This window comes from Pteronotus mesoamericanus, unplaced genomic scaffold, assembly GCF_021234165.1.
Source record: "Pteronotus mesoamericanus isolate MK-2021 breed Mesoamerican mustached bat unplaced genomic scaffold, CSHL_Meso_final contig_101, whole genome shotgun sequence".
Taxonomy (NCBI): Eukaryota; Metazoa; Chordata; class Mammalia; order Chiroptera; family Mormoopidae; genus Pteronotus; species Pteronotus mesoamericanus.
This window is the reverse complement of record NW_026555001.1, coordinates 26,587,998-26,644,227: the sequence shown is the minus strand read 5'-3', so window position 1 is coordinate 26,644,227 and position 56,230 is coordinate 26,587,998. Positions and strand designations below refer to the sequence as shown.

Genomic DNA, 56,230 nt, shown 5'->3' with positions numbered 1-56,230 from the left:
CTGTACACAGGCCCACATGTCCCCTGTGCTGCTGTTCACTGCCCCCACCTCCAGGGCTGTGCCTCTGCCTGGACCTCCCCCCCCCCCACCTCCCCGAAGGCCTTTCTTCTCAAGCCTTCTCACCCCGACTCCACCCCATGCTCCCCAGCTGCCGGCTCTGCTTTATTTTTCTCCCACAAAACTTGCCACCTTCTAACATACCACAGAATTTACTTTTTTTAATGGTCTGTTTCCCCAGGTAGGGGATGCTGGAGGAAGGCAGGGATTTTGTCGGTTCTGTTCACCGGCTTCTCCCCAGCATCTAGATCAGTGCCTGGCATAGAGCAGATCTGTGCACAAATATTTGCTGAAAGAATGGGCAGACCCGGGGTAACAAGGGTCTTATCCTCAGGAAGGACCACGGGGCCTGGGGTCGGGGTGGAAGGGAACGGAGGCGATGCTGGGCGTGAGGCTGCACTAGGGCTGCTGGAAGGAGCAGAGGGCAGGAGAGGCTAAGCCTGAGAATGGAGCGCTGGAGGGGAGGGGAGTGCGGGGGTAGTGCAGCTGAAGCCCAGGTGGGGGTTCTGAGGCTAAGGGGGGAAAGCCAGAGGCCTCCTAAGTGGACGCGGGCTGAGAGGTGACAGGGGACAGGAGGTCGGGGAGCTTCAGGGACTTCAGGAAGGAAGGTGCCCGAGGCAGCCGTGCGGCGGACGGCGGCTGCCGCTGGGGAGTCTCCCTCGCCGGGCAGCGAGCGGAGGGCATGGGTGGGCGGCGGCGAAAGAAGAGCGCCCAGCGCCCGGGAAGGCAGCGCCAAGGCACGGCCCTTCCCTCAGGTGGGCGGTGGAGGCGCGACGGCGCTACAGAGCGGAGACCCAGCGCCCGGCCGCCCTCGTGTGGGTGCACTGAGGCCCCCCTAGGGGCGGCAGTGGGGCGCCAAGAGCAGGGCGACCACGCTGATCGTCCGCGCGGGAGTCCACCGAGCCCGGGCGCGCCACCCCGACGCGGCTGTTACCCCCGCCCAGCCGTTCGGTCCGGTCGCCCCCGTCCGGGTGCCCCACGCGTCGGCCAATCAGGTGGCGCTACCGGCCTCCCGGCCCCGAGGCCCCGCCCCGAGCGGGCGCGTCGCCAGCCAATGGGCGGCCGAGCACGGGCTCCCAGTGCGCGCAGCCCGCGCGGACCGGCTCAGAGCGAGAAAAGCGAACCCAACCCGTCGGGGCCGCCGCTCCGGACCCGCTGCCACCGCCGCCTCCCCCCGGATCGGGTGTACTGTCCCAACCCGAAAGTCCAGTTTTGCGGCCCGGCAGCGGCAAGCGAGCGCGATGACACAGGAGTACGACAAGTGAGTGGGGCGCCGGCGCGCGAGTCCGGCTGGGCAGCCCGGGGCGGCCGCTGCCCGCCGGGCCGCCGCACCTGCCGCGAGGCCGGGCGGAGCGGGGCCGGCGGGCGCGGTGCGGAGCGAGCGGGGATCGCGCGTCCTGTGGTCTGCTCTTTTCTTTGCGCCTCAGCGCTCCCCCCGCCTTTGTTCCACCGAAGGCCCCTGGGGGGACCCTTGCCTTGGGAACTGGACTCCATAGAGCCCCCCACCCCCGCCTCAGCGTCCTCGTCAGGGGGACCACCTCCCGGACGCGTCCCCTTCTCTGCTCCCTGGTGGCCCCGGTGCGCGGAAGGAGATTGGGGGCGCCCTTCGAGGGCTGCGCTTCTGCGCGCGGAGCCTGTCCCCCCCCACCCCCGGTGGTGTCCCCAGCCGGGCGCCGTCGATTGCTCTGCTCAGTGGGGCCCTGGAGCTCCCCGCGACGCGCCCTGCGGCGGGACAGGTAGAGCTGTCCAGGTAATCTCGTCACTCGTCCGTGTCCCTGGGTCACCCGGGAGAACTTCCGAAAGCAAAAATCCAGGGAACAGTTGAAGCGCTGCGGGGGTCCTGGCATTTTCTTTCCCTGGCTGGCTGTGTGAGTGAGAAACTCGCTGTAGGAGTTACTTTGCCACTTGCATCATTGATGGTAATTACATCTGCTCTAATTAAACGCTCAGAAGATCTGGAGGATGAAACTTGGAAATCAGGGCGATACTCTTGAAAGCACTGGATTAATAATGTGCCCTTTGGAGTTTGGAATTAAAGAAACATTTTGACAAACGTAAGGTAGTAAGAAGACGTTAACATTAGGGGACGCTGGGTAAGGGATAGTTCTGTATTTTCTTGGCAACTCTCCTGTAACTATAAAATTGTTTAATAACTTAAAATGTATTTTAAAAAACAAAAAAGGAAATCGCACCAAACCAGATCGGTACGGTTCAGCTCAGTGACCCCAGGGCGGCCGGGCCCCCCTCCCAGTTGTAGCGTTATTTGCGGAGGATCACTTTGTTTGTGTGCTCTTTTCCTGGTTGAGTAGGTTAGATGTTATGTACAGAATATCTTAAATAGACGAGTCTTCTGTTGTAGAATATGCAGCCGAGTGATCCTTTGGACTAAAGTCTCCCGGGCGTCTTGGAGAGATCTCTGGGGAAAGGTCTGAGCGTCCCCCAAAGGAGTGATGAGCCTTCAGGGACCAGCAGCGGCCCCTCATGCCAGGAAACCGACAAAGGCAGCCGGTTTGGAGTGTATTTCTCTAACGTGTAGTTTAGATAAGGCAACTTTCCAAAGCTAAAATTTTGGTCTTAGGCACACTTTGGAAATTGAAGACGACTTCAGGGTGATCACTAACAAAACAATTTACAAAAAAAAATTTTACTTTCTGTTGCTTCTCTGAATTTGGGCTAGGCGTGGGAGAAGGGAAGCCGAAAAGCTAGCATTATGGGAATTGAATGAGCCAAGGGCTGTCATAACCTTTTGCAAGTAGCTATTACACTATTAATAACAGCTTAGCAGCGCACCAATAAATCACCCCAGGTACCTGCCGCTGGTTCAGTCGCTGGTGTGCTCTGTTCCTGACGGCGCCAGGAGGGCCCCTTTCTATATATCAGTGCACTTTTTAAATTTGAGATTTGTATAAATCATTTTCATTTTTAAACTGTCTCTTTTGAACAACCCATTGTGTTTGTTTTATGTTGAAATAGTACACTACCAGAAGGCTTCTTTTTCTACCAAATATAAGCTCCTATGACTTTATGCCTGGGCATGAGTAGCATTGGTTTTGAAATGACTTAATTTGGACTGAGGATACATTAAGTTGTTGGATTCCTCCACCCCCCTTTTTCAAAGATGTTCTCCATTTTTAAAAATCTGTATCTGTTTCTAAAGGGGCTGGGTGACTGCCAAACCCTAACCTTTGCTGATTACTTGAAAAGATAATCAGTCTTTCTACATTCACTTTTAGAGTAGGTAGGTCACCTTTAGGCAATTGATGTATTTCATCTGTGTGTTGCAATGAGAACCAATCCTTAAATTTGCTTGTTAGAATAGTGATAATTCAGAGTAGTTCTGAACATTTAAGTTTTTTTCCTTAAAGAAAAAACAACTGCTTCACTTTACTGGAGTTGGTGTTCCACTTTTTCTTTATATTGACATTAACTAGTACCAGTGAACAGTTGTTGAGACTGTTTACATTTCAAGTTTTGGAATCAGTAAATGTTTGCTTTAATTTTTTAAATCAGATCTTCTGTAAGAGTTTGCTAAGATCCACGGTGATTTTTCTGGCTTTTTCCCACCAAAGTACAGTTTTAAAATGAAATAGTCATTGCTCAGCATGGAAAACTGGTAAAGGTTTTTAAAAACAAATTCCTCCGCCCCATTTTCTGACAAATCTTTTTGTTCAGTGGCCTCATTTATTGTTACAGATTCTTAAGTGTTTATCTCTAAGATAAACAGTTGGCTCCCATAGCAGAAAATTATGCCTCCTCATTGATTTACAGTTGCCCGTGGCCACATTCCATGCTCAATCTGCTGGTAATCAGTAGAATATTCTAACTTTCTCACATACCCTGGAGGAGTGAGCAAGCAGCCCGTTTTCCCTCCACCCCCTCCTCCGTGCCCCTCCTGCACAGGCAGGAGAGTGTGAGGGCTGAAGGCCGGCACCAGCCGGAGGAAGAGGGAAGTGACATGCAGCAGCACGATGACTGAACTGTAGACTCTCGTTAAGAGGACACAGTCCTGACTGCTTGTGTCTGAAGAGCCTACACGTGCTGCTTTGCCTGACTTTGTCCTTGTGTTTGCTCCTATGAAGTGTTTGGATAGCCTGAATTTTCTTGGAGCGTTGTCTTTTTGTGTTTGCTCTTTTCCTGCCAAATAGCACATCCTAGGTTCCTTGTGCAGTCTAACTGCAGGATCCCGGCTGCCTAAATGCCTTGTAGCTGACTGGGTGGCCCCTGGCCTGCCATGAGGTGGGTTGTCTTCTGGTCTCGTCCTAATTTACTTTCTAAGGCCATTGGACAGGCAGTGGCCGGTTTTTACTGGAGCACCGTGAATTGGTTGTTTGGTTCTCTAAAAGTCAGCTCATGCTGCCTTGCAGTAGAGAAGTGTAACGTGTGTACCCCTCGTCTCTCCGAAGCAAACGGCCAGTGTTGGTCCTTCAGAATGAGGCGCTTTACCCGCAGCGGCGCTCCTACACCAGCGAGGACGAAGCCTGGAAGTCCTTCCTGGAAAACCCTCTCACCGCAGCAACCAAGGCGATGATGAGCATCAATGGGGACGAGGACAGCGCAGCCGCGCTTGGCCTGCTCTACGACTACTACAAGGTCGGTCTGCCTGCCCCTCAGGACCCCCGGCAGCGGCCCACCCTGCGCTTGATTCAGCGGCACGTAAAACAGTAATTTGCTGGCGGAATGCAATGCAAGTTGCTTCTGTAGTGACTATAATAGTTTAATGAGTGCTTTGAATTACTACGGTTCAAAGCCGAAAAATCTACGATCATAGAATCAAAGGGTTGTTTTTGAAACGAGGGGAGTAGCCAGCTGTTGCGGCTCCACGTGAAAGGGGAAGCTCCCGTAAAAGCAGCTGGTCGATGTGTCCGGTGGAGACGGAGCACTTCGCTGAAGGTCATTCTTAGTGCGTGGGAGCAGAAGTGGTTCACTCCCCGGTAGTCAGAGAGAGCTCCTTTTCCCCAAAGGATATTCCAGAGCCTTTGTTTTGATTTGATTGTAGGATTCCTGAAAAACCAACCAACGGTAGTTTTTAGTCTTGGACTTTCGAGTTCTGAGATCAGGAAATATTTTGTTGCCTGTTTCTCGAGATCTGGATGGGTCTTAATTAAATATAGTCCCCCCCGGCCGGAGTTTTACGTGGTGTTCACGGACAGGGCACCACCGATTGGTATCATCGCGCTGCCCTGGTAACACCGGCTCCCGCTTACTGACGACCTGCCCCCACGGGCGCCGGTCACAGTGTGTGTGTGTTACTTCCAAAACCTCCAGTGTCCCCTGCAGAATCTGGTGTTATCTCATGTTTGCAGGTGAGAAGAATAAAGGTCTCAGGCCGCACACAAGTGTGTGTTGCAGCCAGGGTTTCAGGCCTGGTCTGGCATGTGCCAAGGCCACCATCTTGGCTGTACCACGCTGTCCCCTGTGGGTCCTGCTCTGCTGGCTGGACCCACCGTGGCAGCCCTTCGTTCTGACCGGCAGCAGAGACGGGAGGATGGCTACATATTCCAGTTTACTTTTGCCATCTTTTTGTTTTTGAAACTTCGAAACCTATACGAGACTTAAAATAACAGGGCAATTAGCTCCTTAATATTTTCACCTACATTGACCAACTACCTGCGTCGCGTTCCATTCTGGCCCCATGTTCTTTCCTGAATACAAGAAATGCAGAGGGAAAAAGCAAAGAAGATAGTTACACTATCAAAGTCAGGGTGGGGCCAAAACAAGAGGTTTAATTATTTTCTGATATGAGGTCATATGGTCAGCTTGTGTTTCAGAGAGTGAGATAAGTATTTTTTTTCTTTGAATATGAACGGAAACTTGTATAGTAACTAATGATGCTGGAAGAAGCCCTTGTCTGGGAAGCGTAGCCGCTAAAGTTCCTTTGAAGTGGAACCTATTATATAATCTGTTCTTTTTATGGCTCGTTTTATTAACTCAGTGTACAAACCCTAAGTTCCTAAGTATTAATTATGAAGTTTGAAGTTACATATATGCAACTGAAACTTTGGAGAGTGGGAAAAAAATCAACAAGGTTTTAGTGCCAGGAAGGCTGACATAAGAATACTGATAGCAGTGGTTGTGTGTGTGTGATATAAATAGAGTCCTGAAGGTATTTTACATCGTAGGAGGAGATAAATTTTCTTGTCTGTTCATTAAGGGTGACAATCTTAGCAGTAGTCTATGACCAGCTTCTTTTGATAGGTGTATGGGGTACATTTGTTTATTTGTTTGTTTTTATTGTTTTTAAAAGATCTTATTTATTTTTAGAGAGGGGAAGGGAGGGAGAAAGGGGGAAACAAACATCAATGTGTGGTTGCATCTCGTGCGCCCCCTGCTGGGGGCCTGGCCCGCAACCCAGGCGTGTGCCCTGACTGGGAATCGAACCAGCTTCGGTCAGTCCACTGAGCCATACCAGCTGGGGCTGTTTGTTTTTAAATGACCTGACTTATTTATTTTAGGTTTTTAGGTGCAACCACCAGTCATTTTTACATAACTTCAGTAACGCTTTAAAAGCACATTATTTATACGTGAAACAACACTTTTTTTCTCCCTTTGGGGGTAAAGTAAGAATATAGGAATAGGATTCCTACACTCACACTGAAAACCAGTTTCACACTCGTAGCAGCTGTGGGGGGCGCGCTGGGGACCGGCTCGGTGGGGCTGAGGTCGCTGCACGCGCCGCAGTGTTTGCCCGCCGTCACCTCCCGTTCAAAGAAGAGCAGAGCCCAAGAAGGGGTAGGACAACCTGAATTCGACTTGTCCTTCGCAACAGGGACCATACCACTTCCAAAGTAGCTGAAGAAGCGCGCCCCTTGAATTCGGCGTCTGGGCCTCGGGAGCGCCCTGTCCACACAGCCGGTCTGATCCTTTCGCTGAGCCTTGGGGCTGAAAGGGGCGTGGCCGGGAGGAGCCGCGAGAAAGCGGAGGGGCTGCTGCTTGCATCCTCCTCGCTCGCGTCCTGTGCTTGAATGTAGGTTGAAGCCAGGCCAGAGGTATTTCCTTTAGGAGATGAGACCCAGACGCAGGGACAGAAGACTGGCGATGCCCTGAGTTTATTTGGCAACGAGTTGAGCCATAGTTGGTTTTCACATTCCCTCCTGGCCACCAGGCTGTCAGCTCTGGAGGGCAGACACCGCCTGGTGGACCCTGTTTCCCCCGAGCCTGGTATTGGAGGCATTCAGTAGGTAATAGGAAGGCCCGAGTTCATGGAGAAGTAAAAGCTGTATCTCTCCTTCACTGAGTAAGGATTAAATTGTTTTCGTGTGTGTTTCCATCTAAGGTCCCAAGGGAGAGAAGGTCATCGACAGCAAAGGCCGATGTGGAGCACCCAGAGGCAGATCACAGCAAAAGGTGAAGTCCAGCGTCGAGCATGAAATAGTTCTCTTGCAAAGTGCCAGGTGTCTGACAGCGCGATGGGAGGGTGTCCAGTGAGCAAGCGCGGGCGGCAGAGGGGGTCGGCTGGGCTCCCAATGTCCAGACTCAGGTGTCCGTGCTCACTCGCCTCTTACGAATCACGATTCCGTTGCTCTGAGAAGTTATCAGTCCCATTAGATGTACTTGCCTTTTCTAGAAGACAAAGCATTAACCTCCTCCTCCTCCAATTGGGTGTCTTTAGTAATAACGTAAAAGTTTGCTTGTTTGTCTTTGATGTTCTCTTAAGGAAGATATGGCTGAAGACAGTGGTGAGGCTCCATTAAAAAATACCGAGTAAATGAAGTACCTTCAACTGTGTTCCAAAGTCCTGTTGAAGTTATTTTTTTGAATATTTCAGGTTAAAACTTTCAGAAGATAAATTAAGACTTAAAAAGAGTTTAGAATGGACCTTTAAAATTGCCCTGTGTCCTGTTAGTAGTAAAAGAGGGAAACACGTTGAGAGAGGAGGATCGCTCGGATCCCGCCGCCCCGGCGACGCGGGCGTTCAGTCCCCGGGTCTGCCTGCCCGTCTCCTGCGGCCGCGGTTGTCGGCCCGGCCAGGGTTTGGCAGTAAGCTTTCTCCTACTTACTGTGTTTCATAAGTGTGCTCCATGTTGCTGTTTTAGTCTTCATAATTACCCTTAGGCTAAGGGCTTATGGCTTTTGTTTTCTACTTCTTATGGAAATTTCAAACAGCCCAAGGAGAGGGGATAGCTCGCAGCGCCGGGGCTGCACGGCTGCCGCGGCTGCCGGCGCGACGCCTCTTGTTCGGTCTGCTCTGCTGTCGCCTTCCACTTCTAAAGGAATTTCTTAAATTTATTTTTGCTGGAGTATTTTGTTTTACTTTCTCTTTTTTATTTGTTTTGGGTTGTTGATGAGCATGTGTGTGCGCCACACGATAACACGTGCTGGGGGTGAAGATCTCAAGCGCTCCCCTGGCGCATTTCAAAGCAAACACTAGCCGTTCTTCCCGAGAAGGCTGAACAATGTCTTTTTTTTTTTTTTTCCTTTTACTGTTATAGAGCCTTAATCATCCATTTTCTAGATAGTTTTTCCTTTTTCTCTTTCCTTAGGAAAAATTTCTGGGTGCGAATTTACAGTTTAAGGTTTGACGTTTTATTGATCTTGAAATGTACAAAGTTGACAAATTGCTTTTTTTCTTAAAAGTATCAGCATGTATGATTGGAGGTGGCTTTGCAAATGTATTCATTTTACCCTAGACTCAATATCATCTTATATTGCCCAGGATATTTAGTAAAGCAAAATAATTTTATGCAAATATATCTACTGGTACAATGTAATCATTGGTTTCCTTTTGGCAAAAGAGAAAACCAAATAAGTGTAAGTGCTGGAAACGATGGCCAAGTACCAATAACAGGTCATACCTGAACCCTCGTGTGCCAGGCGCTGTCACACATTTCAGAGTGTGCACTCGCTTACCCTCATCAGAACCTGGTGAGGGACACACGCCATTATTGTCCCCATGGTATAGATCAGCCTGTTGTTACTAAGAGATGGGTAACTCGCTCGAGGTCACACAGAATTTGAACCAAAGGAGTCTGACTCCAGAGTCTGTATGTGAGCCAGCTTTCTGGACTGACCCAACTAACCGTGTTTGAAGCTTCAGGGTTCTAGTGAAGTTTGGTGATGTTATTAAAATGATTGAGAATAAAGTGTAACAGAGGAGAGCGCTCAGTTCTCGGTTTTCAAATGAAGTTTTACTTCATGCGCTCAGATCTTATCGACCTGTCGCTGTGATGTCTTCTTTTCGCTCTCTAGCAACGGGCTGTTGTGTCATTTTCTATGTATTTAGTTTCTACCAAGTGTATTATAACTATTGCGCAGGACCCAACAGCCCAGTACCATTAGAAAAATTAAAACTGTCACCCTGGCTGAGTGACTTAGTTGTTTGGAGCACTGTTCGATGGCACCCAAAGGTCGTGGGTTTGATTCCTGGTCAGGGCACATACCTAGGTTGCGGGTTTGATTCCTGCTTGGAGCCCGTATGGGAGGCAACCGATGGATGTTTCTCTCACACGGATGTTCCTCTCCCCCCCTCGCCCCCTGCCCCCCGTCCTCTCCCTCTAAAAACAATGGGCATATCCGCAAGTGAGGATTAAAAAAAAATTGTCAAAGAACTGTATCAGCATTGAAACAGTTTTGGGGTTTTTTTCCCTTAAAGAAACAGCATGCCAAATGTGACCGAGCAGTCCCTCATTTCCACCGGAGACAACAGAGTGCAAGTGCTGAAAAATGTGCCATTTAACATCGTCCTTCCCCATGGCAACCAACTGGGCATCGATAAGAGAGGCCATCTAACGGTTCCTGACACAACAGTCACTGTCTCCATAGCAACAATGCCCACCCACTCCATCAAGACGGAAACCCAGCCCCACAGCTTCGCTGTGGGGATCCCTCCGGCGGTGTACCACCCCGAGCCCACCGAGCGCGTGGTGGTGTTTGACCGCAACCTTAATGCTGACCAGTTCGGCTCCGGCGCTCAGCCCCCGAATGCTCAGAGGCGCACTCCAGACTCCACCTTCTCGGAGACCTTCAAGGAAGGCGTGCAGGAGGTACAGGGGACACCAGCGTCTTCCTCAGAGGGCTGTGTGTTTGTATAAGTGTCGGGTTCCACCGTGTTCTCGTTATATAAGCCTGAAACTCAGCCTGAGATGAACAGATTAGGAACAAAAGTGGGATTTTTTTTTAATAGAGAAAGGACCCATGGGTATAAGTTGTAAGCTAACCGCATAAAACCAGACGCCGCCACCCAGGGCACGTGGCCGATCTTTCCGGCAACCGAGTTAGCGGTTGTGAATCCAGCCAGGCGCTTGCAGGAGGAGGAGGAGGACGGCCCCATCCCTAGTCTCCCCGCCGGCAGTGGCGACGTGCGCCCGGCCCGTGGCGGACTTTGCCCCAGGCCAGGAGGAGCCCAGCGCGGCTGGTCGGACTGCAGAGCGGCGTACGTCGCGTTTATCTGCTCGGTGTCGGTCGGCAGGGCTGTCGGGGAGGCCGGCGGGTCTGGGTGAGACGCGTGTTGCTTGAAAGTTACAGGTGCCTGCAAATACTTCTGAGGGTTTTGTGAGGAGGGAGGCCTCGCTCCAGTAAAAGTCAGGGACTGGAGACGCATGACACTATTTAATGATGGGGGGGCGGGGAGTATCTCTCCGCTTTCAGGGTTAGGAGCAGAGCAGTGAGTCCTGAGCAAGTGGCCCGGCCTCAGCCACGTGGGAGCCTGGCACCCGTCTCCGCTCGGTGCGGTGATCGTGCCGGCTCCTGAAAGTCGTGAGGTCTTGGTTGCAGATTCTAGAATTTGAACAGAGTTGGGGGTGTGGGGAAGACGGGAAAGGAGTAAGTGAAGCACTTTGTGGGAATGCTTACATAGATTATTTTAATTTAATTGCATGGCATATAACATAGCTCTTTTTCTTTTTAAATTTTTTTTTTGTTTTCATAAAGTTAAAATTTTTATTTGCAAATGATGTTGAAAGAGGTGGGGGTTGCTATAAGCCACGAGCTTTTATGCTGTACCAGATGTCGGTCTTTGGCAAACCTGATAACCAGTTAACTAGTTGTGGCTCATGACGTTGATATTTCAGGTTTTCTTCCCCTCGGATCTCAGTCTGCGGATGCCTGGCATGAACTCAGAGGACTATGTTTTTGACAGTGTTTCTGGGTAATAGTTGTCTTTTCATTTGATTTTTAACTTTCAGCTTTTATGACTTAGTTCCTTTTTGTTTATTGGACGTTGAGAAATCTGAGGTGGCTTTGGCGGGCTTTCCCCTGTGTCCCTGCGGCTGCTGTGCCCCAGGGCCTCGTTTTGCCCGAGGACATGGGCTGCCACCTCTGCACCCTGGTCTGTGTTTCCGGTTTCCTTCACCCCTGGTGTCGGTGCTTTCTCTGTCCTGCGGTTTCTTAACGTGATGGTTGTAGGATGGGACCTAAAAGCAGAGACGAGGGCACTAAGGTAGGTCTCCGAGGTCCCAAAAGTCTGTTTCCAAAAGGATACTATTCTGCAAGCATTTAGGAATCACATCAGGCGGATAAAAGTTTTTATTTTTCACTTAGCCTCACTGAGGATAAAACGAACGAAGTCAGCGTTCTTCTGGCCTGATAACTTCTACACGTCACAAAGTGGTATCGCACACGGGGAGTATAAAGAGTTAGGAGATTGATAAGGAACGTGTCATATTTCGCTGTGTATAATGCATGCACACTTTTTTGCCCAAATTTTTGAGGGAAAAGTAAGGATGCAGATTATACTTGTGTAGCACTAATTTGTCAGCAGCACATAAAATTTCTGGTACCTAAAACTTATAAATAAGTCACAGGGAGGCAAAGTACAGCATAGGAAATATTAATAGCATCAAAATAACTTTGTACAGTGACAGATGGATAGTGGACTTTTTGTGGTGATCACTTTGCAAGGCATATAAATGACCTCTCACAGGCGTTCTACACCTGAAACTGATATCATATTGTATGTCAGCTGTACTTTGAATTCAGAAGAGCTTTACATTTCGGAGTAAAAATTAGACATGAAGCAAAAAAAAAAAAAAAAAAAAATTCTTGTACCTTGTATCTGTTCTTGTGTTTTGTAATTATTTGTTACATAAAATTTCTTGTACTGCAATATAGTCAAAACTGAATGCTAAAATCCTTTTTTAATATGAAAAACAAGTATCTAAATATAAATAAATAAATAATTGGATTAAAGATTTAAAATGAAAGATTTTCTCCCTAAAAGTTTGGTCCAAAAACGTGGGCGTGTATCATACATGGCAAAATACAGTATATAAACACCTTCAGATTTTTTTTGGAAAGAGTTTAAGGTTTCATTTTGTAATTTTATTTTATGCATTTTTTTACGTGTGTATATTTCAAAGTAAAAAAAAGTTCTATTTAAAAGTGGAGAATTTTATGGGACTCAAGACTTCCCTTGGAAGACTTGCCTCAGGTGCCCAAGTCACAAACTCAAATGCCTTTAGGGCGGGGCCGGGGCGGGCTTCCCCTGCATTCGATGGCAAATGCGTGAGCCCTGTGGGCTTCGCTGCCTCTGTTGCAGCCGCCCAGCTCTGCTGCCGCAGCCGACAACACCCCTGAGGATGGGCATGACCAAGGGGTGCAGCTGGGCTCCAGTATGAGCCCTAGGAGGACACTGATTTATAAAGATAGGGAGAACTTGCCAAGCCTTGGTGATTCAGCAACTTCGGGGGCTGGGGGGATGGTGCCCTAAGGTCACAGAAAGTGCAGAAGATTGTGGAGTGCCCATCCGAAGACATTTAAGTCACAAGCAAAAGCAACAAATAGGTGCCTGATGGGAGGGCTGCCAGCCACCTCCTCGCGACCTTTGCTGGGTAAATACCAGGCTGGCTGCATGTCCTGTGAGCTTTCCTTTTGCTTATTAATATTGTGTCTTTAATGTCCTTTGCCTCCACACCGCGCGGTGTTAACCCCACCTTCTGGAATTTCTGGTGGGTGTCTTGCAGCCCCACCTGTGAGGCTGAAGGGTTTCTGTGCGCTTAGGTTGCGCTCCTTGTGGTGGGAGCAGCCAGTGGCCAGGGGGCGGTTTCCTGGCGGCCTCTCTTGTCATAAACCCACTGAAGCGTTGCAAGAGTGAGCCCAAGCACACAGCAAGCGTCCGAGGGCATGGATTGCACATCTGTGCCTTGTCTGTTCTTTAGGAACAACTTTGAATATACGCTGGAAGCCTCAAAGTCGCTTCGGCAGAAGCCGGGAGACAGCACTATGACCTACCTGAACAAAGGCCAGTTCTATCCGGTCACTTTAAAGGAAGCGAGCAGCAGCGAGGGAATCCACCACCCCATCAGCAAAGTGCGGGTGAGTCCTGCTCTCAGCTCCATCCCTGGGAAAGCTTAGTGTCTCCCTCTCTGAAGGAGACCCGAAAGATCTAAAGTGACAGCTTTAAGCCTTACCCGTCAAATCTAAGACTGCGTCCGTTTTCCCAAAGAAACTCGCCCTGCATTGTCTCTGTGCTGTAATGGACTCTCTTTCGCAGAGTGTGATCATGGTGGTTTTTGCCGAGGACAAGAGCAGGGAGGACCAGCTGAGGCACTGGAAGTACTGGCACTCCCGGCAGCACACGGCCAAACAAAGATGCATTGACATAGGTACGGAGCCCTGGCCGCCTCGGTTCCCAGAGGGCGGCGCCCCCTTGTCTAAATCCAATTATTTTTGGCAGCGATCAGCTTCCTGCTGAAAGCATTTGAATTTTCATGCCAGCGACTGATCTGTTCCAAACACTGTCCTTGGCCTCCAGGAATCAGTGCTCTTAACATTCTCTCCTTCATAAGGACATGTGCCCCCCACGGTGGCTCTCCATGTGACACCGGGGCCAGAGCTACTTAGCCAGCTCCCACAAGAGGGCCCGCTTTTTGATCTGCAACTTTTTTGAAGGGTAATGTCTTCACGACATTCTGATTATTTGGAGGCGATAGTAAGGTAGACGGAAAAAAACCTGTCCCCACGTACGAGAAACTAGGCCGGCGGGCAGCTATCTGACAGGCCCCGCCTTGCCTGCGGGGCTGCCCGCCGGGGCCCTGGCCTGGCCGCACAGCCCGCCCTCCATCGCCCGGTGGGCACAGGCCCGGCGGGCGCCCCGCCAGCGCAGCGGCTCCGTGGAAGCCCCCGCTCTTGTGTGTGTGTCGTCTGTATCCTCAGATGGCAGTCACTCTGCGTGTTCCTCCCTCTCCTTGCCTCTTGGAATGTCCCTGTTCTTTCAAAAGAGTGAAAAGAACTGAGTTCTACTCTTGGTTCTCTGGACTCATTTTGTGACCTCGGGGCAATTATTTAAACATTTTTAGACCGAAATATCCTAATTTTGACATGATGAGATAAATGCATCCAAGCTTGCCTCTATTACAAACATTCTTTTTCTTTATTTTTTGAGACTTCTTTCCACCCAACAGAATGTTAGTTTAAATTACCCACAGGTGATAATTTGCAAAACTGAATCTTAGGGTGAACCACGGTCATCCCTGCTGGAATGCGAAATGATGAGTTCTTTCTCTTTCTATCACTCATATAGCTGACTACAAAGAAAGCTTCAATACCATCAGCAACATCGAGGAGATTGCTTATAATGCCATTTCTTTCACTTGGGACATTAACGATGAAGCAAAGGTGGGTGATGCAGTCCCGGGAGGCCCGCGCTGCCAGCGCTGGGGGACGGTGGGAGGGGCCCAGCGGCCTGGCAGCGGACGGGTTCTAAAGCCCTGCAGGTCTTCGTTCTTTGCTTCGTTCTTTGCTGAGGAGCAGGGAGAAGAAGCGCAGTGCAGAAGGGAGGGTAGGGCCATAAATCATGAAGTGTGTGAAGGGGCAGGACTTTTGGAGAAGGAACAGCTACTATTGCATCAGCTACTATTGATCAGCGCCAGCCGGATTTTTTACTTTCTGTCCTTCCATTATTTCACATTTTCTGAAAGTATGGCTTTTTCCCAGATGTTACAAAACTGTCCTTTTCCCCTTTCTTGTCCTCTCCTTCCTCCAAAAAAGCCCATTTTTGTCACCACACTCCAACACGCAAAATGCAATGTGCGAGCCCAGAAGGGGGCGGAGCCCACACACACTGTGCAGCGGACCTGCCCCGCCCCCCGCCCCCGCCCCTGCCAGGGGACCGCAGGCCTATCTCCCCCCGCCCACCAGGCCTGCTGCAAGGGTTGTGGGGACAATGCCTACGACGCTGTTGGAGCTTTTGCAGAAAGGCCCTTAAACACGAGTGCCGTTGGCAGCAGTCTGTTCCAAGTTGTTACCTGTAAGGACGACATGTCTCAGATTCTTCCATCACAGGCTTCTGCAAGGGAAGGATGGCGTCCAATTCAGATGGTCATTTGGATAATTGGAATTTTTAGTACCTAGTAAGGAAAATTAAGCATATTCTTAAGTCATTTCTGCCTTTCCCTTTGAGTAGAATTCCTCTCTCCACTAAATGATTAGAGTTATGGTACTTATATCTTTTCATTAGTTTTTTTATTTTTATTTTTTATTTTTAGAGAGAGGAGAAGGGGGGGAGAAAGAGAGGGAGTGAAACATCAATGTGTGGTTGCCTCTCAATTGCCCCCTACTGGGGACCTGGCCCGCAACCCAGGCCTCTGCCCTGGCTGGGAATCAAACTAGCAACCCTTTGGTTCACAGGCTGGCGCTCAATCCACTGAGCCACACCAGGCAGGGCTCTTTTCATTAGTTTAAATACACTGTATCAGATGCTAAACTACTGCAGAATTTTATTTTCCCCTGCCTAGGATCCAGTCATATAACTGGATTTTTGAGAACCATGTTAAATTTTACTGTAATTACTTTCCTTTCTCACTGTGGTGGGCACGTCTGAGGGGAACGTGTGTCTTTGGGACTGAAGGGCATATTGACCGGGGGCTGCTGGTCTGCGAGGACACTGAATGTACGGTGTCTGCTGGCCACCTGGTCCCATACAGGCCGCCTCGGGCTGCTTGGTCCCGAGTTTGGTGCTTAATTAAGCAACGCGTTTACTACAGAGGAGCTACTAGAAGGAAAAGAAAACTTCTCATTTTATATAACAGTTGTTGCAGTAATTTTGAAATTAAATATCATAATGGGACTCAGTGTGCCGACTGCTAACAGCCTTTAAGAAGAGTTGGCCCCGTGCCCTCCCCGTGCTCCCGTTCTCGCAGAGAACTAGAGAAACGGGCCCCTGGGGCCCCTGAGAGGTTGTGGAGGAGGTGAGCGAGACGCGCCGGTCCCGAGCTCACTCTCCCGACCGGCGTGTGACCCTGAGTTTGTCCTTCGGCTCACCGGCTTGCTTTCCCCCCATTTATCCCCTAGAAAAGTACAAAGGCTCCAGGGACCGGCCCCCGCTTTGCTGGAGTGCTGTCGGGGCTCCTGAACACTTGTCAGGGTGTGCGGAGCTCTTGGCAGCGGCGCCCAGCACACGGGCAGGGCGCTTTGTTTGTTTGATGTGTCACCCGGTGGGAGGAACGAGTGCCCAGATGACAGGTGGGGATAATGGCTGGGTTTATTTTAAGGCCTTCAGCATATTTGTATTGAAGAGAAATATTGTTGTCAGAGGCGTGTCTTAAGTAGCCTTAATAGCATCGTTAATTGCTGGAGGTAAATTCAGTTTCATTTCCCCTTCCAGACCCCCAGTGCTGCCTTGAATTTTAAGCGCTTTCCTGCTACGGGACGGGGGTTGTGCCATTTCTTAATGAGGCTCCTGCCTTTTGAAGCTGGTATCAGGCGCCCGTTTCAAGTGTGTGTTGGAATTAAGGATCTGGAGTTTTGCTTTCCCTGGCCAAGTCGATGTTTGCTGTTTTCACACTTAAAGTAATTGGCGCCTTAGGGCAACTGGAGAGAACACGTGTACGTGCAGAACCCCATATAGACCTCTTTTTTTTTTTTTTTTTTGGCTTCTTTTTTTGGAAATATCCACTTTCCTGTTCTAATATAGGATGCATTTGTTGATTCTCAAACCCAGCTCGCCGTCCACAAACGTGAGGGTTCGTTGGAGATCCGCAGCACCCCCTCCCCCACCACGCTTTTTTTTTAAAAAAGATAACTCCTAGGCCCTTCTGGCCGCACCAGGATGAGGAAAACCAGAATTCCGGCCCAGTGCTGGCCTCAGAGCCCTCCTGTGGCATCTGCGTCCCTCGGAGGCGACTGTGTCGAGGACACATCCGGTTGGCTTATGCCCTAGTCAGGGGAGAACGCCATCAAGGCCAGACTGGCCTTACACCGTCCCCGGACACAGCCTTCCGCATAGTCATGTACTTGCTGTCACCACGGAATCCCGGAGACGTCATGGAACTTGGGAAAAATCACTAGTTTTCCAAGTGGTGGTCGAGAAGGACATCGCTGAGAGAGCAGGAGTATTTCAGACACGGCCCCAGGCAGCAGACCTGTCGGTCTCGTTTTTCTGTGCTCCACATGGTGGTGGATTTGTTTGGGTGGTCGGGCACCTTTTGAAGAGTCAGGAACCCCTGGACAAGATAAAATTCAGCAGATACTCACATTTCCCTGTGGGAGAACTTAAGCGGCTCTCCTCGCTCCCGATGTATCGCCGAGGTCAGCGGCTTGAGGCAGTCTCGGCAGGAAGAAGCGGTTCCCCCTGAAGCTTTATAGGATGGCGCCCAGGTGCTGGCGCTCGGAATCGTAAGCCGAGAGGGCACCTGTCCCCTTGCGGGGAGAGGACTAGGAGACGGGTCGCGTCCAGAAGGTGGGAGGATGGTGGGACTCCACTGCGCCGGCTGCGCCCCTGCGCCCGTGGCAGGCACTCGTAGCGGTACCGGGCAGACGCTGTAGGCCCGCCTGTCTCTGGCGTTGCGGCGGGTCCAGGCCAGCACACTGGTGCCGTCTTCAGGTGTCTTGTGGGTCAGGCGGGCTTTTGTGGGCCAGCCTGGGTTCCTAAATGTGACACAGTTATTTGTGGAGACACACAGTATTTGTCGTTGGGATGACGTGTTCTGCTCATTTCCGGAGTTCCAAAGCACAGGGAGCAGCTCTGGACGCACTGCCCATCTGAGCCTGGGGTTCAAGTCCTTGTTCAGATTGTAAATCTGAGAGTTTACAACGGCACGGAGATTTGGTTAGTGATAAGAAGTAAGGGCCTCTCGAAGCCTCGAGATCTAGAATAAACAGAGGCGCTGCAGTTCCCAAGGGAGAAGGGGCTCCTTGGGACAGCGGTTGAGTGCGGGGCGCTGAGGCAAGGAGCCAGCCTGTGTGTGACGGAGCGAGGCCGCGCACCCTGTGTGAGCCCATGGGACGCGCTTGGCTCTGCGATGGGCGCGTCGGGGTGAGGCCCCCAAGGAGGCAAGAGCCTGGGCCTCAAAATGCACAGAGGATGTCCTCAACCAGGGAGCCTCTCAGAGCGTAAGGGTTCTTTTCGGTAGAATACAGTGTGGTGGATTCACTGGTGTGAATGCCTGCCGTCAAAGGGCGCCTTTGCTACCAGGAAGTAATTTTTCTTGATTGTGGGATGAGCGATGTTTAACTGCAGAGGAGCGGGATAATAAATGGAAAAACAGTTGCATGGCATCAGGTGAAAACTGGACACCCGAGGCTACGGGAGCCCTTCACCCAGGGTAACGCCAACAGGAACGGGTGCCTGTGGATGGCACAGGACCGTGCTGGGGGGCAGGCCGGCAGTGCCTGCCCTCTGCAGGGCTCAGCGTTTCTTTGGTCGGCCATGAGCACCCACGACCTTGTACCGGGAGTGCCTCGCACGTCTCCTCCTGAGTCTCTTCTGTCAGCCCTGAGCAGGACCTGCAGGCGTCCTGAAGGATTGTCCCCCTGAGCCGGACTTTAATGTGTCCCGCAGAGGCTCCCGTTACAGAAGGAAAAGGATTAAAGCCGAGCGCCAAGGCGCTCCGCCACGCAGGGCCCCGTCTGCCGGCAGTGCTCCTGCTCTGTCCCTTTGTCTCCTGTCGCGGAGGGAGCGCAGGAGGTCCTGGGGAGGGGCTGCAGGGGCTCGCAGAGTTCGTCCTGTCCAAGGGCTGTGACCGCTCTGGTCACTTGAACCGAAGACTTGCTGGGTGTGCTTGTGGGATGCAGGGTTAGGAGTTTAATCCCAGCTTGTTGTGTTGTCTAAGCGTAATATTTGGAATTCACCGTGAGAGTAATTTTTCATTTGCTTGGACTGAGCGCATTGCTTGCATTTGTAGGGATTCCATTCTAGTGAAACATCAGTCAAGTGTGCCATTAAAATGAGGCGGTGCCGTGTGTGGTCGCATTAAGCAGGGACAGGTTTGGTTTGTTTCACAACTTGAAGTTTCCAGTGTGAATGGGAGGGAGGAGGGAGAGAAGTGAGTCAAACATCTTACTTGCAATTGCAATTCAACGTAGGCAGGAGGTTTAAAACAAAAGTGCACACTCCCTGGCCTACATAGCGAAGGAAGTCAGGAAGCACATCACCTCCGAGACAAAGGAGGGCGCCCGTCAAGCTCAGGCAAACGTGAGGCTGCGCTGACAGAGCAGGGTCGTCCGTGTTCTGTCCTCGACCCCTTGGGAACTGCAGGGTGGCCGTGGAGGCTTCTGGGACGACCTTCATTCCACTCCCAGGGCTGCCTTTCGTGCAGTTTGAAAATACATACGTGTCAAAGTGAAAAAAAAATGAAAAAGTTTGGAGCCAGAACAATAGTCCTCTTCCCTTACAGGAGTGTGCTGGGCACGGGGCCGGCAGGACGCTTTCCTGGGCTGGGAGTTCACGCAGGGGCCTCTCCCCAGCTGCCGGGGAAGAGAGTCTTTCCTTGGCAGTGGCAAGGCTTGCTCCGAAGGAACTCTTCCGGGTCTCCTTGTGAGAAAGGTTCCTCCCTGAAACTTTTTCCTTTTTCTTTCTTTTTTTTTTTAGCAAGGTTTGTTAGACTTTGGCTTGAAAGCATTTCATAGAATGTACACTAGTGTCCAAGCAAGGGGTTCACCCAGGTGTAAAATAAAATGCACTGAAATCCTGGGGGAGCCTCAGATTCCACAAGTAACAATAGCACGCATTTATCGCAGCGCACGCCTGAGGGCGAGGGCCAAGTGCGCGATGTTTTTGATGGGACACGGGAGACGCTTGGCAGCGGAAGAAAGCCCAGGTTTGGTCGTGAAGCCTGCGCCTTGTGGAACAGGTTTGAAGCACCGTGTGCATCTAGCCGCGATCGGTGCTGTTGTGTGAATTCGTCGGTCTTTCTTTCTTTCTTCCTTCCTCCTTCTTTCCTTCCTCCCTGTCTCCCGCCCTCCCCTCCGTCCCAAAGTTTCCCCCTTCCTCCACGCTGCCCCCGTGGAGGAGCAGTGAGCTCCTCTGTAGAACTCTGTCCTTTGACAGCCTGTCACTCCAGCCCTCCTCCTCCCAGGTCCTTCCTGGCAACGCCGTCTGCCGTGGTTTCCTCAGCCTGTCATCTCACCCAGCTTCGCTCTGTGCAGGCTAAAGTCACAGAGCTCTGGCTCTGACCCGACCTCTTGCAGTGACCGAACTTGCCCCGAGTAGAGGTTCCAGGGCCACGTGGGGCCTTGAAATTCGGGTTTCTTCTATGTGGCCCATCTCCTCCACGCCAGCCTCCAAGCCCTTGAGTTAAAATGCATGCGACCACCCCGCAATGGTTACTCATGGAGGGACTTTTTCCTCAGCCCTTTATTTTTTTGAAGATTGCATTCACTGCACCTTTTTTAAAGTGGGAGAGAGAAGGCGGCCCCTGACGGGAGGCCCACCGGCCGCCGAGGTCCCGTGCCTGGTGCCGGCTGCGCGGCCCTGCGCCGGACGTGCTGGAACGCAGCCTGTGTGCCCGTGTCACCGCATCCAGGTCTGCATTTTTCAGAACAAACATTCTGCTCAGTCGAGACAACAGGTGCCAAATCACAGTCTCTGCCAAGTGTCTTTAAGTTCACCAGGCCCTGCTTAAAGGATATGACAAAGGGGTGACAGTATGCAGGGACCCGCAGAATCAGCCAGTCAATGTCTCCCTCTCCCTCTCTCCCTCTCTGCCCCTGCCCCCCCCCTTTCTGTCCTGGGGACTGGTTCCCGGGCGGGCGCGCCACAGTCGGCAGAAACCCAGCGGGGTGTGGGCAGGGTGGGAAGGCCGCGCTGTGGCAACAGAAAGGGTGATGACTGCGTCCTTGTTTTTTCTGCAGGGAGCCACCCCTGGAGATGGGAGAGGGTTTCAGGTCAGGGCTTTGTCCTCCCATGGCCCGCCCCTCCCTGCCCCCGGCCTTGCTTTGCTCGTGTCTGGCCCCTTGAGGGTGCGCCGACAGCCTGAGAAGCCGCCACATGCACCGGCTGTGCATTTCTGGGCCTTTGGCCCAGACCGAGAGCCCCCTGGGCGGGAACTTGTTGGTGCCCTCGCCCCATTCGAGCGGCGGGGAGCGCGACTTCCCCGGGGTTGTCCGGTGGCTTCTCAGTGAAACTGGGTTCTCCTGCGTGGCCGGCTCAGCCTCTAGCTAGCTCCTCCTTGGGCTTAATTAATTAATCAGTGAGCTGGCACTTAGAGGGAGAGGAGAATCCAGGGCTCGTGCAGAGCGGGCATAACCAGGGTGCCTGTTTTTGAAGGGGTCTGCTGTGTCCTGTGCAGTAAATGTTCTGTCTAATTAGACTTCAGCCAATAATTGGATCTTGTAGTTTGAACTGTTTCCCACTCCACTGGCCTCAGCTGACATTTACAACTTCGTGTAAACACATTGGAACATGGTGATTATATTCTCTTATATTTGAGTTGTTGGATTTGGGAGCAGAAGAAGCCACGTTATCGACCTCACATTGTAGTTTCATTTGTCAGGAGGTTTCTGACTAAGAAGAGCTGCTTAGAAATGTTTTAGATGGATCTCTTTGACTGGTGAGGAAGAGAGGTAAAGTAAAATTTGTTCTAGGGCTTGTGCTTGCGATTTACTAGACCAGCTACGTCCTAGGAACGGAACTGTGGGCGTCACATCCGTGTCTGACTAGGCGGAGCCCTGACACGGTGTGTGAATATGAGGACTCGGAGGCAGCGGGGACGGTGCCGGGGCGTCTGCTGGGGTCACCCCGCCCCCCGAATCCTGTGGCCTCTGAAGTCACAGGGGAGCATGATCCACTCCCTGTGCGATTGAATATAGGCACCTTCGCTTTGTGCCTCATGATCAAAAACCCCTTCCTCCTCCCCGTGTGGGGGGCTTTCCTCCCTCACCGCACAGGCCTCCGGGAGGCGTGTCCAGCTTTCTGTGCTGCGTTGGGCGGGGCGGTTTCGAGGGCCTGAGTTGGAGCAGGAGACTTTGGGCCTGGCTTTGTCATCCGTTTACGGGTCTCCTCTCTGTGTCTTCAGAGTCTGAGACTCAACTACAGCTGGACACTGTCTCTCTTGAGTTCTTGGGGTGGCCAAAAAGTCCGTGACATTTTTTCTATACGATGGCTCTAGCAGTGCTTAGTTGTTGTCTTTAACTTCATTCAAGACAATTTTGTTTGGTTGTATTGAGACAGCTGTCATGTAAGTGTGCACTTAAAAAAACTTATCAAAATTGGGGTATTTTTGTGTAGCCATTTAATATTGAATGGAAGAAAATACACACCATTTCTGGCATATTATACTTTATTATTCTGAGGAAGGTAAAAACGCAAGAAAAGATTTGTGCAACATATGGAGAAAGTGCTGTGACTGATTGAATGTGTCAAAAGTGGTTTGCGAAGTTTCCTGGTGCTCTTGACATTTTGGCCAAGTAATCCTTTGCTGTGGACTGTCTTTCGCTTTGGAAGATGTTGAGCAGCACCCCCGGCCTCTCCCCGCTAGAGGCCAATAGCGGGACATCGCCGACATCCTCCAAATACCCAAATCAATACAGATATTGATGACAATGATAAATGTGTCTTTTATTTTATGGAAAAAACTAAACGGACTTTTGGCCAGCCCAGTTTAGAGGGATGGAGTGGGCAGGCTCTGAGGCATGTGGCGCCCCTGCCAGAGGTCAGTGTTTTGGGGTGCACTGCAAGGCCACTGTGCTTTAGGGACGGGAAACATTTTCCACGTACCAGCTTTCTGGGGCATCTTCCATAGCTACACCCACCTGCTTTCCTCCTCCTTTCTTCTAACGGACCTTTTCTTTTCTTGCTCATATTTACCAGGCAGCTGGAACGCACCGGGACTAGCCAGCCGTGCGTCACCACACACAGCAGTCTGTGTCGGCGACATAGGTTGCCAGGCAGGCTCTCCGCCCTGCATGCGTGTGCCTTCTCGAAAGTGCTGCGGACAGTCTGGTCTGCAAGAGCAAAACACCATTTTCCCTCGAAGTTTCTTTTCCTGTCATTACTGATCAATTTAACTCATTTCCAACGCCCTTATGGAAATTCTGTGCAAGGTGACTGTTGCGACCATATGGAAGAACTGGCTTACGAAGCCATGTTGCAAGGAGTTGACTTTCTTAACTGTGCATTCATTCCTTCAGGAAGTGTGTCGCTGTACTTCTCTGTGGGAGAACTGGGAGAGAATGGAAAAAGGATTCAAGCATGAAGCCTGTGCTCCTGCGATTTCCAGGGAAATAGAGGACTTTGAGTTAAGGGACTCAGAGATGGCTCTGTGGAAGAGATAGCATTTGACGTGGTTCCTTGAAAGATTGGACCTCCAGAGTGTTTTTGCAAAGTCTGTTTGATCGGATCTTTTTCTTTTTCCTTCCTTCCGCCCCCCCCCCCCCCCCCCAACAGTTGCGGTTGTAACTTTAAGTGAGAAAGAGGCCACTGGAATAGGTTAGTCTGCAGAGGTGCGTGGACATGGTGAGGCCTAGACATTGTGTGGTGCAGCAAACAACTGGGACTTGTCTTGTGTCACTTGACTGTAAAAGCTGTGGACGGGACCACGCCTGTCGCTGCTACAGGACGCTACAACGGAACGGATAGCGTATTTAATTAAGTGCAAAGCTGTTAGGGACCTGCGGTTCCTATAATGGAGAGCTGCTTACTGCAGATAACGTTTCGAAGGATAAAAATAAGTAGGTGCAATGGAAAACCCCGCCATCGTGTGCTCCGTGGACTTGGCTCTGCTGGGGAACCGCCTTCCATCTCTGTGCAGTCGTATGGCAGGGAGCCTCCAGATACTGTGGTTTTTTCCAAGGTAATTGAGAGACTATGTATGGTCAGTTTACTTATTCATTCAACAAATGAATAGAGAGGCTGTGGCAATGCGAGGGCGGTCAGATGTGGCCTAGTTCTCAGAAACTCGCGGTTTGGTCGGGGGTTGTCGCTCCAGTAAGTGCAGCCATCGAAGTGAATGCAGAGGAGTAGGAGGGTTGGGAAGCTCCTCGGGGTGGCTCTGGAGCACGTCCTAAAGCGAGCGAGGACAAGCCCCGTGTTGAAAGGCCAGGGCAAGCCGCTCGCCCCGGAGAGGGTGGGCGCACAGCCGTGGGGGCCCGGTGCCGCAGGCGAGCGGCGCGGTGGGGGCCGTAGGGACCTGAAGGCGCTCGTGTGTCCAGTGAGGACCTTGGACTTCGCCCTTTAAACGGGCTTGTCTTGAGTGAACCCTTGGGTCTTTGTGCCAAGGACATTGGGGGTGGAATGTCTTTGAGGTTTTCAGTGCGTTTTCAACTCAGCGATGAGGTTTAAATCGTCAGCTCCTCGGGTGTCAGCGGCCGCCAGGGGCCGCAGGGCTGGAGTCTGGCCCCAGGTGTGAGCCGGAGGGAGGCCTCGTGTGTCCCCGCGGGGCTGTGTGGTCGCGCAGTGTGCAGCGCTGGAGTCGCATTCCTCAGCGAGGATCTGGCTGTATTTTCAGGGTTAAGCAATCTCTCTTTTAAAAGGGATACATACATTATTTCTATTTGAGGAGCACTGCCGTGGGCGGTAGGAGATCTGGCTGGGAAGGGAGACAAGGCCACACGTAGCGCCTTGAGTGCTAAGGAGTGTTGCTTCGTTGCGAAGACAGTGGTGAGCAATTGAAAATATTTGAGTGAGAATCAATGATTAAGATTCTGGAGGGATGTTAGTATTTGGCGATGGCCTAATGTCAGCGAAGCAGTTTCTTTTTTATCTCAGTACCTGATTTGTAGCCATTTTATTGTTGAGAGGACCCTGTTCTAGAGTTTGGAAGAAAGAAGGATTAATTTGTATAAATTACAATATATTAGCTCTTTTTTATTGACTCTTTTTGTTTATTTTTGTCTTTTGGAAGTGGCACTGTTTTGTATGTTTTAAGATGTGTGAGGATCTGAAACTTGTTATGTTAAGATTTGGAAAAAATATGTAGATTTTTCACACCCATGATTTTTCTGTCTCTTATTGCTGGCATTTAATTCAGTACCATTTAATAATAGGCACCGGGAGAAATACAGAAAATACTGAACTCTGGAAGAAATTTTAAAAGTGAAATAACACATAATGCAGTCAGGGGACTGACAGCCCTTACGATTGCCGTGTGACAAGGGCAGAAGTGAGCGGCAGAGGGGGCCTGAGCAGGGCACTCATCGAGTCCTTTCCCTGACCCCGGTGACCTGGGCATGGAGATGTGGTGCGCGTGCCCCCGCCCCCCAGCCTCCCCCAAGAGCCGCGCGTGGCCTGGCTGCGCTTAGGAGCGTAACACCTTGTTACTTTAGTTTAAAACTCAGATTCCTTAAAAAAAGCTCAAAAGAAAACTCGATGCAAACTGTTACAGGGTGGTTCATACTGTTCCTGGAGAATCTGAAGGTTCACATTTTGAAATACTTTATTCCACTCATGGAGAAAACTGTATTATGAAAGTCAAAGGAAATTATTTTCATTGTTATAGTAGCAAGGTTATAAAGCCATGTAAAATTCTGGATCTGGCCAGGTGGCCGAGTTGGTTACAGCGTCTCCCCGATAGGCCGAGGTTGTGGGTTTGACCCCTGCTCAGGGCACATACAGGAATCAGTCAGTGAACGTATAAGTGGAACAACAGATTGATGCTCCTCTCTCACTCTCTCAAATCAGTAAATAAATTTTTTTAAAACATGCAAAATTCTATCTAAATGTCTCAAATTAAGACTATATTATTTGGATGTTGGGTTCTTATACAGGAATAATTACAGAGAACAACTACTACTGTTGTGATAAATTTTGTAAAAGGAAGAGCCTTTTTGTTAGTTCATGAAAAATAAGCTAGTATTGTGTACTGAAGTTAGTTTCATCATTGAGCTACTTAAAATTTTGGTAACTTTTGTCTGATGAATTCCAAGTGCTTTGCTAATGCTTTCTTTCTGTGAATCAGAGGGGTGAAGAACATGTTTATGATTTCCCCCCACCGATGAACCTCACTTGCTAAAGCCCACAGGTGGGACCACAGGCAGCCAGCCAGGTTCGGCGGCCACGCCTCCGGCTGCGAGTTGCCGGACCGTTTGTTCTTGGTTGCTTTCTTGTCGGCTGGGGAGTGAGCCTCTGCTGGCGGCCGTGTTTTGAACACTCTGTTTCCTGGTGTCTTCCTCCCCGCCACCTCGCATTTTCTCCTGGAAGGGGGTCGGGTGGAAAGCAGCAGACTGTGTGTTGTGTGGCTGCCGTCCTGCTTCCTGGAAAAACCATTACAAATTAGTTCAAGATCTTATTTCTTGCTGGTTCTGTGCTTGTAAGCTCTGGGACTAAAAAACCTATGCCAGTTAATCCTTCAGTAATGTAAATCTTGTATTGTTTTCCTCTCATTTTCAAACTGAGGTCCTAAAGCAAAATTAATTCTTTGGAAAAGTTGTAAGTGCACGAATTCTCACCCAAGAATGAGGAACTGTTAGGAAGCGGGCTGGCCGTTGAACGAGGAATCCTGCAGAGCATCTTTGACCTGTTTAGCAGTTTATTTTTGTGGTTTCTCTCTTATAGTGATTTGGGGTAGGAGCATTAGTTACTCATCTTTTGAGATTTATATTACAATTATTTGAATAAAACCAAACTTTTCCTCAAAGTCAGTGGCAGGAAAGGATGAAAACAGAAAAGGTTGTCTTTTTTGAGGTCTTCGAGCTCTTTGCACAGTTCTGGAGAGGACAGGCCCGGTGTCGCTCGGCCTCCCCTTGGACTTCGGCGGAAGGACACTGTAACGGTGTGAGTGTGCGTCTGTGAGTGTGCGTCTGTGAGTGTGCGTGCACAGGCGCGCACGTGTGCTTCCTAGACGAGGAGTTGAGGGGAGAGCAGTCCATCCCACTTTTTACCTCTTTCCCACCCTCGGTAGGTGGTATTGGGGGTCCTGTAAACACGCTATGGAAAGCGTGTCTCTCTGTGGTGAGAATGGTCTGCACCTTGTCTCACCCAGACTTGGTGACTTGGCCTGCCGTCCTGCCACTCGGGGGTTGTTGGCTAGAACCCATCCTAGGTGTTCGCCTGCCCTGGGACCTGAAGGAAGGGGTGCCTCTTGCCCCCGTGACTGTCCTCTCGTCTGTCGGGGTGCTCCTGGTTGAGGATTGTCGCCTTCCTAAGTAAAGACTCCTCGACCCTGAGCTTCTCCCTCAGAGCTTCCCCTCATCCCCTCCACGGATGCCAGTTGACTCCATAAAGAGTGTGGGTTCCCAGGTGAAGGACCCATTGGCAAGGAGCCCACCCTGGGCGTCTTCTCAGGACAAAGCTGACATGGGAAGTGGAAACATTGAATTACAAAAGGGGAGGTAACACCCCTCTGCCTGCCTGCCATATGGGGATGATGGAAGGGCGAATCACTGTCCGAGAACTTGGGGAAGGCTTTAGGTGGCGCGCTGCCTCTCCGGCCCGGCCGGCCGGCCAGCTGTCCACTTGTGAGTTTTACTGAAACGCCACCATGCCCAGTTAGCTGTTCGCGTATTGGCCGGCTGCCTCTGCAGGTTTACTGTGGGGTTCAGTAGTCGTGTGTGGCCCTTTTCAGAAGAAGCTAGCCGGCTCCTGGCCCGGACGCGTATGGGAAAGATGTGTCCCGTGCCGGCACTGCTTGCTCCCAGCCGGATGGACTCACAACCCCCTCTGCAGTCCCCTCCTTTCTTAGGACATCTGTGTTACGCAGGCCTGCGCCCCGGGCACGAAGGGCTGTCCAGGTGTTGTCTCTGTCCTCAGGGGGGCGACATCACTCATGAGCCTGGCACGGTCGTGCCGAGAGCCGCCTCACACCCTGACCTGCACATGCGCCTCGCCCACAGACGTCACCCAAGACACAAACATAAACAGAGTGCAGTAGGTTTCGGTAGTCATTGTATTAGGAACCATGAGTTCCCGAGGATTTGCCTGGCCTCTTTAAATAGCAGGATCGAGCATTTCCTTTAATAGATGTTTTTCCACTGATTCAATGAATATTTTTATTTCACTACTGTGAAATAGGGCTGTGACTCTGTAAAACAAAAAAAGTATTAAAAAATCTGATGGGACACACATAAATACATGTAAGACTACCTGAACTCTTAAAGAAAGGAAGCCATGTATTGGGACTTGTAGCCGTCATCCCTGAGTTCTGGAGCCACAGGACCCAGGAATCACGGGGAGGGCGCCTCCTCTCCGACGGCTCCGCGGCCGTGCTCGGCCCTCACTGGTTTCTGTTTCGAACAGAGACCCGGCGGTGGGAAGCAAGGGGGTGCTGGGCCCTAGGCTGGATTACCGTGTGCCTTCTGTAAAGGGAGTGTGGCTTCGGGTCAAAGGCTCCCTGGAACTGTTGAGGGTAAACCCAGGTCTCCTAGGCAGCTGTTTTTGCGTTAGGAATTGAGGCACGTGATTTAGGATGACAGAGAAAAGTTTCAATTTCCCCTTGGTTGTAAGATGAAAAATACAGCGCTTTGGTTACACTGCGTGCTCAGTTGTTTACGTGGACTGCCGTCTTCCTGTCTGCCTGCTTGTTTGCCTTTCTGTTTTTCTTTCACTTCTTCCGTAGACTTTTTAATTCAAATCCAGGAATTGTGTATGAAGTGCTCTTTGAAAATCGATGGTGAAAGCACTAAGTTTCAATAATGGATCTGAAATTCATGTGTGCTGCTTTTTGCCTGTATATCTAGATTTAGGTCTCTAAAAATTGAATTAATTTGCTTACTTTAAAAAAATGAGTTAAATGGGAAGGAAAATCGTAGCAGCAAGACAGGGCCACCCGGTGTCGGGCCCCGTGCGCAGCCCCGAGAAGGGCGCCCGGCAGAGAACCTGGGCCGCCCACTGAGCGTTTCCGGTCTGGTCAGGGAAGTACAGACTTGTTCGCATAAAAATGGCAGACCACGTTGAGTGCTAAAGGAAAGCCATGTGATTAGGAAACAAAGTCGATTCGGGAAAGAAAGGGAAGCAGTGTGTAAAGGCGGAGGTCCTGGATATGAATGCCAGTCCTGTGCTTTCTACCTTGGGGACAATTTTTAAAAAACGTCTCCACTTTACCCTGACTGATGTGGCTCAGTGGGTAAGACAACATCCTGCAAAAAAGCTAAAGGGTCACCAGTTCGATTCCTGGTTAGGGCACATGCCTGGGTAGGGTTGTCTGCAAGGGGCAACCGATCGATGTTTCTCTCATGTATCAGTGTTTTTCTCCCTCTCCTTTTCCGTCTCTTCTCCTCTCTAGAAATAAATGAAGTCTTTTTTTAAAAAATCGATTTGTCTTGCCTTGTAACAGAACGGATATCGTTGCCTCTCAGGGTCACGGTGATGTGGGATGAGACCCCGGGGGTGATGTGCCAGCACAGGCCCTGCCACATCAGGGGCTCGGTGAGCGAGGTCACTGCTGTTGGCCCCGTGGCTCCAGTCTGGGGTGATGGGGACATTCTGCGGTGGAGACCGGGCTGGAACCAGAGAGGTTGGGCTGTACCACACATTCGAAAGGTGTCCAGGAATGGGGAGTAGATTAGATTGGTCTCAGTGGAGAGCTGAAGGGGTGAGATGAGCAATGAATTTTCAATCTGCTGGTTTGGACAAGTTCTCAACCTTCTAGGATGTTTTGGTCTTTTCCTACCTAGAAACAGTATATAGACTAGAGCAAGAATAAAAACTATTTCAGCCCTGGCTGGTGTGGCTCAGTGGATTGAGTGCTGCCTGGCAAACCAAAGGGCCACCAGTTCGATTCCCAGTCAGGGCACATGCCTGGGTTGCAGGCCAGGCCCCCAGTAGGGGGTGCTAGAGAGGCAAGCACACATGGATGTTTCTCCCCCCCTCTTCCTCCCTCCCTTCCCCTCTCTCTAAAAATAAATAAGTAAAATCTTTTTTAAAAAAACTATTTCAGCATTTTGCATACCTTCTACAGAGCATTCTTTGTCATTGTGGCTATAATTTTTTTTCTCCTTACCCTCTTCCCACTCCCTTCTCTTCTCGTACATTCTTGTAGGTTTCCCCCCTTTTCTAACTTAATTAAACTGATCCCTGTCCGGGCCTTGGTCCAGCCTCAGGTGCCCACTCTGCTGCGGTGGATCTGCCCCTGGTTGTGAGGGCCCAGGGTCTGCTGCACTGGGGACTGGAAGGAGCACAGCCTGAGGTCTCAGGGCTTTGAAACGTGCAACCTGTTTCAAAAGCTAATTCCAGTGATGGCCACTGTGTGGTGCTCATGCGTCAGAAATAAATTCTGAAACAAAAGAGTTGAGCCCTGACAGGTGTGGCTCGGTGGGGTGACGTCTGGCACAGGGCAAGGTCGCTGGTTTGCTTCCCAGCCAGGGCACGTGCCTGGGGTCGGGGCACGTGCAAGAGGCAACCTGTCGATGTTTCTCTCCCTTTCTGCCCCCTTTTCCCTCTCTGTAAGAGAAAATAAAATCTAAAAACAAACAAACCAAAAAAACAACTAAATCGTGGAAAGGGAGCTCAAAAACATTGTGACCATGTGTGGGGAGGTTACAATCCAGAATCACAAAAATGGGAGGGGAAGCGGCGCATGTTCATCTGCTGAGCAAAGATTTACCCGGGACTCTAAGTAACAGCCTCTAGTACGGCTTTAATAGTGTCATTCACTGATTTCCTGGATTCCAGGACACTCAGACATCCTTAGGCTGCCCGAAGCAGTGGTACGAGATCAATGCAGGCAGCTTCCCAGAGAGTTTAGACTAAGTTACAAAACAGCTGCACGGGACACCTATGCTGTTGGTTGACATTTAAAAGGGACACCAAGGGGGACAGCTTGCCCGCTGTGAGACGTTAAACAAACATTCCGGAAGCAAAAACAGATAGCGGCTCAGAGCTGCCATCTGCCTTTTCCTTCAAAGTCTGCCAGTGTAGTGACTGAAAGCAGTTTTAAAATGAGCCCTTGATTTTTGTAAAAGTTCTTTGAAATGGGAAGCTGCACTGTCATTGAGGACAAACGAGTGATTGCAGTGACATCGGTCTTTTTACAGGCCCAGCTCAGGTCTGACCATCAGAGCCTGTTGCTGACGGAACCTTCTCTTTGCAGGTTTTCATTTCTGTGAACTGCTTAAGCACAGACTTCTCTTCCCAGAAGGGCGTGAAGGGGCTGCCTCTGAACATTCAGATCGACACCTACAGTTACAACAACCGCAGCAACAAGCCCGTGCACCGGGCCTACTGCCAGATCAAGGTCTTCTGCGACAAGGTGAGGCTGTCGGCCCAGGTGGGGGTGCCCAGAACGAAGTGTGTGAGGTGGACCCTCCCGCACGGAAAAAAACAGTCTTTTTACTATTTAAGTTCAATAAGAATGTGCTGTGGTTAATATAAAATAGAAGCAAGGAGCATTATATAGGGAAGGGAAAAGGTCTTGTTTTAATGGAGAAAGGACACTTTGTTGGGCATGTCCGGCAGAGTCAGGGTGGGACGCTCAGGGCTCACCCCGGCTGCGCTCCGTCCTGGGCGGCCCCTCGGCTCGCGGGGTCGGTAGGCGGCGGCCGAAGGGCCGGGTCTTCCTGAGCTCTGTGTCCGAGGGCTCGCGGGCTGAGTCGCAGGGGCTGCCCTCGACCAGTGCTCCTGCCCTGGTCAGCCGGTGCCCTGAGGCCGGAGGCAGCAGAGAGTCTTCTCAAAGCAGCAGGGAGGCAGGAAGAGGGAGGGCAGGGCCACGAGAGGTCAGTGTTATTTCTCTGGTGTGACTCCTTGTTTGCTGGAAAAGAGACGATCGCTCCTGCTGGGTGCGGCGCTGGGGGCTCAGCTGGAATAAGTCCAGAACAGCTGGCAGGCCTGCGGTGGCTTGAGGACACAGACAGTGGTGTCCTCAGGACCTGCTGCGGCCGCGCAGATGAGGGAGGGGCCGCTGAACTAAGAGTGAAGACTTTGACCTTCCCATTCGAAAACCTTGGGATGGAGGGGCGGGGGTAGATGTGTGTGTATACATTTTATAACCATATATATAGCCAGTTCTTCTCTTTTCCTCCTGTTGAAAAAACCCTCTCTTTTCATTAGGCCTTGTCCAAGGAACTAGGTAGCTGGAAGGGTACTTGCCATCAGAGGCTGCCCTGAGCACGCAGAGCAGGCGCCGGCCCCGGGGGTGGCCCGAGGCCGCCCAGGCTCAGAGCGTCTTCAGACGCCCAGGCTCAGGAGCACTGATTGGGGTGCCTGCCTGAGAATGTGCCAGGTCGTGGTCCTTCTCTGTTGTTACAGTTAACATATTAGCACAAACTTAGTGGCTGAAAGCACACACATCTGCTGTCTGTGGTTCTGTAGGTCCGAAGCCTGACCCGGCTCTCCCTGGGCTAAATCCAGGTGTCAGACGGCTGCACTCCAGGGGGCTCCAGGGGAGGACGCGTCTCCTAGCCGCCCCTCCTCCTAGGGGCCGCCTGCCGTGGCCCCCTCGCCTTCTGAGCCCGCAGTGGCTGGTCAGCCTCACGCTGACTCGGCCCTGCACCCCACCTCTCCTCCCCGACCCTCCTGCTTTGACAGGCCCTGGGGACTGTGGTCGGGGTACGCAGCCTGTGTTCAGGTCAGCTGCCGAGCGCTCTTGCGCTCCTGAGCCGTGCACGCGGTCAGCCCCCGGCTCTGCAGGTGAGCACAGACCCGCCGTGGGCCGTCCATCTGTCCATCTGTCTGCCACGGGGGCCTTCAGAGCGGACGCATTCCACAGACAGCCAGTCCCGTCGCGCATGGAGCAGGCATTTCTCACCCTCGCTCAAGGTTCTTGCCTTTCTACCACATTCCTCTTTTTAGCCCAAAGGAAACCTAAAAAAAAAAAAAACTAGTGAGATATCCATGTTCTTTTTATAAAAATCTAGGGAGAAATAAGCTTTACCAGTTCCGTTAAATTTTTTTTCACGCCTGTTGTGACCTAAAAAAAAATTCCATTCTATTTAATAATTTTTCTCGACATTATTTAGAATTCATAAGTAAGTTCATTTTTTTAATGGTAGGTAGAAGATTTCTGTTTCTGTGAGAACCTTGTTAACCTCAGTTGGCTCACAGAGGCTTGCTCTGTGCCCCCCGCAGGCCCCGCGGCAAGACCACATGCTGCATCGCAGGCGCTCGCGGGGCGGGGGCAGCACCTGCTCTGAGACCTCTCCCAGGTCCCGTGTCATCTCGCAGAGCAGGGTCTCCAGTTACCTGAGGTGAAGGACCATGGCTTTCACAGCTAATCTCATGAACTTGCATGGCCGTAAAATACAATAAAAGTGCAAGTGAATTGCTGAAAAAAATGAAACACCCAAAAAAGATGTACAAGCTACAAGCCCCAGTTTTTACTAACTGATTCAACAGACCTAAAATTATGCGGCCTAATTGCTTTCCAAATGCGTTCCCAATGTCTGATGCATTTTGCCTCAGACCGTCACAGTCCATGGCCTGGTAGCGGCCCAGGGGTCACACGCTGAGCATCGCCGTGCGGAGTGGCAGGCAGCACGAGTGGGCACCACAGCTTCCATGCTGGGCTGCGCGTGCTGCCCAGGAGCCGTGAGGAGGAAGCGCAGGGCTGGTCCGTGCTCCTGGGCCATTTTGGTTTTAATGTCAAGACTTTCAAAGAGGCTTCTGTACGGGTTGCTGACTTAGAAACTGAAACACAGCAAAGTTGATGAGTTGCCCAAAGTTATTTTATTAATCAAGGTTATCTTATTAACTACATATTTCGTGAAGCAGAGGGCTTTTCTGCAAGGGTGCCAAGCTGCGAGTGCTTTGGGACAACACAGAACCCCACCTTCCGGTGCTGCCGCCTGCCTGTGTGTGTTCAGCGGTCACCTCTAAGAGGACATCTTGGTCAGGGCCTTGGATGGCATCTGTGATGTGCAGGCCAGGGTCAGTTCCTAGTCTCCCTGACTCAGGGGTCAGCTCTGCGTGGCAGTGAAAAGCAACCACCCAAAGTGCTTAGACCTTCCCGCCACGTGCAGCCCCCCGGGACCGCACCCCCCACCCCCTGGTCCTGCGCAGCTGGTTCTGGCCCCCATCTGCCCTTGTGGTTGGTGGTTGCTTCTCTTCCAGGTTCATCTGCTGCTGCTGCCACCTCTGTGTGGACTCTCCCACCTGCCTCCTCGATTCTCTCCTTTCTGAGATTTGATCCACCTGTTATTTGGTGCCTGTCAATTCACTTCTCTCTGCTGGCTCTTAAAACTCTCACATATTACGAATGTGGTCTACAGCCACAGGAAGGAACTAGAAATAAGACGTCTCCTGGTGTCCTTCAGAGGTATTTATACTGTTTTTTTTCTCCCAAGAAGTGTTATCAGTACTTTACTATGAGTTACTTAACTAGTTTGACAAGTAGAATTTCGTCTTACTTCAGAAACAACAGCAACTTAGCATTTTTTCAGAGAAAACGGGGACAGGAATTAGGTCGTGAACCGGTGGAAATTCGGCAGCTCCTCTTTGAGTTTGTCTGTGTCCCTGGTCTGTCCCAGCAGAGACGACATTCAGTGACTCTGTCTCCTGCCGGTCACCTTCTTCTTTAGCAGAGGCGCATTTTCTGGCGCTGCAGCTGGGAGCAACCGTTACAGGCTAACTTCGGGGACATGGCCTGATGGGGGGGTCCCAGGGTCAGTGCCTACTGTTGACTGAGAGAGAGTGCCAACAGCCCGTAGTTCCCCGTAATGTCACGGGCATTTGGTGGCACTTCCTGCAGCGTCCACCTCCTGGCTGAGAGCCCTGGCGGCCTCTGTCAGAGAAGCCTGTTGCACTTCCAGTTTTGAGAGCCCTTGCTCCTGGGCGGCACCTTCTAGTTGACCGCGTCTCCCTCCGCGGCTCCATCTCCTCGCTGACGTGGTTCGTGGGGAGAAACCCGCCGCCGCCGTTGGCTTTGTTCGTCTGTTTACCAGGCCTTCTTTCCTGTTTTTAAGATTTCCTCTTTCTTCTGGTGTGGAGCACTTTGACGTGTCTAGGTTTTCTTGTGCTTAGAGTTAATTGATCTTATTGGATGTGTGGCTTTATAGTTTTCAAATCTGGAAAAATTTCAGCCATTGTTTCTTCAAATCTGTCCCGCTTTGCTCCGCCTTAGGGAAAGCCAGTCAGAGTGCGCGCGGCTCAGAGTGGGCCCGGCGCCCTGCGGCGCTTCCTGGCTGTTGGGTTCCTGCTTCTCTCTGCTCGTTTCAGACCGTCCCCACGTTGCGGCCGCAGGTTCAGCAGTCCTTCCTTCTGTCCAGCCCGTTGTTAGCTCACTGTGTGTGTGTGTGTGTGTGTTTTTCATCTCAAACGTGATAGTCCTTACCTCGGGAAGACCAGCTCGGACCCCTTTGGTACCTGTCAGTCTCATCTTGGGCACGCTCAGTTCTTTCACAAGGGGGCGGGCTCATGGGCTGCAGCCGAGAGCAGCGTGGTTGTGTCTGTGTGCGGCTGGTGCATCAGGGGCGTCCTCCTCACTGCCCGCTGCCCTGCTGCCCTGCCTGCCTGGCAGTCTTCCCTGATTCCGGCTGTTGCGAGTTTGACCTTGTTGGTGCGGGATAATGTTGTCATCCTCAGAACCTTCTGGGACTTTGTCCTGAGACCACGTGACATTTGGAAACAGGGTTACTTTTCCAGGCCTCATGGAAAGGGCGGGTCAGGAGCTGTGCTCACTGCCAGGCCCATTATTGTCCACGGCGGAGGTGAGGCCTCCTGACCCCTCTGCCACGGCCCTGGGAACAGCATGTTTCTCCAGTCCTGTCGGTGGGAGCGGGCACTGCCCTACCCTGCATGGGTGTGGGCTCCGTTCTCTGGTCTTTGCAGGCGTCTTTCCCCAGCGGCATGCGTGCCCTCCCACTCACGGACTGTCAGCGCTCTGCTGAGTCCTCGGAGGTCTGCCTCTTCTGACTCCTCCCACTTGCTGCCTGGGCCTGCCGCCTGGGCGTCTCTGAACTTGGAGCCCTATCTGCTGACCAGGGAACCTGGTTCGAGACCACCAGGCGTCGCCCCCGTGCCGCGGCCTAAGAGACGGACGGTGCCCCCGGTGCCCCTGGAGGCCCACCTCTCTGCCCCTTCTTCTCGGGGGCTGCCGCTCATTGCCTGGGGGCCAGGGCCTCAAAATCCTTGTGCTGCACTTTGTGGGGGTTTGTGCTCTAGTCGTTTCTGGGTGGCGGGTAAGTTGGGTCTGTGCGACTCCGTCTTGGGTGGAAGCAGAAGTTCCTCACAGTTCTGTAGGTTTGTGACTGATCACCAAGGGGGAGTGTGGCCTGCCTTGTCAGGCCGCCTTCCGGGTGGGGCTGAGGCAGAGGGACAGCAGGCCAGTGCCGCACCGCAGTGGCCAGGCAAACAGGGAGGCGCCCGCATTTCCATGTCCGGGAGGTAACGCCTGTGTCAGTGTTAATGGCAGTTTTCATGAGCAGGTGTCAGTACCGTGACACCTCCTCAAAGAGGCAAAAGTGGTTCTGTGTGCTGTGGTCCAGGGTCGTGTGATTGTGTCATAGTGCCGGCATCACGGGGTGCTCTCTGTTGCCTCTCTTTGATGTCAGGGGATTTATCTACAGAAGAACAAGCCACTGGTTCCTGCTTAGCTGGGCGCCAGTGTCAAGAAGTCTGGGCCATCCAGAAACGTGCCAAGAGGCCACGCAAGATGACTGAGTCACGTTTACGTTTTTGTTGCTCTTGCCTGATTCCGGGTCATGTTTACTACTGAGCTGAGTCTTTTCGTCCTGTGGGTCACTGGGGTGGCAGGGTCCCTCTGCACAGATGGCACGGGGTCCACTCTGCAGCACAGGGCCTGCTTCTCTTCTGAGCACTCCCGTGGTCTCCCAGTTTAGCCTCGGCTCGGGAGGTGCAGCGCGTCACACTTGTCACTTCGTTGACCCCAAGTCCGGGGAGAGAACCCCGGCCTGCGGCGATGACGGTGCCCACGTAGGAAAGTACACTCGGTCGGGGCGATGGATCTTCTTTCCCCTTCTGTCACTGAACAGAGAAACAGTCTGACGCGTGTCTTTGAGGGCGGTGCGGGGGGAGCCCCGCAGACCTTCTCAGCTGCCAGCATAGCCCGGCCACATCTGCCACCGCAGGTTCCCTGCTTTGTCATTTCCCCATGATGTCATAGCGTGAGGAATAGTTTTAGGAACAGGCTTTTTAGAAGAAACTGCTGTGGTAAGTCCATGAATGTGGTATGTCATGGATCCATCTCTGCAGAGGAGATGCCCCCTGACCCCCCATCGCTCAGGGTAAGAGCTACGTATTTTGACGAGGATCAGATGAACAGAATCATGTTTTGTCTTGTCTGGTTTTGACCTACAGGGAGCTGAGCGGAAAATCAGGGATGAAGAACGAAAACAAAGCAAAAGAAAAGGCAAGTGCACTGACCCCAGCTCCCAGTTGAACGCCTGTAAGTAGACCTCTCTCCCCACGCCATTTTGGACCCTGTCCCCTCAGAATGGCGGCCGGCAGTCTCCTGCGGGAGATAGAGTAGAGGCCGGTTTCTGCTGAGGCGTAACGGCCGCGCCGCTTCCTTTACCAGAGTCAGAGACAGACAGGTGGCTGCACCAAGCCGTGCTCCGGGGAGTCCTGGAGGGTTCTTGAGTTTTCCCAGAGTTCGGGCTATTTTGGCTGTTAGTTCTAGCTGAGGTTGCTGCTTGCAGTCCTGAAAAACAGTACATGTTCCTCCTGAGGAGCTGATGATAAAACTGGGTAATGATAATATCATTACCTAGATTTTTAAGAATAACAACGCCCTTGAGAATTCAGGATGTCTTAATTCCCAGTCAGTAGTTTTCTTACGGATCGTATTCTGACATTTGCAGAATCTCTGTTTGGGCATTTCACTAGGAAAGCTTGCTTTCTTTTTTTATGTGACAAGTATTCATAGTCACAAAGCTAGACTCTGAGCTAGAAGGAAAAGTGGGGCTCTGCCTCGGCACCTCGTGGGCAGCACGTGGGCCACTGGCAGCTGTCCTCCCAGCGCTCTGCGGGCTCCGCAGGCGTTCGTGTGCCCCCGCAGTGTGTGAGCCAGGGTCTCCAGGCCTCGCTCCTGGGAGGGCGGAGAGCGGCTGGCCCACCGAGCAGGCTCACCCTGGGCACCGCAGGGCCAGACAGTGGGGGAGGGCGGATGCTGCGATTTCCTGAATTGACACGGACCGGGGCGCCAACTCTTAGCCTCACCGGAAGTTGGGTCTGAGGTTGGAGGTACAAGGGTGGGGTGTATGTCCCCAAGTAGAAGAGGGCATTGCTGTTAGAATGTCAGGTATTTAACGAGCCCCGGCTGGTGCGGCTCAGCGGATTGAGTGTCGGCCTGCAAACCAAAGGGTCGCCGGTTCAATTCCTGGTCAGGGCACAGGCCTGGGTTGCAGGCCAGGTTCCCAGTAGGGGGCGCGAGAGAGGTGACCACATAGTGACGCTTCTCTCCCTCTTTCTCCCTCCCTTTCCCTCTCTCTGAAAATAAGTAAATAAAATCTCTAAAAAATTTTTTTAAATTATTTAATGAGGCTAGCTAAGGTGAAGTCACTTCTAAGTTACGTCTACATGGTTATTGTGTTTTATCCTTTCGGACACAAACTAAATATGCTTTGCCCGTGTTCCAGATCATATGTGCGTTTAAAAAGAACTTTCTTTCCTCTGATTGTGATAGGATGTTCCGTGGGTTTTAGGGTAGTAAATACAAAAAACATGTTCCTTCATGTGATTTTCCTTAGTTCAGGGAACGTGCCTTGCATCTCCTAGTGGCACAGTTTTAACTTGTCATCGTTGGGGAACATGCTGTCACCTGCGTCCACAGGCTGCTTGCTGACTGTGGTGTCCTCGTTGTTTTCCCAGTTTCTGATGTCAAAGTGCCGCTGCTTCCCTCTCACAAGCGAATGGACATCACGGTCTTCAAGCCCTCCGTCGACCTCGACACCCAGCCTGTCCTCTTCATTCCCGACGTGCACTTCGCCAACCTTCAGCGGGGCCCTCACGTACGTAGCGGGGGTCCGAGGCGGCTGCGCGGGAGGGCGCTTCCAGAAGGAAAGGCTTTGGTAAACGGAAGCCAGGGTCTAGGGAGCTGTGAGCAGCGTCAGGCGTCGGCTCTTTGGACTGTCGGTTGGGGTGACGCGAGGTCCTTGCCGTCAGTACAGGGTGTGTAGGCAGCACTGACTCAGAATCGCAGTGCCAAACCCCTCAACTAAATCCTGTTTGTATTTATTTATTTACACTTTAGCTCATTTAAAAGAGACTAGAATAGTAGCACGGGTCGGAGTACGCGGGATCTGGCAGCCCGTGGCGAGAAGAACGTGGTTTCTTCGGTCAAGGGGTTCTCGCCGTGCACGGCGAGCTGTGTCTCCACCGCTGAGGCAGCTGAGAGCAGTAGTCGGGCCCGGCGCGGGGGCGGGGCTCCGGGCGGGGGGCGGGGCGGGGCGGGGCTCCGGGCGGGGCGGGGCAGAGCAGCCGCGATTTCCGGCGGAGTTCGGCAGAGCCCTTCTGCACTGCAAAGACCGGTTAAGATATGTGCGAACTAATGGCTTTTAGAGTTTTCGCGGGAAGCCATTGCCAGTACTCTCAGTTCTAAAGAGCAGCTCTGGCAAATTTTTTCTACAAAGGGTCAGATAATAAATAGGTTAGGTTTTGGGGTCCTTCGGCCTCTGTCGTGACTTCTTCGCGCTGCCGTTGGTCAGCAGCAGAGCGGGCCTAACCGCCCGGCAGCGGGGGATGGGGCCGCGTGCCAGTGAACGCTCCGTTCACCCGGCCGGCTCCCGGCTCGGGGCCAGCCAGGCTCATCTGCCGGACCCCGAGTTAGCCAAGGTGTCTCTAAGAAGCCGGTGAGTGAAAACTAAGGCTGAAGGGTTTTGTGGTAGCTCGGTCAGGTTCGTTTCCATTTCAGGAAGAACTCGGTGGTGGTCTGAGCTCTTTTGTGCGTATACTTGAAAAGCAATCTCTGTTTTATTCTCAGGTCCTTTCTGTTGCCCCAGAAGAACTGGAGGGTGAAGGGTAAGATTTGTTTTGTTTTCTTTTAATAACTCTTTATTTTGAAGTAATCTCAAACTTACAGAACAATTGCAAGTTTAATGCAGAGAACTGAGTTCTTCCTGGGCCGTGGGACGCTGGGACCCGTCGTTGCTGCGTGCTTAGCATGTGTTCCCGGCAGCCGGGCGCTCCGCTGCCCCGCAGGCCCGGGCAGGACGCAGACGCTAAGGCGCCCGCCCCAGCCGGCCCTCACGCTCCACTCGCGCGGTGCCAGTTCGGTTCCGGCGCTGGATCAGGAAACATCCGGTCCAGACTCCCGCCGTGCATTTGGGTGTCATTTCTCCTTCGGCTCGGTCGACCCGGAGCAGCACCCCCTCCGTCAGCTCCCTGAGCTGCCCCTCTGGGGGTTCCCACGCAGCGGTTGAGGGGAAAGCCCCCCAGTTTGGGTCTGTCCGTTGCCCCCTCGCTGTCGGGTTAGGTCAGGCACCGTGGCAGGAGCGTCAGGCACAGCACGGCCTTCCCTGCATCCTGCCAGTTCACCCCGTTGCTACTGGTGTCCTCTCCGCTGTCTCAGTGAAGGTGGCTCACCAGCTTCTCTGCTTTCTCCTTTTGTAACAAGTGTTTGGGGGGAAGGCGCTTTGTAGCTTTGTAAATATCTCATACCTCATCAAACTTTCGATTTGCTCATTTATTTATTTATTTATTTCAGTATGGGCCTGTCGTTTCCAATTTTTTGTTCAATAAGTTGTAGTCCGATACTGTCATTGGCTCTGCACAAACTGTCCCAGAGGATCCCTTTGACAGGACCTGCGCTGCCCCGCCCGGCGCCGTACGGGGAGGCTGGGCTTTAGAACCCAGGTCGGCCCCCCAGGCCCCCTGCGCCCCGATGCCCATGCCGGCTGCTCTTCTGCCACTGCATGCCACGCTGAGGGTCCCCCCGCCACGTTGCCCACGGGGCCTTTGCCCTGCAAGCCAGGGCTCCGCTGCCTCTCCAACTCCTGTGCTCAGACGCGAGTCCTACACACACTTTCCGCGGAGGCTGGTGTGTTCTAGAAGCTGTGACAGACTGTTTGAAGACCCAGCCCCTATTCTTGAAGTGATGGCTCTGCTCAAAACCAAGCACTCGCTTCCGTCGTTTTCGGTCCCTTTACTGTTTCCTTGCTCACGCACACTAGTCCTCACGGCGTCAACACCCCGTGACTTCTGCCCAGACAGCCAGCCACGCGACCTTCTTGCTTTCCTTCAGTGTGCTCGTATCCGTCTTCCCCTTTTCACCTCCACTGAGGCCTGTATTTTAACCCTCCAGAGTCACGCACTGTCATTGTCCCCAAAGTCTCCTCCCTGGCTCTTCTGCCTGTCGGTCCTAGGGCCCCTCCGTTTATTACCATGCGCTTTGATTAGTGTTCTCATCTCCCAGACTCCCCAGCGCCCGCAGCACAAAACCAAAGGCTCCTTAGGGCTGAGCAGTCAAGGAATTTCCCAGGGAGCCCGCCCTGCCCTCCCAGCTCAGGCTCCCTGTGGGATGGTCGCTTCTGGCCGCCTGGCTTTGCATTTTCCTCCTCACGCTTTCTCCCTTTTTGGACACGCCCCCCCCCCTACTTTGTTGGCACCTTTACATATATTCTAAATTCTACCTCTTCCATAAAATTTGTCCTGCAAAGGAACTGTTTGTCCTGGGAAGGCAGCTTGGCCCAGTGTCTGAGCCAGGGAGGGAGTCTGGCGCACTGCCCAGGGGGGCCCCGCCCTGCCATCGAGTAGCAGCGGCCCTGGTCCAGCCGCATCTTTCTCTGGGCCTCCAATTTGCATCCACAGAGTAAGGAAGCTGCGGCAGCTACAGCATGAAAGCCATGTTAAGTCTAAAACTCAGGGGCACACCGAGTCTCTCTTTGTTTCTCTGAGTGCCCCTAGTTGAAGTGCCTGGTTGTGCCTTTGTTCCTGCAGATCGAACTTGAAAAGGGGGCCCTTTGGGTCAGAAGACGACTTTGTGATCCCGCCTCCTGCTAAGCTAGCCCGCGTCGAAGAACCGAAGAGAGGTGCGTTGGCTTGACTTCCTAGAGGGGGCTTTAAATTGGAAGCATGTCCTGCATCTGTCAGAAGCATAGATGGCTCCAACTGGCCTTACCAGTTTGACTTCTTGAGGGTTGTTCCATTGGACCAGCTCCTGGCTTGAGCTTGAACATACAGCGGAGGTCAGAGAAGCTGAAAGCTGTGTTCCTCTGGACAGATGTTAGATGGGTGCAGGCTTGCTGTCTTGGGTGTGGGTGCCCCTTTTATTCTGCCTGATGCCCAGGGTCTGTTGCGTCATTTTGTTCCTGTGAATGAACTGCGTCCTCTTCTTCTTTCTCCCCCCTCCTCCCGACGGGATCAGTGCTGCTGTATGTGCGGAAGGAGTCAGAAGAGGTCTTCGATGCCCTGATGCTCAAGACCCCGTCTCTGAAGGGCCTGATGGAAGCTGTAAGTCACGTGCTCTGTAATGCTCCTTAAAAACGGACCCTGCTGAGCGGGCTTCACAGACCCTCCGGGTGTCCCTGTTGCCCTGACGATGCCCCTTCTCTCTGCGCCTGCAGCACAGCCTGCGCCACGCCCACCTCACGGTCCCGGTGTTTGCGAGCCGACTCCACGCGGCCTCACGCAGCCGTGCGCTGCAAGCTCGATGGCGGGCAGCCGTCGCTCAGTGGTGTCGGCTCTCCCGCGGCCCCTCCCCTCCCCTGCGATGGCGCTGGATTCCTGGCCCTGTGTCTGCTGACACCCGTCCCTCATTTCCCAGAAGAACCGTGCAAACTCTCGATTATGGGGTGAGGAGAGAGTGGAAAAGGTCGAGACTCGGTGTACAAGTGTAACTTCTCAGTGCAGGGAGGTCTCACCACTGTCCTTGCGTTTCTTGGGGCTCTGATTCACCAACATATACTGAGTACTGCTATCCAGCAGGACAGAAAAGAAGCGGACAGGTTTGTAGGCTGCGAGCTTGGACTCGGCCTGAACGTCTGTTTTTGCTCGATTGGAGGCAACCTAGCAGCCAGCCCCCTGGCCGGTGCTCAGCGCTGCCTCCGGGAGGCAGTGACCCCATGTCAGGATGCTCGGCACAGGAGCTCCAAGTAAAGCCTCCAGGTGGCACCAGCTGCTTGTCCTTCAAAGAGAGCCTCTGTGCCAGGAAGGAAAGGCTCCCACGATGACACCGTACCGGTGTCGCACTGTGTGGGCCACTCGCAGACCATGAAACAGGTGCAGAGGCTGAGCAGGGCGGGGGGCCACACTCCAGCGGCTGCAACCACGGTTGGCAGAGCCTCACGACCCTGCGCGAGTGCTCGCTGCTCCTGGAGGCTCTGGGTGACCTGGCAGAGGCGCAGCTCCTCCTAAGGGTGGTGTCCGGGATTCGGCTGCTGCTTCCGGGCTGCAAGACTCTGAAGTGCTCCGTCCTCCCCATAACTCCACAGCTGAGATGCACAGCCGCACGGGGCTGGGCACACGGCAACCCTGACGTCCCCCGGCAGGGTGTGTGCGGAGGTCTCACTTTGCTGGTGAGGGAGCCTGTGGTCAGAGGGGCCGATGCACACTGACTGACCCCAGAGCAAGGCCCTCGTGCACAGGCAGGAACACCTGTGACTCCACGGATCTGTGTCACTATGCGTCTGTCAAAGCCTATGGAATTGTTCCACGCCCTGCGAACCCAATGAGAATGGCAGGCTTTAACTCATAACATGGTAGCAGCACGGCTCACCCCGCAGATAACAAGTGCACTGCCTGGGACAGGGGTGGGGGTGTTGATAAATGTCGGGGGCTTGGGGGGCTGGTGATAGGCAACTCTGTACTTCCTGCTCAGGTTTTCTATAAACTTAAAACTGCTCTGGGGCCCTCCCCGGTGTGGGTCAGTGGGTTGGGTGTCATCCCATTCCTAGTCAGGGCACATGCCTGGGGTGCAGGTCTGGTCCCAGGCGGCATGTATGGGAGGCAAACGGATCGAAGTTTCTCTCTCTCTCTTGCCCACTCCCAGTCTCTCTTCTCCCCAACGCCCCTTCCTCTGCCTCTGAAATAAAAAACTAAGTTTTGAAAAAACTGTTCTAGGAAATATTGTTTGAAAGCAGTGAGTACATAATAATTTGTGGACCCCTGTAAACTCAGGGGAAACAAAGCCCCTGATTCCAGCGCAGGCCAAAGGCAGCCGGCACCCTCCCCAGGGTGTGGGCGGGGTCTCGTACACATCTCTGCACGTGCACTCGGAGAAACAACGTTGCATGACTGTCCCACTATATTAATATATTTGTACGTTAAAGTCATTAAAATGTCATTTCTTAATTATTTTTCATTACTCTTCTAGATCGCTGACAAATACGATGTTCCCCATGACAAGATCGGGAAAATATTCAAGAAATGTAAAAAAGGGTGAGTTTGGACTGCATGCCTGGTGCCTGAGCGAGGTTAACGTTACCGACCTCAGCGCCGTTCCCGTGCGTCTGCCCCGTCCAGAGTCAGACGTGAAGGCGGGGACGTGTTCTCTCCTAAGTCACCCCCTGGCATCCATCCCCCTGCTCAGACGTCCTCGCGGTTTCCTCTCAAGTGAAGTTTGTGTTCGCTCTTCTCATGCTTGGCAGCCGTGACATGGCTCCGAGCCCCAGAGCCCCCTGTGGAATGTGCCCCCTGCCAGCCAGCGCTGCCCCGCAGGGGTCGGGCGCGGGGCCTGGGCTCCCCGCATCGCCCTGTGAGGTGGGCGTCGCTGGCAGGGTTCACAGAGGAGGCCGAGGAGGGCCAGAGCCCGAGACGTGCCCGAGACCAGACCAGATCGGTGCCGAGGCCCCGGTCCGGGCCACGTCCCGAGCAGACACAGAGCCGCGGCTCCTGCCGCTCCGCTCTCCTGCCCAGGTTGTGTTCCCAGCCCGGGACAGTGCTTCCTTGTCCAGAAATTAGTATTTTTTGTTCTGTTCAAGTGTCTGCTGTTCGCATGGGTAAGCAGGGTGTGGTATAAAAATATTTTTTGTTTAACTGTAAAGCAGGTCCAAATTGGAATTTTGTAGGTGGGCCCCATGGGAAGGGCTGGACTCAGTGGTGACTGGATTAAACTTGGGGATAACTCCCCCGGGCAGTCGTTTGTCGGGAGCTGGGGCTTCAGGTCCCGCAGGTTAACTTCGCGGATAGGCTTTCTGAGGCTGGGCCAGGGAAGGACTGTGTCTGTGGCCTTCCTGCGTTCATCACAGGAGCCACTGCCGACTGAGGGACAAGGCCACGCTGCCGTGGGACAGGAGGCACGTGGGCATGTGCTGTTGAGCGCGTGCCCTGCACTGTTACGGGTGCTCCCCTGAGCCCTCCTTAGGTCCTCGCAGCAGTCCTGCGGGCCAGGCACTGCCGTCATCCCCGGGTCAGAGCTGGCGGGTTGAGGCTGAGGGAGCTTGGGTAGCTTGCCTCACGCATCACAGCGGGTGCGTAACAGAGCCCCCGAAACCTGGGCCGCCCCCGGGTGAGCGGGACTGAGTGCGCCCGTCTGGCCTCCCCTTCCAGGATCCTGGTGAACATGGACGACAACATTGTGAAGCACTACTCCAACGAAGACACCTTCCAGCTGCAGATGGAAGAGGTGGGGGGGTCCTACAGGCTCACCCTCACAGAGATCTGAGGGCGTCCTGGCCCCAGGTCCCCACAAGTTCAATGAAGGTGTCACAGAAGTCCTGTTGCTTGCCGAGCCGTCGGGGCGCTGGCCAGCTGCCTTCCAAACTCACGAGCGCCAGCGGAAGGGACTCCTTTCTGCTGGGAGCTGCGCTGCACTGGGCTCAGGGGCGGCGTTGACGGCCGTGTGGGCGGCTTTTAGGTGACAGGACTCCACGGACTATTGTTGTTTGAATTTTCTGATATAAATGCTTAGGGCTAAAAGTGAAAACCTTGTTCCAACACTAATGGACTCTCTGGGAACCTTTAGGAGATCTGCTGTGTTATTTATAAAAATATTTTTTTATTTCACATTATGTTCAACATTATTTTGTGGTAGTTTCAGGCGTGTAGCACAGCGGACCGCCCCCTTGTCTCATGGCGGGGCCTGCTCGCTAGTGCGAGCCACAAAGGTGTCGGGCACAGCTTTCAGCCTGAACTCCTGCCTCGGGTTAGTGGGAGCGGCGTCCCGGGGAGTCGGGACCCACCCTTTCTCCCTCAGCCTCTCTTCACCCCACCAGACGTTTACCCAAATAGAGCATGTTACTACTGAGTCGTCTTCTGCTACTTCCTTGAACTCATTGACTGCCTTTCTCATGAAGAACTTCAGTGGGTCACAGTGTGAATCGGTTAAGCTAATGCCATGTTGTGTATAAGTGCAATACATTGTTGAAGGCCGGTCTCTGTAAATGTGTACATACTGTCTCATGGAAATAGGTAATATATAAATACGGCGTCTGTGTGCGTGCGGTGAAGAGACACAGTGAGAGCTAACTACCTGAAAGAATTCACCGAGAGAGAAGGTTATTTCTGGTAACGTATACGAAGCAGTATGTGCTCAGTGGAACCCACAAAAATCCTCTCTCTGTGGTTTCCCACACGCAGCAATCACTCCGTAGCATAACAAAACCTTCTCAAATGACACATTCTGTTTACTTTCAAGAATGTTGTTTTTTGGATTTCTGCACTGTTTAACAAATGAAGTAAAGGGAAAACACGACCTCAGGTCACGTGCGCTGTGCGTGCGAACATCAGCCATGTGCGCCTGAAGCCGTGAGCAGGCAGCAGTTGACTGCGGCGCGGAGTGTGCGTGCTGCACAGCCAGCAACGCCACACAGAGCGGGGTGCTCCCGCTCCTCCTGCCCATGCTCCCGCTGGGCCGGCGTCCGAGCCTCCACGCTTGGACGGCCGCATGTGCTGTGGCTGCAGGAAGCCCGTGAAGTTACAAGACAGTGTCACCATGGCAGGGGAACATTCTGTGCCCATTTAAACATAAAAATACTAAGAAGTCTAATTTTATAACAAAATCACGGGTATCTTTCTTTAGGTTCAGGGAGCTTGTTTATATAAGTAGGATTGATAGTTACATTCTTACGTTAAAATATTCTAATGAAGTATGTGAACTAAATTGCTGGTTTTCTAAGATAAGATATCATGGGATACGGGTCATATAACTATTTTCTATTTTGTTTTATGAAATTGATTTTGTTTTTATCGTTTTTAATTGTATCTTTGAAGATGTATTTTAAACCAAAGGGATTAAATTTTATATGTCTATTTCATAACATGTCATTTCCTGTTACTCAGTTTGAGTGTGTCCTTTTATCTGCTAGGTGAGCAGATTTTGAGATCAGCTGGTGGGGTGGCGAGGGCCGCCTCAGCGGCTTCCCCGTGCTCCCCACACGCGCCTCCGGCCCGCGCCTCCGGCTTCGCTTTCCCTTGCAGGTGTCTGAAGTACTCCCGGTAGCTGTTCGGTTAGGGAGCCCTAAATAATTTTTAGCTGTTACAAAAGTTTAACCACTAAAGCTGCAGATGAATGCTTTTAGACCTAAAATCTTAGTGTTCATAGTTTTTAAAAGCATAACACAATGTTCAGATTCAAAATCTACCAATGATGTTTCGTTTCATCAGAATTTCTAAATCAAACAGCTGTTGTGAGCACATTCAGGTAATGAGACCTTAACTGTGATACATACTAAAACATATTGGGTTGGCCAAAAAGTCCATTTAGTTCTTCCTGTAAAAAGACATTTTTCATTGTCACCAATAACTGTATTGATCTGGATATTTTTACTATGTCGGCGATCTCCCGCTTTTGGCCTCTGGTGGGGAGAGGCCGGGGGTGCTGCTCAACATCTTCCCATGCATGAGACAGCCCGCAGCCAAGGGTTATTTGGCCAAAATGTCAATAGTACCCAGAAACTTCGCAGCCCACTTTTGACATGTTTGGTCACAGCACCCTCTCCGTACATGGCCCAGATCATTTTTTGTGTTTCAGTTGCTTTCTTACCTTTCTTGAAATAATAAAGCATAATAACGGAAAATGTTGTATATCTTCTTCCATCATCGATATTAAAATGGCCACACAAAAATTCACCAGTAGTTTTTTTCAATGCACGCTGATATGACAGCTGTCACAATACACACTAACAAAATTATCTTGAAGTTAAAGACAACTAAGCACTATTGGAGCCACTGTGCCGAAAAAAACTAAATGAACTTTCTGGCCAACCCATTATTTCTAACACACAATCAAATCAATGAAATAAGCTCCGTGGTAGATTTCCCACGATAGCTGTGCATATTTCACTCCAATCCTTGGGCCACAAGTCAAGACTCTGGGGGCGGATCCACCCCTGGCCGCCCAGCGGCCCCCTCCTCAGGCCTGCCTGGGCTCTGCCATTGCCAAGGCTGCAAGGAGCTCTTGCGGTTCCCTCCGACCTGCTGCCCCTCCGTGTCCTGCTGCATTTCTTTCTCTGTTTGTCAGTGAGCTCTTCATTTCTGCCTCAACACTTGGCTTGCCCCTGGGGCGAGGGGCTCCCACGGTCTCCCCAGCGGCTGACCCCAGGTCCCCGCTCCTAGCACGCAGCGCTCCAGGTGTGACCAAAGCCCTGCCTGCCCTCCCTGTGCCTCTCCTCTCCCTGGACCTCTGGCGCCCAGCATGTCGCCAGCAGAGAGGTTGGGCGGAAGCGAGAAGTCCAGAGATGAGTCAGGCGGGACCTAGACCCTTCGACTGTGGAGTAGGAGCCGTCCCTTGACCTTGATGGCAAGCAGCAAAGCAGAAAGCCGCGTACGGGCTCCGGAAAGTCTGACTTCCAGCAGCCGGGCAGACCGCGTGGGGAAGGGGCCCCCCGGGACGGGGAACGAGGCCGCACCCAGGCAGGGCTGCGCGTGCTCTCCCCGTCTCCCCCGTGACGGGGGCATGTGAGTGTCACCCGTGTTAGCAATATTTATGCCCCACCGGCTTGTGCTGACCACCACCAGCGACAGGAAGCCACCCAGTCAGTCAGCAAAGCTGGGTCTTGTCCCTCCGCCTCCTGCCTCCACACCCCCCCTGCCGGGCGCGTGCCCAAGGTCAGTCACCACAGGTAGGGGATAACAGCAGGGGTCCGCCTCTGCTCCCATTCCATCTTATACACACCCCTTAGTCCTGAACCCCTTCAGCCAGCACCCCCTTCAGATCGGGTCAAAGGTGTCATTGTGACTGTACCACACGGTAAGGAAAACGCAGAAGCGTTCGGGATGAGTGTCAGAGCTCGGGGAGACCCTGTCTCTGACGGGAGAATTCCTGCCTCCGCAGCCTCATGGCCCAGAGATAACCTTTGGTAACCTCTCCAATGCTAGGCAAACTGGAGCCTGCTAGTCACATTGTTTTGCAAACAGGGTCCTGCCTTTTTTTTTTTTTTTTTGTGCAAGTGTTTTCATTTATCTCTATCTCTTGGAAATGGTCTTTTTTAAAGACTGTTTCGTATTCCAGTACGCAGATAGCATCTTCCGTTCGGTGCCCTGATTGCCACAGAAAACACGCCAGCACCCGTCCTTCCATATTTACAAAGGAGAGTTATAAGGAGCTCTTAGCAGAAGAACGCTGAGTTCAAGAATGTGTTCAGTATTTTGTAGGCAGGGCCAAACTGCCACCCCGAGCAGACCGATTTCCATTCCTACCCACTGAGCACGCGTCTGTCTCCCAACATCGAACCACTTTGACGCGTTTCTCTGTTTCATTGAAGTGTAACTTGTGGTCAGTGGCCATGTGTACTTCATTTTCTGTGAACTCTGTGTTTATAGCCTTGAAAAAACTGTTCATCGTCCCAATTTCTTACTTCTTCAGCACTTCGGTCCAGGGCAGTTCGACTTCGTCCCTGCCATACCATGTACTGAGCCACCTGGCACCTGACCACCTCCTCTAGTCCTCACGGGGCCAAGTGAAGGGGGGACGTCACCCCATCTCACAGATGAGACACAGAGACGTTTGGGAGTTCGCACTGCGAGGAAGAGACAAGCACGTCTGACTCCAAATCTCCATTTCTTTCCACTCCTGCATGCCGTTTCCACCGGAAATGCTCTTTCTGAGGTGACTGGTGGCCTCGCTGCTTACCTCTGATCTCTAGAAACTATGCAGATGGTGCCTCAGCTTAGGAAAAGGTGCTCCACATCTATGTCATCAGGGAAATGCAAACAACGCAATAAGGCACCATTACACAGAGATTAGAACGACAAAACCCAGGACACGGACAGTGGGTGAGGTGCGGAGTCACAGGAACTCTGGGATGGTGCGGCGCAGCACAGCCACGCGGTTCCTTCCGAGACTAGACATGTTCTCATGACCCAGCAATCCTGTTCCTCGGTATTTACCCAAAGGGCCTGACAACTTGTATCTACCCAAAAACCTGCCCACGGATGCGGTGTTTGTGGCAGCTTGGTTCCTAATTGCCAGGACTGGGATGCAACCCAGACGCCCTGCAGCAAGGGACGGATGAACAAGCTGCGGTCCATCCAGATGAGGGAATATTACACAGTGCTGTGAAGCCATGAAAAGACATGGAGGGAACTTAAATGCACGTCACAACGTGAAAGAAGCCAGTCTGGGAAGGCTACGCACTGCGTGATTCCACCTGTACGACATTCTGGAAAAGGCACAGCTATGGAGACATCAACAGGTTAGTGGTGGCCGGCGCTCACGGGGTTGGGGCAGAGCGCAACTATTCTGTAGGATATTAGGATGGATACACGTCACATGTCACCCAGTTGCCTGAACCATGGAATGTGCAACACCAGTAGGGACCCCGTTGTAAACCACAGACATTGGCCATCGCTGTGACAGCTGTCCCCCTGTGGTGAGGGATGCCCCCGGCGACGGCTGTGCACGTGTAGTGGCAGAGAGGACACGGGAACTCTCGGAGTAAAAACAGCTCTAGAAACATGAAGTTCTAATTTTAAAAAAATTGCTCCCACACGAAGTTATGGACGCTTTCTCCTTCGTGCCTGAGATCCCACAAGAGCCCAGCACCCATCCACCCCTGCCTTGGGTGGCCAAACCCAAGATCAGAGAGTGCTCCTTTTTGGGGGTTTGCAAGCCACCTGTCCTGCTCCCTGCCCCCCGGTCAGTGTCTAGAGGTGGCCCTGTTCCCCAGGTGGGCATGTGGGTGGCCTGTCTGCCCAGAGCTCGGGCTCAGTCCTGCAGGGAAGGTGGCCCAGGCAGACACGTTGCCCTGGCTCCCTGGGACCTGAGGCCCGCCAACTCCCTCTGCTGCGGTTCCCCGACTTCCGGAACTCCGGGTTTGCCTCTGGTCTCGCCTCCCAACGTCCACATGCCACGGTCTCGTCCTTCAGCCGCAGAGGGGCATGGGGTGGGCCGGGCAGCCACACACAGGCCCTGCCAGTGCCCGCACGGAGCACCCCCGCTGTCAGCTGCTCCGCAGTGCCGGCGGCAAGCAGACATCCTGCAGGCCCGCAGGGCCACCTGCCCGCCTGCCTGGGAGACCAGACGCCAGCCAGGCCCCCCACGGGTTTGTGCAGTCTTCCCAGGCGGCTGGCAGCCAGGCCGGGGCTGGCCTGTGGGTATCAGGCCCGGCGGGATGTCTGCCACTGAGCTCTCCCTGGCCCTGGCCCAGAGCCCACCCCGGTGCCACGCCGCAGCCTTTCCTCCACTCCGGCTCTGGTTTCCAGGTGATCCCGGCCCCTGAGCTTTACGGGAGTCACACGGGGCTGGCATGGGGCCCCCCAGGCCCTTCCTTTCTCCCCTTCTCTTTCTTGAGCCTGAAGGCCACGCGAGTGAGTGGGAGGTCTGGTTGGTCGCACAGACCCAGGCCTTTGGGCGGAGGCCCCAGGGCTGGGCCCAGTGGCAGCTGGGCCACAGGGGACCCTATCATGTGCGTGGCCCCCGGCCCCCACTGCGTGCTCCAGCTCATCACGGTGCCTGCCCTCCCCACTGGCAGGTGCCTTCCTGGGCCCTGAGCGTCGCTGCTTCGTGGGCATGAGTCCTGAGGCAGGGGGCTCCGTGCCCCACTCTCTTATGGCTGCTGACGCTACCCACTGGCCTCATCTCTGGGCTCTGTCGGCTGCTCTGAGCTGCCTCTGCCACCACCCAGGCCTGGCTCCCAGCTCCTGGCCCAGCGCCCCAGAGTGTCCCGGCCACACTGAGGTCTCCCATCCCTCCCGCCCGCAGACACTCACAAAGAGTGACAACTGTTCTCCATCCGTCTGGTGACACCGGCTGACAAGCAGGGCTCTCCCACCCCGAGGCTACACAGGGACCAGGGGGCGGGACCTAGGTGGGACCGTCCACAGTCCGCTGCAGGGTTAGGGTAGTGCGTCCAAGCCCACGTTGGGCCTCGAGATGGTTCTGGCTACAGGGGGACCAGGCACAGGAGACCGTGAGGCGTAAGGCAGGGCATCGCGGAGAAGGCTATGGTGGGAATCCGGACACAGACGGGGAAGGGGCCCCCTGAGAGGCGCCAGAGAGCCAGGTCGCCTGCTGGGAAGGCAGCTCAATTTCCTGGAAGAACCCAAACAGCGCACACGCAGTGTCTGCATCCCTGACTGTGCCCGGCTCTGCCGGGGAGAGAAGACCTGTCTGCACCGGTCACGCCAAGAGGGCTCAGCGGTGTCCCCGCAGCTGCCAGGACCGTGACTTTTCTAGAGTTGTACAAATATATGCTCCCTCTACACTTAGTCTCTTACGTTGCAATGTGTGTTTACATGCCCCACCCCTAAATCACGTCCCATCCAAAACCGGCTTCCTCCTGAGAAGCAGGGAGGCCGGGAGCGAGCGCCCGGACTTGTCTGAGCCTCTGCTCCTTCTCCTGCAAACAGGGCCTCGGGGCTGTGGGGAGGCCCCTCCTGCCTCCGCAGGTGCAGCCCCTGGACTCACGCCCGCGCTGTGAGGAATTTGGAGACCTCCGCTCCTCCTCGCCCGGGCTGGCCTGGCCTGCTGGTCCCTGGGAACACACCTGCGTATTATCTTCGGTGGTGCCATCCCTGGAACCTGGACAGGTCTTGTGACACGTTAGCCCAGCAGAGCGTGGCAGAACGGACGCTGGGCCAGGCCCAGGGCTGACCTCGGGAGACCGGGCGCCTCTGCCGTCGGGCGCCCCTGGAGGCTGCCAGCAGGCCGCAGAGAGGACACGGGAACTTTCGGAGTAAAACGACTCTAGAAACATGAAGTTTCTGGACTGACATGAAGTCAGGCTGCCCAGCAGGAGGGAGGGCCGAGCACGGCCGTGACCGTGACCGTAGCCAGCGTCATATGGAACAGAACCACCACCTTGTCCACCCACAGAATCATGAGAAATAATTAACCACGGTCATTTTAAGTCACTAAGGTTTTTCATGTTTTTGCATTTTTTTTGAGGACGGGGGAGTTGTTACCTAACTGCAGGCAGCGGGCGCGCGCCCCCCGCCCGGCATGAAGACTTGCCCTCTGGGTCTCCCCAGGGGCATCCCAGGGAACGTTGGACACCTGCTTCGGGGTGAGGGTGGGGCTCATTTGTCAGGTGTGGTGAGTTCCGTAGCATGAGTGTCCCCATCACGCTGATGTCGAGCTGCGACGTGACACAGTGGACACGGCCGTGAGCAGAGGGGCACGGCCCGCTGCAGGAGTGGCGGCAGCCCGGCGCCGGGCGTCCCTGCCCCCGCTCGCGACAACCTGCAGAAACTGAAGGTCAGCTGCTCAGACAAGGCAAGCGAGCTCCAGGCAGGGGACATGTGTGATGTGTGTGATTCTCTCTCTTGGGGATGGGTTTCAGGCTCAGTCTTATCTTCAGGGCTCCAGGTGGACTTTGGAGTCCTGCCCCACCCCCCTGTCCTCTTTTCTCATCCTTTGACATGTGGAAACGGAGCCCTGGGCTTCTGAACTGGAGCTGCTCCTCCCACCCGGGCAGGTGACAGCTCCTCTACCCGAAGGCCACATGCAAAGGCTGGTAGAGGACAGGAGTTCCCTGGGGCCTGATCGGCAGCCTTTTGCGGCTGAGTCCTGGGCGGAGCAGAATGGAGGGCTTGCGTCCCTGTGCAGCCCCGGACCCCTGCCCACAGCAGCCGAAAGAATGCGGCACGGGGGGCGGGCACAACCAGAGCGGTGGCCCAGGCAGGGCTGGTGGCACCCGAAGACAGGGGTGTCCAGGCTGAGATTGGCCCCGCCTCTCCCCGCCAGCACTATGGAAGCCCCAGCCCCTGCGTGTGATGGCCTGTTTTACGTGTTCCCTTGGCCGGGCTCCTGTCCCCAGGCATTCAACTGCACACTGATCAGGGGCCGCCATGAAGGGACTTTGTCCACGTGGTCCACATCTACAGTCAGGAGGCGGGAAGTAAAGAGCGCCCTCGGGAATGTGGGTGGGCCGCCCCCAACCAGGGGAAGGCCTTAAGAGCAACGCAGAGGGGCCCCAGGAGTGGGAGGGCCTCTGCCTGGGGGCTGTGGCCGCAGTCCCGCCCATGGGGCCTGCCGTCTGCCCGGAGGACTTCCGACTTCCCCGACCGGCCCAGCAGCTATGCAAGTCCATTCCCTCCGATCAACCAATCGATGGATCTCTCTCCATCTACCTATATAATGTTAATCTCATGAATGTGCCTAAGAAGACTTGGAATTGGCTTCTTCAAAATATATACGCATCCACATATCTCTGTGTATCTGTGTGTACAATCCCACACAGGCATAAACAAGTACCTATGCCTGGTACACACACGCACACGCCTTTGCATGTCCATCCCCTCCCCCGCCCCCGTTCTGTTTTTTGATGGAACCCTCCCCGCCTCTTGCTCAGGCCGGCGGCAGGGGGCGCTCGGAACCCTGTGTCCGAGTGTGGGCCCTGGCGCCCCGGTGCCGCAGTCGGTGCTGTGGAAGAGCCTTATCTCCACAGAGATAAGAAGAGCTGAGGGTGGGCGTGGAACAGGCGCCCTGTCCTGTTCTCCTCAAGGCTGTGGCCCAGAGCGGCTGCACTGAATGGGGAGCGAGGAGGTGGAAGGACGAGAGGGGAGGAAGTGGGGCTCTGCGGGAAGTACCCGTGCGAGGCTGACCCTGCCCGGGCTCGTTGGGTGCGGACAGCCGTGGCAGGGAGCCGGGGCGGGCGCACCGGCTGCAGGAGGCAGGGGACGGTCCAGCGCGGCTTCGGGAGAACTCCAGGCCACAGTGCCGGGCGCGCTTGGGACGGGCGCACCGCGCAAAGGGCCTCCACCCAGCGCTGAAGGGGGAGGACAGGAGAGCACAGGCCCTCCGGCAGGTGACTGGCTCGGGCCGGGCGGGGGAGTCCTGGGAGGAGTCCTGGGGTCCCTCTGTCCACCTGACGTCTGGCTCCCGCTGAGAGTGGTTACAGGGTGCCGATCTGCATTTCGAGCGCCTTCACGGTGGCAGGGTTTCTCCGATGGGCGGCCACTGGAGGGTCCGTGCCCTAAAGCTCAGAAACTGGAAGAAAAAATAAGAATTAAAGCCCTGGCAGGTGTGGCTCAGTTGGTTGGAGTGTTGTCCTGTAGACCGAAAGGCCACGGGCTCGATTCTGGTCAGGGCACATAGGCGGGTTGTGGGTTTGATCCCCAGTCGGGGTGCGTAGAAGGCAACCAATCAACATTTCCCTCTCCTTCTTTCTCCCCCCTCCTCTCTCTCTGAAAGCAATGAAAAAACATCCTCACGTGAGGATTAAGAAGCAGTAATACGGAATAAAGAAAAATATTTGGGGGAAAAAAACAAGCTGAAGACTATGGTCCCAAGCCCCCACTCACGTTCCTGGTGGGGTGACAGCCTCGCCCACACTGTGTGGGAGGCTTCCCGGGGGTGGGGGGCACCTCCCTGTCACTGTCACTTGCCTGCTGCTGTCTGGGGAAGCCCTGCAGAGGAGGCTCCGAGCCCAGCTCCCCCCACCCAGCGGGGCTGCAGGGATGGATCCAGACAGGGAAATGCCAGAGCTTTAATTCTGGGACACGTTTTCAGTTACAAGGGTCAGAAATCCCAACTCAGCACTCAACTAAAGCCAAAAAGAGCGGGGGAGGGATTTGCCCGCTGACAGCCAGACTCAATGAGCCATTACCTCATCACTGACGGGTCTGCGTGGCTCTCCCTCTGTTTTGGTCTCAGCCTCCCCTGCGGCCAACAGGCTCCCTCCACGTGGTTAGCGCTACCGGCCAGGCACGTTTCCCTCTTTGCCCTGGAGAGGAAGGGACTGTCCCTCCTGCCAGCTCCGGCGCAAGTCCCAGAAGAAGCCCTATTGGGCTGGCTTATGCCACGTGCTCACCCTTCAACCAATCACTGCCTCCCAAAGCAGGCACATTTCTGATCCCCGACAGAGGCTGCTTGGTGGGAGGAGGGGCCGGTCAAATCCCCGTGCTGTGTCTCCGAGGAGGCCGTTCAGCACCCCAGGCCGGTCC

At 53.2% G+C, this 56,230-nt stretch overlaps 1 protein-coding gene across 1 annotated transcript; it reads left to right on the top strand.

Annotated features, from left to right (window-relative positions):
- The first annotated feature begins 1,298 nt into the window (after window positions 1–1,298).
- On the top strand, window positions 1,299–45,672 carry GRHL1 (grainyhead like transcription factor 1). Its single transcript, XM_054566818.1, has 16 exons — window positions 1,299–1,318; window positions 4,461–4,647; window positions 7,331–7,401; window positions 9,647–10,037; window positions 11,064–11,140; window positions 13,149–13,305; window positions 13,484–13,595; window positions 14,513–14,607; window positions 31,170–31,328; window positions 37,328–37,415; window positions 38,840–38,979; window positions 39,951–39,988; window positions 41,906–41,997; window positions 42,333–42,418; window positions 44,280–44,344; window positions 45,455–45,672. The coding sequence occupies exons 1-16, from the start codon at window positions 1,299–1,301 to the stop codon at window positions 45,567–45,569; spliced, it is 1,893 nt and encodes a 630-aa protein (XP_054422793.1). The 3' UTR covers window positions 45,570–45,672.
- Window positions 45,673–56,230: the final 10,558 nt, after the last annotated feature.

What these genes read in the sequence shown, in the direction of transcription:
- GRHL1 (XM_054566818.1), top strand. Translation starts at nt 1,299, where the DNA reads ATGACACAGGAGTACGACAA. An exon ending in ATGACACAGGAGTACGACAA is followed by an intron (nt 1,319 to 4,460) that starts GTGAGTGGGGCG and finishes GTCTCTCCGAAG; the next exon opens with CAAACGGCCAGTGTTGGTCC. An exon ending in ACAAAGATGCATTGACATAG is followed by an intron (nt 13,596 to 14,512) that starts GTACGGAGCCCT and finishes TCACTCATATAG; the next exon opens with CTGACTACAAAGAAAGCTTC.